This window comes from Saccoglossus kowalevskii, chromosome 15 (assembly GCF_978046115.1).
Source record: "Saccoglossus kowalevskii chromosome 15, keSacKowa6.1, whole genome shotgun sequence".
NCBI lineage: Eukaryota > Metazoa > Hemichordata > Enteropneusta > Harrimaniidae > Saccoglossus > Saccoglossus kowalevskii.
Genome location: NC_140655.1, coordinates 2,737,990 through 2,810,078, shown reverse-complemented (window position 1 = coordinate 2,810,078; position 72,089 = coordinate 2,737,990). Strand labels below are relative to the sequence as shown.

Sequence of the window (72,089 nt, the reverse complement as noted above, 5' to 3'; positions counted from 1 at the left end):
CATTGCGTCTGTAGCCCACTTACCTCAGAATACAGTGGCTATGACCTCTCCATTGCGTGTGTGCCCACTTACTCCAGGGTACAGTGACTATGACCTCCCCATTGCGTCTGTAGCCCACTTACCCCAGGATACAGTGAATATGACCTCTCCATTGTGTCTGTAGCCCACTTACCCAAGTACACATTGGCTATGACCTCCCCATTGCGTCTGTAGCCCCACTTACCTCAGGATATAGTGGCTATGACCTCCCCATTACTTCTGTAGCCCACTTACCTCAAGATACATTGGCTATGACCTCCCCATTGCGTCTGCAGCCCACTTACTCTAGGGTACAGTGGCTATGACCTCCCCATTGTGTCTGTAGCCCACTTACCCAAGTATACAGTGGCTATGACCTCCCAATTGCGTCTGTAGCCCACATACTCCAGAGTACAGTGGCTATATGACCTCCCCATTGTGTATGTAGGCCACTTACCCAAGGATCCAGTGGCTATGACCTCCCCATTGCGTCTGTAGCCCCACTTACCTCAGGATATAGTGGCTATGACCTCCCCATTGCGTCTGTAGCCCGCTTAATGCAATGTACAGTGGCTATGACCTCCCCATTGCGTCTGTAGCCCAGTTACTCCAGGGTGTAGTTGCTATGACCTCTCCATTGCGTCTGTAGCCCACTTACTCCAGGGTACAGTGACTATGACCTCCCTATTGCGTCTGTAGCCCACTTACCCCAGGATACAGTGGATAAGACCTCTCCATTGTGTCTGTAGCCCACTTACCCAAGTACACAGTGGCTATGACCTCCCCATTGCGTCTGTAGCCCCACTTACCTCAGGATATAGTGGCTATGACCTCCCCATTACTTCTGTAGCCCACTTACCTCAAGATACATTGGCTATGACCTCCCCATTGCGTCTGCAGCCCACTTACTCCAGGGTACAGTGGCTATGACCTTTCCATTGTGTCTGTAGCCCACTTACCCAAGTATACAGTGGCTATGACCTCCCAATTGCGTCTGTAGTCCACTTACTCCAGGATACAGTGGCTATATGACCTCCCCATTGTGTATGTAGGCTACTTACCCAAGGATCCAGTGGCTATGACCTCCCCATTGCGTCTGTAACCCACTTACTCCAGGGTACAGTGGCTATATGGCCTTCCCATTGCGTCTGTAGCCCACTTGCTCCAGGGTACAGTGGCTATGATCTCCCCATTATGTATGTAGCCCACTTAACCCCGGATCCAATGGCTATGACCTCCCCATTGTGCCTGGAGCCCACTTACCCCAGGGTACAGTGGCAATGACCTCCCCATTGTGTTTGTAGCCATCTTACCCCAGGATCCAGTGGCTATGCTCTCCCTATTGCCTCTGTAGCCCACTTAATCCATGGTACAGTGGCTATGACCTCCCCATTGTGTCTGTAGCCCACTTACCCCAGGGTACAGAGGCTATAACCTACCCCATTGCGTCTGTAGTACAGTTACCCCAGGGTACAGTTCCTATGACCTCGCCATTGTGTCTGTAGCCCACTGACCCCAGGGTACAGTGGCTATGACCTTTCTATTACGTCTGTAGCCCACTTACTCCAGGGTACAGTGGCTATGACCTCCCCATTGTGTCTGTAGGCAACTTACTCCAGGTTACACTGGCTATGACATCCCCATTGCATATGTAGCCCACTTTACGGTACAGTTGCTATGACCTCTCCATTGTGCATGTAGCCCACTTACTCCAGGGTACAGTGGCTATGACCTCCCCTTTGCGTCTGTAGCCCCACTTACCTCAGGATATAGTGGCTATGACCTCCCCATTACGTCTGTGGCCCACTTACCTCAAGATACATTGGCTATGACCTCTCCATTGTGTCTGTAGCCCACTTACTCCAGGGTACAGTGGCTATGACCTCCCCATTGTGTCTGTAGCCCACTTACCCCAGGGTACAGTGGCTATGCCCTCCCCATTGCCTCTGTGGCCTACTTACTCCAGAGTACAGTGGCTATGACTTCAACATTGTGTCTGTACCCCCACTTACCCCAGGATGCAGTGGCTATGACCTCCCCATTGCGTCCGTTGCCCACTTACTCCAGGGTACAGTAGCTATGACCTCCCCATTGCGTCTGTAGCCCACTTACCCCAGGATACAGTGGCTATAACCTCCCCATTGTGTCTGTAGCCCACTTACTCCAGGGTACAGTGGTTATGACCTCCCCATTGTGTCTGTAGACCACGTACTCCAGGGTACAGTGGATATGACCTCCCCATTGTGTCTGTAGCCAACTTACTCCAGGGTACAGTAGCTATGACCTCCCCATTGCGTCTGTAGCCCACTTACCCCAGGATACAGTGGCTATAACCTCCCCATTGTGTCTGTTGCCCACTTACTCTACGGTACAGTTGCTATGACCTCTCCATTGTGCATGTAGGCCACTTACTCCAGGGTACAGTGGCTATGACCTCCCCATTGCGTCTGTAGCCCCACTTACCTCAGGATATAGTGGCTATGACCTCCCCATTGCGTCTGTAGCCCCACTTACCTCAGGATATAGTGGCTATGACCTCCCCATTGCGTCTGTAGCCCGCTTAATAATGCAATGTACAGTGGCTATGACTTCCCCATTGCGTCTGTAGTGCAGTTACTCCAGGGTACAGTTGCTATGACCTCTCCATTGTGTCTGTAGCACACTTACCCCAGGATGCAGTGGCTATTACCTCCCCATTGCGTCCGTAGCCCACTTACTCCAGGGTACAGTGGATATGACCTCCCCATTACGTCTGTAGCCCACTTACTCCAGGGTACAGTGGCTATATGGCCTTCCCATTGCGTCTGTAGCCCACTTTCTCCAGGGTACAGTGGCTATGACCTCCCCATTGTGTCTGTAGCCCACTTACCCCAGGATCCAGTGGCTATGCTTTCCATATTGCCTCTGTAGCCCACTTAATCCAGGGTACAGTGGCTATGACCTCCCTATTGTGTCTGTAGCCCACTTACCCCAGGGTACAGTGGTTATAACCTCCCCCATTGCGTCTGTAGTGCTGTTACCTCAGGGTACAGTTCCTATGACCTCGCCATTGTGTCTGTAGCCCACTTACCCCAGGAAACAGTGGATATGACCTCCCCATTGCGTCTGTAGCCCACTGACCCCAGGGTACAGTGGCTATGACCTTTCCATTACGTCTGTTGCCCACTTACTTCAGGGTACAGTTGCTATGACCTCTTCATTTTGTATGTTGCCAACTTACCCCAGGATACAGTGGATATGATCTCTCCATTGTGTCTGTAGCCCACTTACTCCAGGGTACAGTTGCTATGACCTCTCCATTGTGTCTGTAGCCCACTTACTCCAGGGTACAGTGGATATGACCTCCCCATTGTGTCTGTAGCCCACTTACCCAAGTATACAGTGGCTATGACCTCCCAATTGCGTCTGTAGTCCACTTACTCCAGGATACAGTGGCTATATGACCTCCCCATTGTGTATGTAGGCTACTTACCCAAGGATCCAGTGGCTATGACCTCCCCATTGCGTCTGTAACCCACTTACTCCAGGGTACAGTGGCTATATGGCCTTCCCATTGCGTCTGTAGCCCACTTGCTCCAGGGTACAGTGGCTATGATCTCCCCATTATGTATGTAGCCCACTTAACCCCGGATCCAATGGCTATGACCTCCCCATTGTGCCTGGAGCCCACTTACCCCAGGGTACAGTGGCAATGACCTCCCCATTGTGTTTGTAGCCATCTTACCCCAGGATCCAGTGGCTATGCTCTCCCTATTGCCTCTGTAGCCCACTTAATCCATGGTACAGTGGCTATGACCTCCCCATTGTCTCTGTAGCCCACTTACCCCAGGGTACAGAGGCTATAACCTACCCCATTGCGTCTGTAGTACAGTTACCCCAGGGTACAGTTACTATGACCTCGCCATTGTGTCTGTAGCCCACTGACCCCAGGGTACAGTGGCTATGACCTTTCTATTACGTCTGTAGCCCACTTACTCCAGGGTACAGTGGCTATGACCTCCCCATTGTGTCTGTAGCCAACTTACTCCAGGTTACACTGGCTATGACATCCCCATTGCATATGTAGCCCACTTTACGGTACAGTTGCTATGACCTCTCCATTGTGCATGTAGCCCACTTACTCCAGGGTACAGTGGCTATGACCTCCCCTTTGCGTCTGTAGCCCCACTTACCTCAGGATATAGTGGCTATGACCTCCCCATTACGTCTGTGGCCCACTTACCTCAAGATACATTGGCTATGACCTCTCCATTGTGTCTGTAGCCCACTTACTCCAGGGTACAGTGGCTATGACATCCCCATTGTGTCTGTAGCCCACTTACCCCAGGGTACAGTGGCTATGCCCTCCCCATTGCCTCTGTAGCCTACTTACTCCAGAGTACAGTGGCTATGACTTCAACATTGTGTCTGTACCCCCACTTACCCCAGGATGCAGTGGCTATGACCTCCCCATTGCGTCCGTAGCCCACTTACTCCAGGGTACAGTAGCTATGACCTCCCCATTGCGTCTGTAGCCCACTTACCCCAGGATACAGTGGCTATAACCTCCCCATTGTGTCTGTAGACCACTTACTCCAGGGTACAGTGGTTATGACCTCCCCATTGTGTCTGTAGACCACGTACTCCAGGGTACAGTGGATATGACCTCCCCATTGTGTCTGTAGCCAACTTACTCCAGGGTACAGTAGCTATGACCTCCCCATTGCGTCTGTAGCCCACTTACCCCAGGATACAGTGGCTATAACCTCCCCATTGTGTCTGTTGCCCACTTACTCTACGGTACAGTTGCTATGACCTCTCCATTGTGCATGTAGGCCACTTACTCCAGGGTACAGTGGCTATGACCTCCCATTGCGTCTGTAGCCCCACTTACCTCAGGATATAGTGGCTATGACCTCCTCATTGCGTCTGTAGCCCACTTACCCTAGGATACAGTGGCTATGACCTCTCCATTGTGTCTGTAGCCGACTTACCCAAGCACACAGTGGCTATGAACTCCCCATTGCGTTTGTAGCCCCACTTACCTCAGGACATAGTTGCTATCACCTCCCCATTGTGTCTGTAGCCCACTTACCACAGGATACATTGGCTATGACCTCCCCATTGCGTCTGTAGCCCACTTACTCCAGGGTACAGTGGCTATGACCTCTCCATTGTGTCTGTAGCCCACTTACCCAAGTATACAGTGGCTATGACCTCCCAATTGCGTCTGTAGTCCACTTATTCCAGGATACAGTGGCTATATGACCTCCCCATTGTGTATGTAGGCCACTTACCCAAGGATCCAGTGGCTATGACCTCCCCATTGCGTCTGTAGCCCCACTTACCTCAGGATATAGTGGCTATGACCTCCCCATTGCGTCTGTAGCCCACTTAATGCAATGTACAGCGGCTATAACTTCCCCTTTGCGTCTGTAGTGCAGTTACAACAGGGTACAGTTGCTATGACCTCTCCATTGTGTTTGTAGCACACTTACCCCAGGGTACAGTGGCTATGACCTCCCCATTGCGTCTGTAGCCCACTTACCTCAGAATACAGTGGATATGACCTCCCGATTACGTCTGTGGCCCACTTACTCCAGGGTACAGTGGCTATGACATCCCCATTGCGTCTGTAACCCACTTACTCCAGGGTACAGTGGCTATATGGCCTTCCCATTGCGTCTGTAGCCCACTTGCTCCAGGGTACAGTGGCTATGATCTCCCCATTATGTATGTAGCCCACTTAACCCCGGATCCAATGGCTATGACCTCCCCATTGTGTCTGGAGCCCACTTACCCCAGGGTACAGTGGCAATGACCTCCCCATTGTGTTTGTAGCCATCTTACCCCAGGATCCAGTGGCTATGCTCTCCCTATTGCCTCTGTAGCCCACTTAATCCATGGTACAGTGGCTATGACCTCCCCATTGTGTCTGTAGCCCACTTACCCCAGGGTACAATGGCTATGACCTCCCCCATTGCGTCTGTAGTGCAGTTACCCCAGGGTACAGTTCCTATGACCTCGCCATTGTGTCTGTAGCCCACTGACCCCAGGGTACAGTGGCTATGACCTTTTTATGACGTCTGTAGCCCACTTACTCCAGGGTACAGTTGCTATGACCTCTTCATTGTGTATGTAGCCAATTTACCCCAGGATACAGTGGATATGACCTCTCCATTGTGTCTGTAGCCCACTTACTCCAGGGTACAGTGGATATGACCTCCCCATTGTGTCTGTAGCCAACTTACCCCAGGTTACACTGGCTATGACAATCCCATTGCATATGTAACCCACTTTATGGTACATTTGCTATAACCTCTCCATTGTGCATGTAGCCCACTTACTCCAGGATACAGTGGCTATGACCTCCCCATTGCGTCTGTAGCCCACTCACTCCAGGATACAGTGGCTATGACCTCTCCATTGTGTCTGTAGCCCACTTACCCAAGCACACAATGGCTATGTCCTCCCCATTGCGTTTGTAGCACGACTTACCTCAGGACGTAGTGGCTATCACCTCCCCATTGTGTCTGTAGCCCACTTACCACAGGATACAGTGGCTATGACCTCCCCATTGCGTCTGTAGCCCACTTACCTCAGGATACTGTGGCTATGACCTCTCCATTGCGTATGTAGCCCACTTACTCCAGGGTACAGTGACTATGACCTCCCCATTGCGTCTGTAGCCCACTTACCCCAGGATACAGTGGCTATGACCTCTCCATTGTGTCTGTATCCCACTTACCCAAGTACACAGTGGCTATGACCTCCCCATTGCGTCTGTAGCCCACTTAATGCAATGTACAGTGGCTATGATTTCCCCTTTGCGTCTGTAGTGCAGTTTCAACAGGGTACAGTTGCTATGACCTCTCCATTGTGTTTGTAGCACACTTACCCCAGGGTACAGTGGCTATGACCTCCCCATTGCGTCTGTAGCCCACTTACCTCAGAATACAGTGGATATGACCTCCCCATTACGTCTGTAGCCCACTTACTCCAGGGTACAGTGGCTATGACCTCCCCATTGCGTCTGTAGCCCACTTGCTCCAGGGTACAGTGGCTATGATCTCCCCATTATGTATGTAGCCAACTTAACCCCGGATCCAATTGCTATGACCTCCCCATTGTGTCTGGAGCCCACTTACCCCAGGGTACAGTGGCAATGACCTCCCCATTGTGTTTGTAGCCATCTTACCCCAGGATCCAGTGGCTATGCTCTCCCTCTTGCCTCTGTAGCCCACTTAATCCATGGTACAGTGGCTATGACCTCCCCATTGTGTCTCTGTAGCCCACTTACCCCAGGGTACAGTAGCTATGACCTCCCCCATTGCGTCTGTAGTGCAGTTACCCCAGGGTACAGTTCCTATGACCTCGCCATTGTGTCTGTAGCCCACTGACCCCAGGGTACAGTGGCTATGACCTTTCTATTACGTCTGTAGCCTACTTACTCCAGGGTACAGTTGCTATGACCTCTTCATTGTGTATGTAGCCAATTTACCCCAGGATACAGTGGATATGACCTCTCCGTTGTGTCTGTAGCCCACTTACTCCAGGGTACAGTTGCTATGACCTCTCCATTGTGTCTGTAGCCCACTTACTCCAGGGTACGCTGGCTATGACATCCCCATTGCGTCTGCAGCCCACTTACTCTACGGTACAGTTGCTATGACCTCTCCATTGTGCATGTAGCCCACTTACTCCAGGGTACAGTGGCTATGACCTCCCCATTGCGTCTGTAGCCCCACTTACCTCAGGATATAGTGGCTATGACCTCCCCATTGCGTCTGTAGCCCACTCACTCCAGGATACAGTGGCGATGACCTCTCCATTGTGTCTGTAGCCCACTTACCCAAGCACACAATCGCTATGACCTCCCCATTGCGTTTGTAGCCCCACTTACCTCAGGACATAGTGGCTATCACCTCCCCATTGTGTCTGAAGCCCACTTACCACAGGATACAGTGGCTATGACCTCCCCATTACGTCTGTAGCACACTTACCTGAAGATACATTGACTATGACCTTTTCATTGCGTCTGTAGCCCACTTACTCCAGGAAACAGCGTCTATGACCTCCCCATTGCGTCTGCAGCCCCACTTACCTCCGGATATAGTGGCTATGACTTCCCCATTGCGTCTGTAGCCCACTTACTCAAGGGTACAGTGGCTATGACCTCCCCATTGCGTCTGTAGCCCACTTACCTCAGGATACTGTGGCTATGACCTCTCCATTGCGTATGTAGCCCACATACTCCAGGGTACAGTGACTATGACCTCCCCATTGCGTCTGTAGCCCACTTACCCCAGGATACAGTGGCTATGACCTCTCCATTGTGTCTGTATCCCACTTACCCAAGTACACAGTGGCTATGACCTCCCCATTGCGTCTGTGGCCCACTTAATGCAATGTACAGTGGCTATGACTTCCCCTTTGCGTCTGTAGTGCAGTTTCAACAGGGTACAGTTGCTATGACCTCTCCATTGTGTTTGTAGCACACTTACCCCAGGGTACAGTGGCTATGACCTCCCCATTGCGTCTGTAGCCCACTTACCTCAGAATACAGTGGATATGACCTCCCCATTACGTCTGTAGCCCACTTACTCCAGGGTACAGTGGGTATGACCTCCCCATTGCGTCTGTAGCCCACTTGCTCCAGGGTACAGTGGCTATGATCTCCCCATTATGTATGTAGCCAACTTAACCCCGGATCCAATTGCTATGACCTCCCCATTGTGTCTGGAGCCCACTTACCCCAGGGTACAGTGGCAATGACCTCCCCATTGTGTTTGTAGCCATCTTACCCCAGGATCCAGTGGCTATGCTCTCCCTATTGCCTCTGTAGCCCACTTAATCCATGGTACAGTGGCTATGACCTCCCCACTGTGTCTGTAGCACACTTACCCCAGGGTACAGTGGCTATGACCTCCCCCATTGCGTCTGTAGTGCAGTTACCCCAGGGTACAGTTCCTATGACCTCGCCATTGTGTCTGTAGCCCACTGACCCCAGGGTATAGTGGCTATGACCTTTCTATTACGTCTGTAGCCTACTTACGCCAGGGTACAGTTGCTATGACCTCTTCATTGTGTATGTAGCCAATTTACCCCAGGATACAGTGGATATGACCTCTCCGTTGTGTCTGTAGCCCACTCACTCCAGGGTACAGTTGCCATGACCTCTCCATTGTGTCTGTAGCCCACTTACTCCAGGGTACGCTGGCTATGACATCCCCATTGCGTCTGTAGCCCACTTACTCTACGGTACAGTTGCTATGACCTCTCCATTGTGCATGTAGCCCACTTACTCCAGGGTACAGTGGCTATGACCTCCCCATTGCGTCTGTAACCCCACTTACCTCAGGATATAGTGGCTATGACCTCCCCATTGCGTCTGTAGCCCACTCACTCCAGGATACAGTGGCGATGACCTCTCCATTGTGTCTGTAGCCCACTTACCCAAGCACACAATCGCTATGACCTCCCCATTGCGTTTGTAGCCCCACTTACCTCAGGACATAGTGGCTATATATCACCTCCCCATTGTGTCTGTAGCCCACTTACCACAGGATACAGTGGCTATGACCTCCCCATTACGTCTGTAGCACACTTACCTGAAGATACATTGACTATGACCTCCCCATTGCGTCTGTAGCCCACTTACCCCAGGATACAGTGGCTATAACCTCCCCATTGTGTCTGTAGCCCACTTACTCCAGGGTACAGTGGTTATGACCTCCCCATTGTGTCTGTAGCCCACGTACTCCAGGGTACAGTGGATATGACCTCCCCATTGTGTCTGTAGCCAACTTACTCCAGGGTACGCTGGCTATGACATCCCCATTGCGTCTGTAGCCCACTTACTCTACGGTACAGTTGCTATGACCTCTCCATTGTGCATGTAGCCCACTTACTCCAGGGTACAGTGGCTATGACCTCCCCATTGCGTCTGTAACCCCACTTACCTCAGGATATAGTGGCTATGACCTCCCCATTACGTCTGTAGCCCACTCACTCCAGGATACAGTGGCTATGACCTCTCCATTGTGTCTGTAGCCCACTTACCCAAGCACACAATCGCTATGACCTCCCCATTGCGTTTGTAGCCCCACTTACCTCAGGACATAGTGGCTATATATCACCTCCCCATTGTGTCTGTAGCCCACTTACCACAGGATACAGTGGCTATGACCTCCCCATTACGTCTGTAGCACACTTACCTGAAGATACATTGATTATGACCTTGTCATTGCGTCTGTAGCCCACTTACCCCAGGATACAGTGGCTATAACCTCCCCATTGTGTCTGTAGCCCACTTACTCCAGGGTACAGTGGTTATGACCTCCCCATTGTGTCTGTAGCCCACGTACTCCAGGGTACAGTGGATATGACCTCCCCATTGTGTCTGTAGCCAACTTACTCCAGGGTACGCTGGCTATGACATCCCCATTGCGTCTGTAGCCCACTTACTCTACGGTACAGTTGCTATGACCTCTCCATTGTGCATGTAGCCCACTTACTCCAGGGTACAGTGGCTATGACCTCCCCATTGCGTCTGTAGCCCCACTTACCTCAGGATATAGTGGCTATGACCTCCCCATTGCGTCGGTAGCCCACTCACTCCAAGATACAGTGGCTATTACCTCCCCATTGCGTTTGTAGCCCCACTTACCTCAGGACATAGTGGCTATCACCTCCCCATTGTGTCTGTAGCCCACTTACCACAGGATACAGTGGCTATGACCTCCCCATTACGTCTGTAGCACACTTACCTGAAGATACATTGATTATGACCTTGTCATTGCGTCTGTAGCCCACTTACTCCAGGGTAGAGCGACTATGACCTCCCCATTGCGTCTGCCGCCCCACTTACCTCCGGATATAGTGGCTATGACCTCCCCATTGCGTCTGTAGCCCACTTACTCAAGGGTACAGTGGCTATGACCTCCCCATTGCGTCTGTAGCCCACTTACCTCAGGATACTGTGGCTATGACCTCTCCATTGCGTATGTAGCCCACTTACTCCAGGGTACAGTGACTATGACCTCCCCATTGCGTCTGTAGCCCACTTACCCCAGGATACAGTGGCTATGACCTCTCCATTGTGTCTGTAGCCCACTTACCCAAGTACACAGTGGCTATGACCTCCCCATTGCGTCTGTAGCCCCACTTACCTCAGGATATAGTGGCTATGACCTCCCCATTGCGTCTGTAGCCCACTTAATGCAATGTACAGTGGCTATGACTTCCCCTTTGCGTCTGTAGTGCAGTTTCAACAGGGTACAGTTGCTATGACCTCTCCATTGTGTTTGTAGCACACTTACCCCAGGGTACAGTGGCTATGACCTCCCCATTGCGTCTGTAGCCCACTTACCTCAGAATACAGTGGATATGACCTCCCCATTACGTCTGTAGCCCACTTACTCCAGGGTACAGTGGCTATGACCTCCCCATTGCGTCTGTAACCCACTTACTCCAGGGTATAGTGGCTATATGGCCTTCCCATTGCGTCTGTAGCCCACTTGCTCCAGGGTACAGTGGCTATGATCTCCCCATTATGTATGTAGCCAACTTAACCCCGGATCCAATGGCTATGACCTCCCCATTGTGTCTGGAGCCCACTTACCCCAGGGTACAGTGGCAATGACCTCCCCATTGTGTTTGTAGCCATCTTACCCCAGGATCCAGTGGCTATGCTCTCCCTATTGCCTCTGTAGCCCACTTAATCCATGGTACAGTGGCTATGACCTCCCCATTGTGTCTGTAGCCCACTTACCCCAGGGTACAGTGGCTATGACCTCCCCCATTGCGTCTGTAGTGCAGTTACCCCAGGGTACAGTTCCTATGACCTCGCCATTGTGTCTGTAGCCCACTGACCCCAGGGTACAGTGGCTATGACCTTTCTATTACGTCTGTAGCCTACTTTCTCCAGGGTACAGTTGCTATGACCTCTTCATTGTGTATGTAGCCAATTTACCCCAGGATACAGTGGATATGACCTCTCCGTTGTGTCTGTAGCCCACTTACTCCAGGGTACAGTTGCTATGACCTCTCCATTGTGACTGAAGCCCACTCACTCCAGGGTACGCTGGCTATGACATCCCCATTGCGTCTGTAGCCCACTTACTCTACGGTACAGTTGCTATGACCTCTCCATTGTGCATGTAGCCCACTTACTCCAGGGTACTGTGGCTATGACCTCCCCATTGCGTCTGTAGCCCCACTTACCTCAGGATATAGTGGCTATGACCTCCCCATTGCGTCTGTAGCCCACTCACTCCAGGATACAGTGGCTATGACCTCTCCATTGTGTCTGTAGCCCACTTACCCAAGCACACAATGGCTATGACCTCCCCATTGCGTTTGTAGCCCCACTTACCTCAGGACATAGTGGCTATCACCTCCCCATTGTGTCTGTAGCCCACTTACCACAGGATACAGTGGCTATGACCTCCCCATTACGTCTGTAGCACAATTACCTGAAGATACATTGACTATGACCTTTTCATTGCGTCTGTAGCCCACTTACTCCAGGGTACAGCGACTATGACCTCCCCATTGCGTCTGCAGCCCCACTTACCTCCGGATATCGTGGCTATGACCTCCCCATTGCGTCTGTAGCCCACTTACTCAAGGGTACAGTGGCTATGACCTCCCCATTGCGTCTGTAGCCCACTTACCTCAGGATACTGTGGCTATGACCTCTCCATTGCGTATGTAGCCCACCTACTCCAGGGTACAGTGACTATGACCTCCCCATTGCGTCTGTAGCCCACTTACCCCAGGATACAGTGGCTATGACCTCTCCATTGTGTCTGTAGCCCACTTACCCAAGTACACAGTGGCTATGACCTCCCCATTGCGTCTGTAGCCCCACTTACCTCTGGATATAGTGGCTATGACCTCCCCATTGCGTCTGTAGCCCACTTAATGCAATGTACAGTGGCTATGACTTCCCCTTTGCGTCTGTAGTGCAGTTTCAACAGGGTACAGTTGCTATGACCTCTCCATTGTGTTTGTAGCACACTTACCCCAGGGTACAGTGGCTATGACCTCCCCATTGCGTCTGTAGCCCACTTACTCCAGGGTACAGTGGCTATGACTTCCCCATTGCGTCTGTAACCCACTTACGCCAGGGTACAGTGGCTATATGGCCTTCCCATTGCGTCTGTAGCCCACTTGCTCCAGGGTACAGTGGCTATGATCTCCCCATTATGTATGTAGCCAACTTAACCCCGGATCCAATGGCTATGACCTCCCCATTGTGTCTGGAGCCCACTTACCGCAGGGTACAGTGGCAATGACCTCCCCATTGTGTTTGTAGCCATCTTACCCCAGGATCCAGTGGCTATGCTCTCCCTATTGCCTCTGTAGCCCACTTAATCCATGGTACAGTGGCTATGACCTCCCCATTGTGTCTGTAGCCCACTTACCCCAGGGTACAGTGGCTATGACCTCCCCCATTGCGTCTGTAGTGCAGTTACCCCAGGGTACAGTTCCTATGACCTCGCCATTGTGTCTGTAGCCCACTGACCCCAGGGTACAGTGGCTATGACCTTTCTATTACGTCTGTAGCCTACTTACTCCAGGGTACAGTTGCTATGACCTCTTCATTGTGTATGTAGCCAATTTACCCCAGGATACAGTGGATATGACCTCTCCGTTGTGTCTGTAGCCCACTTACTCCAGGGTACAGTTGCTATGACTCTCAATTGTGTCTGTAGCCCACTTACTCCAGGGTACGCTGGCTATGACATCCCCATTGCGTCTGTAGCCCACTTACTCTACGGTACAGATGCTATGACCTCTTCATTGTGCATGTAGCCCACTTACTCCAGGGTACAGTGGCTATGACCTCCCCATTGCGTCTGTAGCCCCACTTACCTCAGGATATAGTGGCTATGACCTCCCCATTGCGTCTGTAGCCCACTCACTCCAGGATACAGTGGCTATGACCACTCCATTGTGTCTGTAGCCCACTTACCCAAGCACACAATGGCTATGACCTCCCCATTGCGTTTGTAGCCCCACTTACCTCAGGACATAGTGGCTATCACCTCCCCATTGTGTCTGTAGCCCACTTATCACAGGATACAGTGGCTATGACCTCCCCATTACGTCTGTAGCACACTTACCTGAAGATATATTGACTATGACCTTTTCATTGCGTCTGTAGCCCACTTACTCCAGGGTACAGCGACTATGACCTCCCCATTGCGTCTGCAGCCCACTTACCTCAGGATACTGTGGCTATGACCTCTCCATTGCGTATGTAGCCCACTTACTCGAGGGTACAGTGAATATGACCTCCCCATTGCGTCTGTAGCCCACTTACCCCTGGATACAGTGGCTATGACCTCTCCATTGTGTCTGTAGCCCACTTACCCAAGTACACAGTGGCTATGACCTCCCCATTGCGTCTGTAGCCCCACTTACCTCAGGATATAGTGGCTATGACCTCCCCATTGCGTCTGTAGCCCACTTAATGCAATGTACAGTGGCTATGACTTCCCCTTTGCGTCTGTAGTGCAGTTTCAACAGGGTACAGTTGCTATGACCTCTCCATTGTGTTTGTAGCACACTTACCCCAGGGTACAGTGGCTATGACCTCCCCATTGCGTCTGTAGCCCACTTACCTCAGAATACAGTGGATATGACCTCCCCATTACGTCTGTAGCCCACTTACTCCAGGGTACAGTGGCTATGACCTCCCCATTGCGTCTGTAACCCACTTACTCCAGGGTACAGTGGCTATATGGCCTTCCCATTGCGTCTGTAGCCCACTTGCTCCAGGGTACAGTGGCTATGATCTCCCCATTATGTATGTAGCCAACTTAACCCCGGATCCAATGGCTATGACCTCCCCATTGTGTCTGGAGCCCACTTACCGCAGGGTACAGTGGCAATGACCTCCCCATTGTGTTTGTAGCCATCTTACCCCAGGATCCAGTGGCTATGCTCTCCCTATTGCCTCTGTAGCCCACTTAATCCATGGTACAGTGGCTATGACCTCCCCATTGTGTCTGTAGCCCACTTACCCCAGGGTACAGTGGCTATGACCTCCCCCATTGCGTCTGTAGTGCAGTTACCCCAGGGTACAGTTCCTATGACCTCGCCATTGTGTCTGTAGCCCACTGACCCCAGGGTACAGTGGCTATGACCTTTCTATTACGTCTGTAGCCTACTTACTCCAGGGTACAGTTGCTATGACCTCTTCATTGTGTATGTAGCCAATTTACCCCAGGATACAGTGGATATGACCTCTCCGTTGTGTCTGTAGCCCACTTACTCCAGGGTACAGTTGCTATGACCTCTCCATTGTGTCTGTAGCCCACTTACTCCAGGGTACGCTGGCTATGACATCCCCATTGCGTCTGTAGCCCACTTACTCTACGGTACAGATGCTATGACCTCTCCATTGTGCATGTAGCCCACTTACTCCAGGGTACAGTGGCTATGACCTCCCCATTGCGTCTGTAGCCCCACTTACCTCAGGATATAGTGGCTATGACCTCCCCATTGCGTCTGTAGCCCACTCACTCCAGGATACAGTCGCTATGACCACTCCATTGTGTCTGTAGCCCACTTACCCAAGCACACAATGGCTATGACCTCCCCATTGCGTTTGTAGCCCCACTTACCTCAGGACATAGTGGCTATCACCTCCCCATTGTGTCTGTAGCCCACTTACCACAGGATACAGTGGCTATGACCTCCCCATTACGTCTGTAGCACACCTACCTGAAGATATATTGACTATGACCTTTTCATTGCGTCTGTAGCCCACTTACTCCAGGGTACAGCGACTATGACCTCCCCATTGCGTCTGCAGCCCACTTACCTCAGGATACTGTGGCGATGACCTCTCCATTGCGTATGTAGCCCACTTACTCGAGGGTACAGTGACTATGACCTCCCCATTGCGTCTGTAGCCCACTTACCCCTGGATACAGTGGCTATGACCTCTCCATTGTGTCTGTAGCCCACTTACCCAAGTACACAGTGGCTATGACCTCCCCATTGCGTCTGTAGCCCCACTTACCTCAGGATATAGTGGCTATGACCTCCCCATTGCGTCTGTAGCCCACTTAATGCAATGTACAGTGGCTATGACTTCCCCTTTGCGTCTGTAGTGCAGTTTCAACAGGGTACAGTTGCAATGACCTCTCCATTGTGTTTGTAGCACACTTACCCCAGGGTACAGTGGCTATGACCTCCCCATTGCGTCTGTAGCCCACTTACCTCAGAATACAGTGGATATGACCTCCCCATTACGTCTGTAGCCCACTTACTCCAGGGTACAGTGGCTATGACCTCCCCATTGCGTCTGTAACCCACTTACTCCAGGGTGCAGTGGCTATATGGCCTTCCCATTGCGTCTGTAGCCCACTTGCTCCAGGGTACAGTGGGTATGATCTCCCCATTATGTATGTAGCCAACTTAACCCCGGATCCAATGGCTATGACCTCCCCATTGTGTCAGGAGCCCACTTACCCCAGGGTACAGTGGCAATGACCTCCCCATTGTGTTTGTAGCCATCTTACCCCAGGATCCAGTGGCTATGCTCTCCCTATTGCCTCTGTAGCCCACTTAATCCATGGTACAGTGGCTATGACCTCCCCATTGTGTCTGTAGCCAACTTACCCCAGGGTACAGTGGCTATGACCTCCCCCATTGCGTCTGTAGTGCAGTTACCCCAGGGTACAGTTCCTATGACCTCGCCATTGTGTCTGTAGCCCACTGACCCCAGGGTACAGTGGCTATGACCTTTCTATTACGTCTGTAGCCTACTTACTCCAGGGTACAGTTGCTATGACCTCTTCATTGTGTATGTAGCCAATTTACTCCAGGATACAGTGGATATGACCTCTCCGTTGGGTCTGTAGCCCACTTACTCCAGGGTACAGTTGCTATGACCTCTCCATTGTGTTTGTAGCCCACTTACTCCAGGGTACAGTTGCTATGACCTCTCCATTGTGTCTGTAGCCCACTTACTCTAGGGTACAGTGACTATGACCTCCCCATTGCGTCTGTAGCCCACTTACCGCAGGATACAGTGGCTATGATTTTTCCATTGCGTCTGTAGCCCACTTACCCCAGGATACAGTGGCTATGACCTTTTCATTGTGTCTGTAACCCTCTTACCCAAGTACACAGTGGATATGACTTCCTCATTGTGTCTGTAGCCCCACTTACCTCAGGATATAGTAGCTATGACCTCCCCATTGCGTCTGTAGCCCACTTACTCAAGGGTACAGTGGCTATGACCTCCCCATTGCGTCTGTAGCCCACTTACTCCAGGGTACAGTGACTATGACCTCCCCATTGCGTCTGTAGCCCACTTACCCCAGGATACAGTGGCTATGACCTTTCCATTGTGTCTGTAACCCTCTTACCCAAGTACACAGTGGCTATGACCTCCCCTTTGCGTCTGTAGCCCCACTTACCTCAGGATATAGTGGCTATGACCTCCCCATTACGTCTGTGGCCCACTTTCCTCAATATACATTGGCTATGACCTCTCCATTGTGTCTGTAGCCCACTTACTCCAGGGTACAGCGGCTATGACCTCCCCATTGTGTCTGTAGCCCACTTATCCCAGGGTACAGTGGCTATGCCCTCCCCATTGCCTCTGTAGCCTCCTTACTCCAGGGTAGAGTGGCTATGACTTCAACATTGTGTCTGTACCCCACTTACCCCAGGATGCAGTGGCTATGACATCCCCATTGCGTCTGTAGCCCACTTACTCCAGGGTACAGTGGCTATGACCTCCCCATTGCGTCTGTAGCCCACTTACCCCCAGGATACAGTGGCTATAACCTCCCCATTGTGTCTGTAGCCCACTTACTCCAGGGTACAGTGGTTATGACCTCCCCATTGTGTCTGTAGCCAGCTTACTCCAGGGTACGCTGGCTATGACATCCCCATTGCGTCTGTAGCCCACTTACTCTACGGTACAGTTGCTATGACCTCTCCATTGTGTCTGTAGCCCACTTACCCAAGCACACAATGGCTATGACCTCCCCATTGCGTTTGTAGCCCCACTTACCTCAGGACATAGTGGCTATCACCTCCCCATTGTGTCTGTAGCCCACTTACCACAGGATACAGTGGCTATGACCTCCCCATTACGTCTGTAGCACAATTACCTGAAGATACATTGACTATGACCTTTTCATTGCGTCTGTAGCCCACTTACTCCAGGGTACAGCGACTATGACCTCCCCATTGCGTCTGCAGCCCCACTTACCTCCGGATATAGTGGCTATGACCTCCCTATTGCGTCTGTAGCCCACTTACTCAAGGGTACAGTGGCTATGACCTCCCCATTGCGTCTGTAGCCCACTTACCTCAGGATACTGTGGCTATGACCTCTCCATTGCGTATGTAGCCCACCTACTCCAGGGTACAGTGACTATGACCTCCCCATTGCGTCTGTAGCCCACTTACCCCAGGATACAGTGGCTATGACCTCTCCATTGTGTCTGTAGCCCACTTACCCAAGTACACAGTGGCTATGACCTCCCCATTGCGTCTGTAGCCCCACTTACCTCAGGATATAGTGGCTATGACCTCTCCATTGCGTCTGTAGCCCACTTAATGCAATGTACAGTGGCTATGACTTCCCCTTTGCGTCTGTAGTGCAGTTTCAACAGGGTACAGTTGCTATGACCTCTCCATTGTGTTTGTAGCACACTTACCCCAGGGTACAGTGGCTATGACCTCCCCATTGCGTCTGTAGCCCACTTACTCCAGGGTACAGTGGCTATGACCTCCCCATTGCGTCTGTAACCCACTTACTCCAGGGTACAGTGGCTATATGGCCTTCCCATTGCGTCTGTAGCCCACTTGCTCCAGGGTACAGTGGCTATGATCTCCCCATTATGTATGTAGCCAACTTAACCCTGGATCCAATGGCTATGACCTCCCCATTGTGTCTGGAGCCCACTTACCCCAGGGTACAGTGGCAATGACCTCCCCATTGTGTTTGTAGCCATCTTACCCCAGGATCCAGTGGCTATGCTCTCCCTATTGCCTCTGTAGCCTACTTAATCCATGGTACAGTGGCTATGACCTCCCCATTGTGTCTGTAGCCCACTTACCCCAGGGTACAGTGGCTATGACCTCCCCCATTGCGTCTGTAGTGCAGTTACCCCAGGGTACAGTTCCTATGACCTCGCCATTGTGTCTGTAGACCACTGACCCCAGGGTACAGTGGCTATGACCTTTCTATTACGTCTGTAGCCCACTTACTCCAGGGTACAGTTGCTATGACCTCTCCATTGCGTCTGTAGCCCACTTACCCCCAGGATACAGTGGCTATAACCTCCCCATTGTGTCTGTAGCCCACTTACTCCAGGGTACAGTGGTTATGACCTCCCCATTGTGTCTGTAGCCAGCTTACTCCAGGGTACGCTGGCTATGACATCCCCATTGCGTCTGTAGCCCACTTACTCTACGGTACAGTTGCTATGACCTCTCCATTGTGTCTGTAGCCCACTTACCCAAGCACACAATGGCTATGACCTCCCCATTGCGTTTGTAGCCCCACTTACCTCAGGACATAGTGGCTATCACCTCCCCATTGTGTCTGTAGCCCACTTACCACAGGATACAGTGGCTATGACCTCCCCATTACGTCTGTAGCACAATTACCTGAAGATACATTGACTATGACCTTTTCATTGCGTCTGTAGCCCACTTACTCCAGGGTACAGCGACTATGACCTCCCCATTGCGTCTGCAGCCCCACTTACCTCCGGATATAGTGGCTATGACCTCCCTATTGCGTCTGTAGCCCACTTACTCAAGGGTACAGTGGCTATGACCTCCCCATTGCGTCTGTAGCCCACTTACCTCAGGATACTGTGGCTATGACCTCTCCATTGCGTATGTAGCCCACCTACTCCAGGGTACAGTGACTATGACCTCCCCATTGCGTCTGTAGCCCACTTACCCCAGGATACAGTGGCTATGACCTCTCCATTGTGTCTGTAGCCCACTTACCCAAGTACACAGTGGCTATGACCTCCCCATTGCGTCTGTAGCCCCACTTACCTCAGGATATAGTGGCTATGACCTCTCCATTGCGTCTGTAGCCCACTTAATGCAATGTACAGTGGCTATGACTTCCCCTTTGCGTCTGTAGTGCAGTTTCAACAGGGTACAGTTGCTATGACCTCTCCATTGTGTTTGTAGCACACTTACCCCAGGGTACAGTGGCTATGACCTCCCCATTGCGTCTGTAGCCCACTTACTCCAGGGTACAGTGGCTATGACCTCCCCATTGCGTCTGTAACCCACTTACTCCAGGGTACAGTGGCTATATGGCCTTCCCATTGCGTCTGTAGCCCACTTGCTCCAGGGTACAGTGGCTATGATCTCCCCATTATGTATGTAGCCAACTTAACCCTGGATCCAATGGCTATGACCTCCCCATTGTGTCTGGAGCCCACTTACCCCAGGGTACAGTGGCAATGACCTCCCCATTGTGTTTGTAGCCATCTTACCCCAGGATCCAGTGGCTATGCTCTCCCTATTGCCTCTGTAGCCTACTTAATCCATGGTACAGTGGCTATGACCTCCCCATTGTGTCTGTAGCCCACTTACCCCAGGGTACAGTGGCTATGACCTCCCCCATTGCGTCTGTAGTGCAGTTACCCCAGGGTACAGTTCCTATGACCTCGCCATTGTGTCTGTAGACCACTGACCCCAGGGTACAGTGGCTATGACCTTTCTATTACGTCTGTAGCCCACTTACTCCAGGGTACAGTTGCTATGACCTCTCCATTGTGTCTGTAGCCCACTTACTCCAGGGTACGCTGGCTATGACATCCCCATTGCGTCTGTAGCCCACTTACTCTACGGTACAGTTGCTATGACCTCTCCATTGTGCATGTAGCCCACTTACTCCAGGGTACAGTGGCTATGACCTCCCCATTGCGTCTGTAGCCCCACTTACCTCAGGATATAGTGGCTATGACCTCCCCATTGCGTCTGTAGCCCACTCACTCCAGGATACAGTGGCTATGACCTCTCCATTGTGTCTGTAGCCCACTTACCCAAGCACACAATGGCTATGACCTCCCCATTGCGTTTGTAGCCCCACTTACCTCAGGACATAGTGGCTATCACCTCCCCATTGTGTCTGTAGCCCACTTACCACAGGATACAGTGGCTATGACCTCCCCATTACGTCTGTAGCACACTTACCTGAAGATATATTGACTATGACCTTTTCATTGCGTCTGTAGCCCACTTACTCCAGGGTACAGCGACTATGACCTCCCCATTGCGTCTGCAGCCCCACTTACCTCCGGATATAGTGGCTATGACCTCCCCATTGCGTCTGTAGCCCACTTACTCAAGGGTACAGTGGCTATGACCTCCCCATTGCGTCTGTAGCCCACTTACCTCAGGATACTGTGGCTATGACCTCTCCATTGCGTATGTAGCCCACTTACTCGAGGGTACAGTGACTATGACCTCCCCATTGCGTCTGTAGCCCACTTACCCCAGGATACAGTGGCTATGACCTCTCCATTGTGTCTGTAGCCCACTTACCCAAGTACACAGTGGCTATGACCTCCCCATTGCTTCTGTAGCCCCACTTACATCAGGATATAGTGGCTATGACCTCCCCATTGCGTCTGTAGCCCACTTAATGCAATGTACAGTGGCTATGACTTCCCCTTTGCGTCTGTAGTGCAGTTTCAACAGGGTACAGTTGCTATGACCTCTCCATTGTGTTTGTAGCACACTTACCCCAGGGTACAGTGGCTATGACCTCCCCATTGCGTCTGTAGCCCACTTACCTCAGAATACAGTGGATATGACCTCTCCATTACGTCTGTAGCCCACTTACTCCAGGGTACAGTGGCTATGATCTCCCCATTGCGTCTGTAACCCACTTACTCCTGGGTACAGTGGCTATATGGCCTTCCCATTGCGTCTGTAGCCCACTTGCTCCAGGATACAGTGGCTATGATCTCCCCATTATGTATGTAGCCAACTTAACCCCGGATCCAATGGCTATGACCTCCCCATTGTGTCTGGAGCCCACTTAATCCATGGTACAGTGGCTATGACCTCCCCATTGTGTCTGTAGCCAACTTACCCCAGGGTACAGTGGCTATGACCTCCCCCATTGCGTCTGTAGCCCACTGACCCCAGGGTACAGTGGCTATGACCTTTCTATTACGTCTGTAGCCTACTTACTCCAGGGTACAGTTGCTATGACCTCTTCATTGTGTATGTAGCCAATTTACCCCAGGATACAGTGGATATGACCTCTCCGTTGTGTCTGTAGCCCACTTACTCCAGGGTACAGTTGCTATGACCTCTCCATTGTGTCTGTAGCCCACTTACTCCAGGGTACAGTTGCTATGACCTCTCCATTGTGTCTGTAGCCCACTTACTCCAGGGTACAGTGACTATGACCTCCCCATTGCGTCTGTAGCCCACTTACCCCAGGATACAGTGGCTATGACCTTTCCATTGCGTCTGTAGCCCACTTACCCCAGGATACAGTGGCTATGACCTTTTCATTGTGTCTGTAACCCTCTTACCCAAGTACACAGTGGATATGACTTCCCCATTGTGTCTGTAGCCCCACTTACCTCAGGATATAGTAGCTATGACCTCCCCATTGCGTCTGTAGCCCACTTACTCAAGGGTACAGTGGCTATGACCTCCCTATTGCGTCTGTAGCCCACTTACTCCAGGGTACAGTGACTATGACCTCCCCATTGCGTCTGTAGCCCACTTAATGCAATGTACAGTGGCTATGACTTCCCCTTTGCGTCTGTAGTGCAGTTTCAACAGGGTACAGTTGCTATGACCTCTCCATTGTGTTTGTAGCACACTTACCCCAGGGTACAGTGGCTATGACCTCCCCATTGCGTCTGTAGCCCACTTACCTCAGAATACAGTGGATATGACCTCTCCATTACGTCTGTAGCCCACTTACTCCAGGGTACAGTGGCTATGATCTCCCCATTGCGTCTGTAACCCACTTACTCCTGGGTACAGTGGCTATATGGCCTTCCCATTGCGTCTGTAGCCCACTTGCTCCAGGATACAGTGGCTATGATCTCCCCATTATGTATGTAGCCAACTTAACCCCGGATCCAATGGCTATGACCTCCCCATTGTGTCTGGAGCCCACTTAATCCATGGTACAGTGGCTATGACCTCCCCATTGTGTCTGTAGCCAACTTACCCCAGGGTACAGTGGCTATGACCTCCCCCATTGCGTCTGTAGCCCACTGACCCCAGGGTACAGTGGCTATGACCTTTCTATTACGTCTGTAGCCTACTTACTCCAGGGTACAGTTGCTATGACCTCTTCATTGTGTATGTAGCCAATTTACCCCAGGATACAGTGGATATGACCTCTCCGTTGTGTCTGTAGCCCACTTACTCCAGGGTACAGTTGCTATGACCTCTCCATTGTGTCTGTAGCCCACTTACTCCAGGGTACAGTTGCTATGACCTCTCCATTGTGTCTGTAGCCCACTTACTCCAGGGTACAGTGACTATGACCTCCCCATTGCGTCTGTAGCCCACTTACCCCAGGATACAGTGGCTATGACCTTTCCATTGCGTCTGTAGCCCACTTACCCCAGGATACAGTGGCTATGACCTTTTCATTGTGTCTGTAACCCTCTTACCCAAGTACACAGTGGATATGACTTCCCCATTGTGTCTGTAGCCCCACTTACCTCAGGATATAGTAGCTATGACCTCCCCATTGCGTCTGTAGCCCACTTACTCAAGGGTACAGTGGCTATGACCTCCCTATTGCGTCTGTAGCCCACTTACTCCAGGGTACAGTGACTATGACCTCCCCATTGCGTCTGTAGCCCACTTACCCCAGGATACAGTGGCTATGACCTTTCCATTGTGTCTGTAACCCTCTTACCCAAGTACACAGTGGCTATGACCTCCCCTTTGCGTCTGTAGCCCCACTTACCTCAGGATATAGTGGCTATGACCTCCCCATTACGTCTGTGGCCCACTTTCCTCAATATACATTGGCTATGACCTCTCCATTGTGTCTGTAGCCCACTTACTCCAGGGTACAGCGGCTATGACCTCCCCATTGTGTCTGTAGCCCACTTATCCCAGGGTACAGTGGCTATGCCCTCCCCATTGCCTCTGTAGCCTCCTTACTCCAGGGTACAGTGGCTATGACTTCAACATTGGGTCTGTACCCCACTTACCCCAGGATGCAGTGGCTATGACCTCCCCATTGCGTCTGTAGCCCACTTACTCCAGGGTACAGTGGCTATGACCTCCCCATTGCGTCTGTAGCCCACTTACCCCCAGGATACAGTGGCTATAACCTCCCCATTGTGTCTGTAGCCCACTTACTCCAGGGTACAGTGGTTATGACCTCCCCATTGTGTCTGTAGCCCACGTACTCCAGGGTACAGTGGATATGACCTCCCCATTGTGTCTGTAGCCAACTTACTCCAGGGTACGCTGGCTATGACATCCCCATTGCGTCTGTAGCCCACTTACTCTACGGTACAGTTGCTATGACCTCTCCATTGTGCATGTAGCCCACTTACTCCAGGGTACAGTGGCTATGACCTCCCCATTGCGTCTGTAGCCCCACTTACCTCAGGATATAGTGGCTATGACCTCCCCATTGCGTCTGTAGCCCACTCACTCCAGGATACAGTGGCTATGACCTCTCCATTGCGTCTGTAGCCCACTTACTCCAGAGTACAGTGGCTATGACCTCTCCATTGCGTATGTAGCCCACTTACTCCAGGGTACAGTGACTATGACCTCCCCATTGCGTCTGTAGCCCACTTACCCCAGGATACAGTGGCTATGACCTCTCCATTGTGTCTGTAGCCCACTTACCCAAGTACACAGTGGCTATGACCTCCCCATTGCGTCTGTAGCCCCACTTACCTCAGGATATAGTGGCTATGACCTCCCCATTACGTCTGTAGCCCACTTACCTCAAGATACATTGCCTATGACCTCCCCATTGCGTCTGTAGCCCACTTACTCCAGGGTACAGTGGCTATGACCTCCCCATTGTGTCTGTAGCCCACTTACCCAAGTATACAGTGGCTATGACCTCCCAATTGCGTCTGCAGTCCACGTACTCCAGGATACAGTGGCTATATGACCTCCCCATTGTGTATGTAGGCCACTTTCCCAAGGATCCAGTGGCTATGACCTCCCCATTGCGTCTGTAGCCTCACTTACCTCAGGATATAGTGGCTATGACCTCCCCATTGCGTCTGTAGACCACTTAATGCAATGTACAGTGGCTATGACTTCCCCTTTGCGTCTGTAGTGCAGTTACAACAGGGTACAGTTGCTATGACCTCTCCATTGTGTCTGTAGCACACTTACCCCAGGGTACAGTGGCTATGACCTCCCCATTGCGTCTGTAGCCCACTTACCTCAGAATACAGAGGATATGACCTCCCCATTACGTCTGTAGCCCACTTACTCCAGGGTACAGTGGCTATGACCTCCCCATTGCGTCTGTAACCCACTTACTGCAGGGTATAGTGGCTATATGGCCTTCCCATTGCGTCTGTAGCCCACTTGCTCCAGGGTACAGTGGCTATGATCTCCCCAATTTGTATGTAGCCCACTTAACCCCGGATCCAATGGCTATGACCTCCCCATTGTGCCTGGAGCCCACTTACCCCAGGGTACAGTGGCAATGAGCTCCCCATTGTGTTTGTAGCCATCTTACCCCAGGATCCAGTGGCTATGCTCTCCCTATTGCCTCTGTAGCCCACTTAATCCATGGTACAGTGGCTATGACCTTCCCATTGTATCAGTAGCCCACTTACCCCAGGGTACAGTGGCTATGACCTCCCCCCATTGCGTCTGTAGTGCAGTTACCCCAGGGTACAGTTCCTATGACCTCGCCATTGTGTATGTAGCCAATTTACCCCGGGATACAGTGAATATGACCTCTCCGTTGTGTCTGTTGCCCACTTACTCCAGGGTACAGTTGCTATGACCTCTCCATTGTGTCTGTAGCCCACTTACTCCAGGGTACAGTTGCTATGACCTTTCCATTGTGTCTGTAGCCCACTTACTCCAGGGTACAGTGTATATGACCTCCCCAATGTGTCTGTAGCCAACTTACTCCAGGTGACACTGGCTATGACATCCCCCATTGCATATGTAGCCCACTTTACGGTACAGTTGCTATGACCTCTCCATTGTGTATGTAGCCAATTTACCCCAGGATACAGTGTATATGACCTCTCCGTTGTGTCTGTAGCCCACTTACTCCAGGGTACAGTTGCTATGACCTCTCCATTGTGTCTGTAGCCCACTTACTCCAGGGTACAGTGGATATGACCTTCCCATTGTGTCTGTAGCCAACTTACTCAAGGGTACAGTGGCTATGACCTCCCCATTGCGTCTGTAGCCCACTTACTCCAGGGTACAGTGGCTATGACCTCCCCATTGCGTCTGTAGCCCACTTACTCCAGGGTACAGTGACTATGACCTCTCCATTGCGTCTGTAGCCCACTTACCCCAGGATACAGTGGCTATGACCTTTCCATTGCGTCTGTAGCCCACTTACCACAGGATACAGTGGCTATGACCTTTCTATTGTGTCTGTAACCCTCTTACCCAAGTACACAGTGGATATGACTTCCCCATTGTGTCTGTAGCCCCACTTACCTCAGGATATAGTGGCTATGACCTCCCCATTGCGTCTGTAGCCCACTTACTCAAGGGTACAGTGGCTATGACCTCCCCATTGCGTCTGTAGCCCACTTACTCCAGGGTACAGTGACTATGACCTCCCCATTGCGTCTGTAGTCCACTTACGCCAGGATACAGTGGCTATGACCATTCCATTGCATCTGTAACCCTCTTACTCCAGGGTACAGTGGCTATATGGCCTTCCCATTGCGTCTGTAGCCCACTTGCTCCAGGGTACAGTGGCTATGATCTCCCCATTATGTATGTAGCCCACTGAACCCCGGATCCAATGGCTATGACCTCCCCATTGTGCCTGGAGCCCACTTACCCCAGGGTACAGTGGCAATGACCTCCCCATTGTGTTTGTAGCAATCTTACCCCAGGATACTGTGGCTATGACCTCTCCATTGCGTATGTAGCCCACTTACCTCAAGATACATTGACTATGACCTTTTCATTGCGTCTGTAGCCCACTTACTCCAGGGTACAGCGACTATGACCTCCCCATTGCGTCTGCAGCCCCACTTACCTCAGGATATAGTGGCTATGACCTCCCCATTGCGTCTGTAGCCCACTTACTCAATGGTACAGTGGCTATGACCTCCCCATTGCGTCTGTAGCCCACTTACCTCAGGATATAGTGGCTATGACCTCCCCATTACGTCTGTAGCCCACTTACCTCAAGATACATTGGCTATGACCTCCCCATTGCGTCTGTAGCCCACTTACTCCAGGGTGCAGTGGCTATGACCTCCCCATCGTGTCTGTAGCCCACTTACCCATGTATACAGTGGCTAAGACCTCCCAATTGCGTCTGCAGTCCACGTACTCCAGGATACAGTGGCTATATGACCTCCCCATTGTGTATGTAGGCCACTTACCCAAGGATCCAGTGGCTATGACCTCCCCATTGCGTCTGTAGCCCCACTTACCTCAGGATATAGTGGCTATGACCTCCCCATTGCGTCTGTAGCCCACTTAATGCAATGTACAGTGGCTATGACTTCCCCTTTGCGTCTGTAGTGCAGTTACAACAGGGGACAGTTGCTATGACCTCTCCATTGTGTCTGTAGCATACTTACCCCAGGGTACAGTGGCTATGACCTCCTCATTGCGTCTGTAGCCCACTTACCTCAGAATACAGTGGATATGACCTCCCCATTACGTCTGTAGCCCACTTACTCCAGGGTACAGTGGCTATGACCTCCCCATTGCGTCTGTAACCCACTTACTCCAGGGTATAGTGGCTATATGGCCTTCCCATTGCGTCTGTAGCCCACTTGCTCCAGGGTACAGTGGCTATGATCTCCCCATTATGTATGTAGACCACTTAACCCCGGATCCAATGGCTATGTCCTCCCCATTGTGCCTGGAGCCCACTTACCCCAGGGTACAGTGGCAATGACCTCCCCATTGTGTTTGTAGCCATCTTACCCCAGGATCCAGTGGCTATGCTCTCCCTATTGCCTCTGTAGCCCACTTAATCCATGGTACAGTGGCTATGACCTTCCCATTGTGTCAGTAGCCCACTTACCCCAGGGTACAGTGGCTATGACCTCCCCCCATTGTGTCTGTAGTGCAGTTACCCCAGGGTACAGTTCCTATGACCTCGCCATTGTGTATGTAGCCAATTTACCCCGGGATACAGTGAATATGACCTCTCCATTGTGTCTGTAGCCCACTTACTCCAGGGTACAGTTGCTATGACCTCTCCATTGTGTCTGTAGCCCACTTACTCCAGGGTACAGTGTATATGACCTCCCCATTGTGTCTGTAGCCAACTTACTCCAGGTGACACTGGCTATGACATCCCCCATTGCATATGTAGCCCACTTTACGGTACAGTTGCTATGACCTCTCCATTGTGTATGTAGCCAATTTACCCCAGGATACAGTGGATATGACCTCTCCGTTGTGTCTGTAGCCCACTTACTCCAGGGTACAGTTGCTATGACCTCTCCATTGTGTCTGTAGCCCACTTACTCCAGGGTACAGTTGCTATGACCTCTCCATTGTGTCTGTAGCCCACTTACTCCAGGGTACAGTGGATATGACCTTCCCATTGTGTCTGTAGCCAACTTACTCAAGGGTACAGTGGCTATGACCTCCCCATTGCGTCTGTAGCCCACTTACTCCAGGGTACAGTGACTATGACCTCCCCATTGCGTCTGTAGCCCACTTACCCCAGGATACAGTGGCTATGACCTTTCCATTGCGTCTGTAGCCCACTTACCACAGGATACAGTGGCCATGACCTTTCCATTGTGTCTGTAACCCTCTTACCCAAGTACACAGTGGATATGACTTCCCCATTGTGTCTGTAGCCCCACTTACCTCAGGATATAGTGGCTATGACCTCCCCATTGCGTCTGTAGCCCACTTACTCAAGGGTACAGTGGCTATGACCTCCCCATTGCGTCTGTAGCCCACTTACTCCAGGGTACAGTGACTATGACCTCCCCATTGCGTCTGTAGCCCACTTACGCCAGGATACAGTGGCTATGACCTTTCCATTGTGTCTGTAACCCTCTTACTCCAGGGTACAGTGGCTATATGGCCTTCCCATTGCGTCTGTAGCCCACTTGCTCCAGGGTACAGTGGCTATGATCTCCCCATTATGTATGTAGCCCACTGAACCCCGGATCCAATGGCTATGACCTCCCCATTGTGCCTGGAGCCCACTTACCCCAGGGTACAGTGGCAATGACCTCCCCATTGTGTTTGTAGCCATCTTACCCCAGGATACTGTGGCTATGACCTCTCCATTGCGTATGTAGCCCACTTACCTCAAGATACATTGACTATGACCTTTTCATTGCGTCTGTAGCCCACTTACTCCAGGGTACAGCGACTATGACCTCCCCATTGCGTCTGCAGCCCCACTTACCTCAGGATATAGTGGCTATGACCTCCCCATTGCGTCTGTAGCCCACTTACTCAATGGTACAGTGGCTATGACCTCCCCATTGCGTCTGTAGCCCACTTACCTCAGGATACTGTGGCTATGACCTCTCCATTGCGTATGTAGCCCACTTACTCCAGGGTACAGTGACTATGACCTCCCCATTGCGTCTGTAGCCCACTTACCCCAGGATACAGAGGCTATGACCTCTCCATTGTGTCTGTAGCCCACTTACCCAAGTACACAGTGGCTATGACCTCCCCATTGCGTCTGTAGCCCCACTTACCTCAGGATATAGTGGCTATGACCTCCCCATTACGTCTGTAGCCCACTTACCTCAAGATACATTGGCTATGACCTCCCCATTGCGTCTGTAGCCCACTTACTCCAGGGTACAGTGGCTATGACCTCCCCATTGTGTCTGTAGCCCACTTACCCAAGTATACAGTGGCTATGACCTCCCAATTGCGTCTGCAGTCCACTTACTCCAGGATACAGTGGCTATATGACCTCCCCATTGTGTATGTAGGCCACTTACCCAAGGATCCAGTGGCTATGACCTCCCCATTGCGTCTGTAGCCCCACTTACCTCAGGATATAGTGGCTATGACCTCCCCATTGCGTCTGTAGCCCACTTAATGCAATGTACAGTGGCCATGACTTCCCCTTTGCGTCTGTAGTGCAGTTACATCAGGGTACAGTTGATATGACCTCTCCATTGTGTCTGTAGCACACTTACCCCAGGGTACAGTGGCTATGACCTCCCCATTGCGTCTGTAGCCCACTTACCTCAGAATACAGTGGATATGACCTCCCCATTACGTCTGTAGCCCACTTACTCCAGGGTACAGCGGCTATGACCTCCCCATTGCATCTGTAACCCAACGACTCCAGGGTACAGTGGCTATATGGCCTTCCCATTGCGTCTGTAGCCCACTTGCTCCAGGGTACAGTGGCTATGATCTCCCCATTATGTATGTAGCCCACATAACCCCGGATCCAATGGCTATGACCTCCCCATTGTGCCTGGAGCCCACTTACCCCAGGGTACAGTGGCAATGACCTCCCCATTGTGTTTGTAGCCATCTTACCCCAGGATCCAGTGGCTATGCTCTCCCTATTTCCTCTGTAGCCCACTTAATCCATGGTACAGTGGCTATGACCTTCCCATTGTGTCTGTAGCCCACTTACCCCAGGGTACAGTGGCTATGACCTCCCCCATTACGTCTGTAGTGCAGTTACCCCAGGGTACAGTTCCTATGACCTCGCCATTGTGTATGTAGCCAATTTACCCCGGGATACAGTGAATATGACCTCTCCGTTGTGTCTGTAGCCCACTTACTCCAGGGTACAGTTGCTATGACCTCTCCATTGTGTCTGTAGCCCACTTACTCCAAGGTACAGTTGCTATGACCTCTCCATTGTGTCTGTAGCCCACTTACTCCAGGGTACAGTGTATATGACCTCCCCATTGTGTCTGTAGCCAACTTACTCCAGGTGACACTGGCTATGACATCCCCCATTGCATATGTAGCCCACTTTACGGTACAGTTGCTATGACCTCTCCATTGTGCATGTAGCCCACTTACTCCAGGGTACAGTGGCTATTACCTCCCCATTTCGTCTGTAGCCCAACTTACCTCAGGATATAGTGGCTATGACCTCCCCATTGCGTCTGTAGCCCACTTACTCAAGGGTACAGTGGCTATGACCTCCCCATTGCGTCTGTAGCCCACTTACTCCAGGCTACAGTGACTATGACCTCCCCATTGCGTCTGTAGCCCACTTACGCCAGTATACAGTGGCTATGACCTTTCCATTGTGTCTGTAACCCTCTTACCCAAGTACACAGTGGCTATGACCTCCCCTTTGCGTCTGTAGCCCCACTTACCTCAGGATATAGTGGCTATGACCTCCCCATTACGTCTGTGGCCCACTTACCTGAAGATATATTGGCTATGACCTCTCCATTGTGTCTGTAGCCCACTTACTCCAGGGTACAGTGGCTATGACCTCCCCATTGTGTCTGTAGCCCACTTACCCCAGGGTACAGTGGCTATGCCCTCCCCATTGCCTCTGTAGCCTACTTACTCCAGGCTACAGTGGCTATGACTTCAACATTGTGTCTGTACCCCACTTACCCCAGGATGCAGTGGCTATGACCTCTCCATTGCGTCCGTAGCCCACTTACTCCAGGGTACAGTGGCTATGACCTCCCCATTGCGTCTGTAGCCCACTTACCCCAGGATACAGTGGCTATAACCTCCCAATTGTGTCTGTAGCCCACTTACTCCAGGGTACAGTGGTTATGACCTCCCCATTGTGTCTGTAGCCCGCGTACTCCAGGGTACAGTGGATATGACCTCCCCATTGTGTCTGTAGCCAACTTACTCCAGGGTACACTGGCTATGACATCCCCATTGCGTCTGTAGCCCACCTACTCTATGGTACAGTTGCTATGACCTCTCCATTGTGTCTGTAGCCCACTTACCCCAGGATACAGTGGCTATGACCTCCCCATTGTGTCTGTAGCCCACTTACCCAAGCAAACAGTGGCTATGACCTCCCCATTGCGTCCGTAGCCCACTTACTCCAGGGTACAATGGTTATGACCTCCCCATTGCGTCTGTATCCCACTTACCTCAGGATACAGTGGCTATAACCCCCCATTGTGTCTGTAGCCCACTTATTCCAGGGTACAGTGGCTATGACCTCCCCATTGTGTCGGGTAGCCCACTTACTCTAGGATACAGTTGTTATGGCCTACGCATTGCGTCTGTAGCCCACTTTCTCCAGGGTACAGTGGCTATGACCTTTCTATTACGTCTGGAACCCACTTACCCCAAGGTAAAATGGCTATGACCTTTCTATTACGTCTGGAGCCCACTTACCCCAAGGTAAAGGGGCTATGACCTCCCTATTGCGTCTGTAGCCCACTTACCCCAGGGTACAGTTGCTATGACCTTCCCCATTGTGTCTGTAGCCCACCTACCCCAGGATCCAGTGGCTATGACTACCCCATTTTGTCTGTAGCCCTCTTACCCCATGATCCAGTGGCTATGTCTTCCCCATTGCCTCTGTAGCCTACTTCCTCCAGGGTACAGTGGCTATGACTTCAACATTGTGTCTGTAGCCCACTTACCCCAGGATGCAGTGGCTATGACCTCCTCATTGCGTCCGTAGCCCACTTACTCCAGGGTACAGTGGTTATGACCTCCCCATTGCGTCTGTAACCCACTTACCCCAGGATACAGTGGCTATAACCTCCCCATTGTGTCTATAGCCCACTTACTCCAGGGTACAGTGTATATGACCTCGCCATTGTGTCTGTAGCCAACTTACTCCAGGTGACACTGGCTATGACATCCCCCATTGCATATGTAGCCCACATTACGGTACAGTTGCTATGACCTCTCCATTGTGCATGTAGCCCACTTACTCCAGGGTACAGTGGCTATTACCTCCCCATTTCGTCTGTAGCCCCACTTACCTCAGGATATAGTGGCTATGACCTCCCCATTGCGTCTGTAGCCCACTTACTCAAGGGTACAGTGGCTATGACCTCCCCATTGCGTCTGTAGCCCACTTACTCCAGGGTACAGTGGTTATGACCTCCCCATTGCGTCTGTAGCCCACTTACCCCAGGATACAGTGGCTATAACCTCCCCATTGTGTCTGTAGCCCACTTACTCCAGGGTACAGTGGCTATGACCTCCCCATTGTGTCTGTAGCCCACTACTCCAGGGTACAGTGGCTATATGACCTCCCCATTGTGTCGGGTAGCCCACTTACTCCAGGATACAGTTGCTATGGCCTACCCATTGCGTCTGTAGCCCACTTTCTCCAGGGTACAGTGGCTATGACCTTTCTATTACGTCTGGAACCCACTTACCCCAAGGTAAAATGACTATGACCTTTCTTTTACGTCTGGAGCCCACTTACCTCAAGGTAAAGGGGCTATGACCTCCCCATTGCGTCTGTAGCCCACTTACCCTAGGATGCAGTGGCTATAACCTCCCCATTGTGTCTGTAGCCCATTTACTTAAGGGTACAGTGGCTATGACCTACTCATTGCGTCTGTAGTCCACTAACCCCATTATCCATGTTCTCTCCAGTGAATATGTGCTTACTTACCCATGTTACGCTATGATACTGTCTGTATGACATGGCCACCTTGCACGGGGCACAGTGACGTAATAGTCATTACATTTTATTTAATGACACGTTATTCTACGTTTGACTATGCCATTTATTTGCTTTATAATGAGTTATGTAATACATACTTTATATTTTATGTGTCACACTAAGTTAGTTGTGATAACAAAATACATTTTCTACGATGTAAAATTATGCTTAATTATTCTTAGTTGCAAGTAAACCAACATTCTTTTACCATATCCCAAATGACAATTAGTTGGCACATTTAGTATACATGCATTGTGCAATCCCATCATGCACTACTACATTGTAGTGCCATTTCCTATCTAAGTGACAATACACATATTAATATTGCTTCAAAACATTGTCGGCATTTTACTATGTGTTCACTTTTTGTACAGGTTATTCAAAACAACGCGAAGGTGATGTTTGTAGCAAGTGTGTAAGCGTTGCATAGATAACTAGTACAGTAACTTTTCAATTACATAATAAATGTACAGTACATGGATATAAGCAGCATCAGTAAGTAATAGTTTCCAGTCATTTGTTCACCATAGTTGCCATTGCATAAATCCCTCTCACAACAATACGAACATACTTCTTTGTCTGTTAAAGAAACAATATATTATGAAAAGTTTAACATTCCAGTAACCTTGACATCATGGAAGAATTTTAAATGTGGAAAGTTGTCAATAAATAAGATTGAAAACAAATTAATAACTAATCTATAGTCGTGTTTATTATTTCAATAATTAACAATTAAATCAATATTTTGTTATATAATATTTCGTTTTAATGCTTTGAGGAATGCGTATCTTTCTCATCACTTTGTCTATTTATATATTAAAAAAATGTAAATACACGTGATATGCTTATCTGATTAATTGTATGCAAAACCTATGACGTCAACATCTACGTAAATCTATTGCATCGCATAAAATCAACCTTTGAATTGCATTCGGGATGTTACAACTCTGTCTGCATATATTTCGTATCGTATTCGTGTTGGTACATTTAGTTTTCTCCCACCAGTGATGCGTGAAAGGAAACTTAAATAGTCCTACACCCCAAGTAAAACCCAAAGTGTAAATTTTCAAACATTAACAAACATCTTGGTTGTTCGATCCATGCAAAAATTTGACTAAAACAGAAAATTACATAGGGAAGTAAAAACAAATGTGTAACTCCGCGAATATATATCACAACCAAGGATACTGTCATGAATTTGTTTACGCGTATCTGTTGACCGACTTAATTAGCTGATTATTAGCGAATTGCTGTGTTATGTCTGTCATCGTTTAGACCTATTTGAAGTTTTGGACGGAACTTGGCTCAGTGATTTGGAACTAATTACGAGATAACCGTAGCTATTCTGACTATTAATTCTGACAGTTGGTATCCATAGTTATTAATGTAGTGAACGATTAATCAAAAGATATGACGTATTCAGTACTTAGTGTGATTGGCTTTATGATTGAAGGTTACGCCCTAGAGTCTTTTTACTGCTTTGTAATTGGTTAGAGTTTTGAAAATGAATAAAGAGAGTTTGAGTTGGTCTTGGGGAGTACACCAGAACAGACGCAGTCCTGGAGAGCCTTGGGCGAATGTTGACGCAGTCTAAGAGAGTCTTGGTTCAGCCTTGCGATAGTCTTGGAGACTTTTCCCCAGGGCGCTGTGTCTTATAGAGTGCTCCAAAAGATCGACTAAGACGAGAGTTGAACCGTATTTCGTTGTGTGTGTCTTATTTGACGGTAAAGCTTAAGTGACTTTCCCGATCCCATACCTCAAGGGGACGAGATATAGAGACGACACGAGATTCCCCCCTGACAAGTGTGGAGACCCAGAGGAGAAGAATTTTCCCCTTGATAATACTATAGATAACATTTTACGTATCAGTGTTTGGTTTGATCGTTTATTCTCAAAACCTGTACTTTTTTAAAATTCAGATACAATAAACAGATATAATTCATAGGCTTTACATCAACTATGTGCATGTGATTATTGTATCAATTGTATCTCAGTATTGATAACGACTCGTATTCAAACTGATGCAATTTAATGAATGAATAAAGATTCGCGTGATTACGTGATAACATTAAAATAACGGAAATGTGTGCAATAATGGACGAGTTTATTTTAATGCATTATTGCTGATTTATACCAGTACTGAATAATTATACTGTGGTTGTAGAAATATCAAGACTCACTGATATGGCAAACATTTCTGTCAGAAGATTTTAAGAATACTGGGCAGCATGAATAACATATAATAGAATAAAACTTTATTGAAACCGTAAAGAATTATCTAAGTCTTCGGTCTCAAGGCTTAGTGAGGGTGTAACATAAATCTTCATTCCTAGGTCAAAGTTCAAATGATTTGTATATATTGCATTTATGAAATTCGTATATTAAAAAAGTGTAGGTAGATAGTAAAGTGTTCTTATGAATATTCATGACTTCATGAATATTCATCGAATTATATCATTAAAGACAATTTGGATTCCATCATTTATACAATTAATCACATAGCAATGAATAAAGTTTGCTTATGTTCGATAGCACATGATTATACTCGTCTTGGTGAAATATGGATAACAAAACGTATATTTACCGTTTCTATAGTGCTTAGAACAACCGACGTAACACAGACTCTGGACAGAACAACCACGTGCATAGATATACGACGAACCTTGACGGAGGTATTCCACCTTGAGCGAATCAGAAAACATACCTTTATGCATCATTTATATTTTCCATATTCTGATATTAAATTACACACAAATAGTGTCTCTGTCACCGCCATTGGCTATTTTGATAAAATCTACATTTTATATGGAAATATGTTTATTGATTGGTACATTTTAACAAGAAGCCAACGTTATTTGTACACAGCTAATATATTTCACTTACCCCACAGATATTCAGAGGACCACACTGCTTCTTAGTCCAATTATTTACACTTCCATTCCGACAACTAGTTGTGTTTCGGTCTTTACATTCGTAACACATTATGGGGCTAACATCTCTCGCCAAAAGCAAAACTTGACGAAATCAAAAAGTAATAATGAGACAAAAAATTCAGTCACTAACTAAATTGGTTTTATTGTGACTGTTGTGTGGGGACTAAGGTTGTTGTGTGGGGACTAAGGTTGTTGTGTGGGGACTAAGGTTGTTGTGTGGGGACTAAGGTTGTTGTGTGGGGACTAAGGTTGTTGTGTGGGGACTAAGGTTGTTGTGTGGGGACTAAGGTTGTTGTGTGGGGACTAAGGTTGTTGTGTGGGGACTAAGGTTGTTGTGTGGGGACTAAGGTTGTTGTGTGGGGACTAAGGTTGTTGTGTGGGGACTAAGGTTGTTGTGTGGGGACTAAGGTTGTTGTGTGGGGACTAAGGTTGTTGTGTGGGAACTAAGGTTGTTGTGTGGGGACTAAGGTTGTTGTGAAATACAATATATTTCCTAGAGACAGGGATGATTTTAAAAGTTACAGCTGAGGTAACAAACTCTTTATAATTTATCTTCGTTATTATCACTACGTATACCTATATAACTGAATTATAAATTATGCGTGTCACAGACAACAATCACAATACCTTCATCGATCGTAAATAGTCATACATGATGGTTAATGAAGCGTGAAGAAACTCCACCAACGGCCAAGCAGTAACGTCATTCGTCTTTTCATATTGCATGATCGGAACCTCATTGTTTCCAATATACTTTAACTATGCTTAACATGGACGGGAAAGACGAAAAAGACGAAGCACAACTTTTTAAATGTTATATACATACCTACACATATAATCAGTAGAACTGTCATGGTGGTCAATGTACTAGTATCCGACTCTACTCATACGCACATCCCGGTGGAAGGATGTCCCACGTACACTTCATTCATTGATGCAGATCCACGCATGCGCTACGATTCATTCTATAGCTTTTTATACAAATTGCCAATAAGTTTCTAGTTACTACTCCTGCGGGAACACATTAAGCTCCCATTTTCTGGATTCAATGCAATTCGCTTTACAGCTATTGGGGATTTTAACCAATGCCATATGTGCACTTAGTTGTTTCATCCGATAAAATATTGCTTTCAGCGTTTATGGTTTTAGTCGTATCAGATAATGCACTCATTTAGTAGGCATTGCTGTTAAATACTAGTAAACATATAAAAAACACGATGCAAGTATACTTTGCTTTTGGTGAAGAATCCATATTCACCAATTTACGTACGTTTCACCGGATACGTATTTAGTAGCTTGGTATATAAATACTACGTTTAGGTGTTTACTTCCACGATTCACCCACAATTCCCCGCGGCTATGAATGCATCCACCAGCTCTTTACATTTCAAACTCTTGCGGAAACAGATTCATTAACCATTGTTATTGCACCACTTCGAGAAATACTATATTTTTAAGAATTTTAAAGAACAGGAAATTGAAAATACTTTTGTATATAATGGTAATTGTGCTATTACGGATATTTGATTTTGTACTTAGGATTTTATTACAAGTTAATTCTCAGAAACACCTGGCATTTCAACTTATTACTAGATTACTCATTGTTAGTTAGGCGCACGTGGTGAAATGGAATCTAATATAATAATTTGCAACCGATTTCCCCCATATTGGTGTGCAACGTTAAATTTATACCCCTTTTCGCATACTACGTAGAAGTAGATTAGATTCAGTTGCAATTCACAAGTACTGGTTCGAAGAGACTGTTAGTTAGTTTTAACTCTTCACAGGTTATTGAAGTGAATTCGGAAGGAGGTCCCCAGATGAAGATGGACATTAGAAAATGTCAGGTAGACAATGGGATATGTCAGGTAGACAATGGGATATGTCAAGTAGACAATGGGATATGTCAGGTAGACAATGGGATATGTCAGGTAGACAATGGGATATGTCAGGTAGACAATGGTGTACGTCAGATAGACAATGGGATATGTCAGGTAGACAATGGAATATGTCAGGTAGACAATGAAATATGTCAGGTAGACAATGGGGTACGTCAGGTAGACAATGGAATATGTCAGGTAGACAATAGAATATGTCAGGTAGACAATGGAATATGTCAGATAGACAATGAAATATGTCAGATAGACAATGGAATATGTCAGGTAGAAAATGGGGTACGTCAGGTAGACAATGGAATATTTCAGGTAGACAATGGGGTACGTCAGGTAGACAATGGGATATGTCAGGTAGACAATGGAATATGTCAGGTAGACAATAGAATATGTCAGGTAGACAATGACATATGTCAGATACACAATGGAATATGTCAGGTAGACAATAAAGTACGTCAGGTGACAATGGGATATGTCAGGTAGACAATGGAATATGTCAGGTAGACAATGGAATATGTCAGGTAGACAATATATGTCAGATAGACAATGAAATATGTCAGGTAGACAATGGGATATGTTATATAGACATTGGAATATGTCAGGTAGACAATGGGTACGTCAGGTAGACAATGGAATATGTCAGGTAGACAATTGGATATGTCAGGTAGACAATGGAATATGTCAGGTAGACAATGGGATATGTCAGGTAGACAATAGAATATGTCAGGTAGACAATGGAATATGTCAGGTAGACAATAGAATATGTCAGGTTGACAATAGGATATGTCAGGTAGACAATAGAATATGTCAGGTAGACAATGGAATATGTCAGATAGACAATGAAATATGTCAGGTATACAATGGGATATGTCAGGTAGACAATGAAATATGTCAGGTAGACAATGGGGTACGTCAGATAGACAATGGGATACGTCAGGTAGACAATGGGATAGAATAGAATAGAATAGAATAGAATAGAATAGAATAGAACAGAATAGAACAGAATAGAATAGAATAGAATAGAATAGAATAGAATAGAATAGAATAGAATAGAATAGAATAGAATAGAATAGAATAGAATAGAATAGAATAGAATAGAATAGAATAGAATAGAATAGAATAGAATAATGCTTTATTACATCATTAATGAAATCTGACATTTTTGGTATTTGCTGTATAAGCTTTTTGAAATCAACTACCATTAAACTACATATACGATACAATAATATATTTCAAATAAACAACAACTAAATCACACTGAAAATATAGCACAGCAATACATTAATTGATTTTCACCTTTTCTTTTTTTGTAGGCTTTCTGTATGTAATTTAATAACCCAAGTAGACATTGTTTGTTACTTGTGTTTAAAATGTGTATAAATTTTGAAATTTGGATTGGACTATAAATAGTTGTCTATTTTCTGTATTCTCACACTCAGGGATGAAATGGATTTCATCCTCAATCACGTTACATTTTTCACATTTCCTGTCCTGAACTGTTGTCTTTGGTTTTGTGTGTCTACCCACCTCATGTACAGTTGATGGCAGCTAATTCTAAATTTGCTCATTGTTTGAACCGCTTGCCTATCAGTTAACTGTTGTAAATAATATTCCTGTTTAAAGTCTTTTTTGAAGAAGCTTAAGTCCTCAGTTAAGATTCTGTTCTTTGTATGTCTATGTTCCATTTGTTAATGCAGTACTTTGCTGCCATTTTGTTGCAATGTTATTAAATGTTTGTACATAGTTATTGCCTTATAGTGTAGTAAGTGTAACAATGGTAATCTACCAGTATCCATTCTTACTGCAGCAATGTTGCTTGATCTGTTATTCACATTTAGAATGTGTCTACAGAATCTGAGGTGGACCCTTTCAGTTTCTGTCTTGTGCCAGTTTTTGTTTGTATAAACGCCTCATATTTCTCTCCCATATATTGGTATTTGTGTGTGGTCTCAAACAATTTTGTTTTAATAGTAATATTGTTTCCCTTGTTATTATAGATAGGTGCTTGTGCCCTTTCTGCTCTCCTTGCTTGTTTTGCTAGTGTTGACATTGTTAAGTCCATAGACCCATTACTATTAAAATTAACACCCAGATAGGTGAAGTTTGTTGTTTTTTCAATTATGTCATTTCCATACATTATATTTAGCTTCTCTGTATTGTATTCTATTAAATATAATTGATTTTGTTTTCTTTATGTTTACTTGTAATCCCCATTTGTTTGCATACCTATGTAGACAATTCATGGAATTTTGCAGTCCATCTTTACTTTGTGACATAAGGATGATATCATCTGCATATAACAGACATGGAATTGGTGTGTTATGTAATTGTGAAGGGAGACTTCTTTATCCAACTCATCAACAACTCAGGACAGTTATGATAGGACAGTTATGATAGGACAGTTATGATAGGACAGTTATGACAGGAAAGCTATGACAGGAAAGCTAAGACAGGACAGCTATGACAGGACAGCTATGATAGGACAGCTATGATAGGACAGTTATGACAGGACAGTTATGGCAGGACAGCTATGATAGGACAGCTATAATAGGAAAGCTATGATAGAACAGCTATGACAGGACAGCTATGACAGGACAGCTATGATAGGACAGTTATGATAGGAAAGCTATGATAGGACAGTTATGATAGAACAGCTATAACAGGACAGCTATGACAGGACAGCTATGACAGGACAGTTATGATAGGACAGTTATAATAGGACAGCTATGATAGGACAGCTATGATAGGACAGCTATGATAGGACAGTTATGATAGGACAGTTATGATAGGACAGTTATGATAGGACAGCCATGATAGGAAAGCTATGATAGGAAAGCTATGATAGGAAAGCTATGACAGGACAGTTATGATAGGACAGCTATGACAGAACAGCTATGACAGGACAGTTATGATAGGACAGTTATGATAGGACAGTTATGATAGGAGAGTTATGATAGGACAGCAATGATAGGAAAGCTATGACAGGACAGCTATGACAGGACAGTTATGATAGGACAGTTATGATAGGACAGTTATGATAGGACAGTTATGATAGGACAGCTATGATAGGAAAGCTATGATAGGAAAGCTATGACAGGACAGCTATGGCAGGACAGCTATGATAGGACACTTATGATAGGACAGTTATGATAGGACAGTTATGATAGGACAGCTATGTTAGGAAAGCTATGACAGGACAGCTATGACAGGACAGATATGACAGGACAGCTATGATAGGACAGTTATGATAGGACAGCTATGATAGGACAGCTATGATAGGACAGTTATGATAGGACAGATATGATAGGACAGCTATGATAGGACAGCTATGATAGGACAGCTATGATAGGACAGCTGTGATAGGACAGCTATGATAGGACAGTTATGATAGGACAGTTATGATAGGACAGCTATGACAGGAAAGCTATGACAGGACAGCTATGATAGGACAGTTATGATAGGACAGTTATGATAGGACAGTTATGACAGGAAAGCCATGATATGAAAGCTATGACAGGACAGCTATGACAGGACAGCTATGATAGGACAGTTATGATAGAACAGCTATGATAGGAAAGCTGTGACAGGAAAGCTATGTTAGGAAAGCTATGACAGGACAGCTATGACAGGACAGTTATGACAGGACAGTTATGACAGGACAGCTATCATAGGACAGTTATGATAGAACAGTTATAATAGGACAGCTATGATAGGACAGCTATGATAGGACAGTTATGATAGGACAGTTTTGATAGGACAGTTATGATAGGACAGTTATGACAGGACAGCTATGATAGGACAGTTGTGATAGGACAGCTATGACAGGACAGCTATGATAGGACAGTTATGATAGGAAAGCTATGATAGGACAGTTATGATAGGACAGCTATAACAGGAGAGCTATGACAGGACAGCTATGATAGGACAGTTATGATAGGACAGTTATGATAGGACAGCTATGATAGGACAGTTATGATAGGACAGATATGATAGGACAGCTATGATAGGACAGCTATGATAGGACAGCTATGATAGGACAGCTGTGATAGGACAGCTATGATAGGACAGTTATGAAAGGACAGTTATGACAGGAAAGCTATGATAGGAAATCTATGACAGGACAGCTATGATAGGACAGCTATGATAGGACAGTTATGATAGGACAGTTATGATAGGACAGCTATGATAGGACAGCTATGATAGAACACCTATGATAGTACAGCTATGATAGGACAGTTATGATAGGAAAGCTATGATAGGACAGTTATGATAGGACAGCTATAACAGGAGAGCTATGACAGGACAGCTATGATAGGACAGTTATGATAGGACAGTTATGATAGGACAGCTATGATAGGACAGTTATGATAGGACAGATATGATAGGACAGCTATGATAGGACAGCTATGATAGGACAGCTATGATAGGACAGCTGTGATAGGACAGCTATGATAGGACAGTTATGATAGGACAGTTATGATAGGACAGCTATGATAGGAAAGCTATGACAGGACAGCTATGATAGGACAGTTATGATAGGACAGTTATGATAGGACAGTTATGATAGGACAGTTATGATAGGACAGCTATGACAGGAAAGCTATGATAGGACAGCTATGACAGGACAGCTATGATAGGACAGTTATGATAGGACAGTTATGATAGGACAGTTATGACAGGACAGCTATGATAGGACAGCTGTGATAGGACAGTTATGATAGGACAGCTATGATAGGAAAGCTGTGACAGGACAGCTATGATAGGACAGCTGTGACAGGACAGCTATGATAGGACAGCTATGATAGGACAGCTATGATAGGACAGATATGATAGGACAGCTATTATAGGACAGTTATGATAGGACAGCTATGATAGGAAAGCTATGACAGGACAGCTATGATAGGACAGTTATGATAGGACAGTTATGATAGGACAGTTATGATAGGACAGCTATGACAGGAAAGCTATGATAGGACAGCTATGACAGGACAGCTATGATAGGACAGTTATGATAGGACAGTTATGATAGGACAGTTATGATAGGACAGTTATGACAGGACAGCTATGATAGGACAGCTATGATAGGAGAGTTATGATAGGACAGCTATGATAGGAAAGCTGTGACAGGACAGCTATGATAGGACAGCTGTGACAGGACAGCTATGATAGGACAGCTATGATAGGACAGCTATGATAGGACAGATATGATAGGACAGCTATTATAGGACAGTTATGATAGGACAGTTATGACAGGAAAGCTATGATAGGAAAGCTATGACATGACAGCTATGATAGGACAGCTATGATAGGACAGCTATGATAGAACAGCTATGATAGTACAGTTATGATAGGACAGTTATGACAGGAAAGCTATGATAGGAAAGCTATGACAGGACAGCTTTGACAGGACAGCTATGATTGGACAGTTATGATAGGACAGTTATGATAGGACAGCTATGATAGGAAAGCTATGACAGGACAGCTATGATAGGACAGTTATGATAGGAAAGCTATAATAGGACCGCTATGACAGGACAGCTATGACAGAACAGCTATGATAGGACAGCTATGACAGGACAGCTATGACAGGACAGTTATGATAGAACAGTTATGATAGGACAGTTATGACAGGACAGCTATGATAGGACAGCTATGATAGGACAGTTATGATAGGACAGCTATGATAGGAAAGCTGTGACAGGACAGCTATAATAGGACAGTTATGACAGGACAGTTATGACAGGACAGCTATGATAGGACAGTTATGATAGGACAGTTATGATAGGACAGCTATGATAGGAAAGCTATGACAGGACAGCTATGATAGGACAGTTATGATAGAACAGTTATGATAGGACAGTTATGATAGGACAGCTATGACAGGGAAGCTATTATAGGACAGCTATGACAGGACAGCTATGATAGGACAGCTATGATAGGACAGTTATGATAGGACAGTTATGACAGGAAAGCTATGATAGGAAAGCTATGACAGGACAGTTATGGTAGGACAGCTAGGATAGGACAGCTATGATAGGACAGTTATGATAGGACAGCTATGATAGAAAAGCTGTGACAGGACAGCTATGATAGGACAGTTATGACAGGACAGTTATGACAGGACAGCTATGATAGGACAGCTATGATAGGACAGTTATGAAAGAACAGTTATGATAGGACAGCTATGATAGGACAGCTATGATAGGACAGTTATGATAGTTTAGATAGGACAGTTATGATAGGACAGTTATGACAGGACAGCTATGATAGGACAGCTATGATAGGACAGCTATGATAGAACAGTTATGATAGGACAGCTATGACAGGACAGCTATGATAGGACAGCTGTGACAGGACAGCTATGATAGGACAGCTATGATAGGACAGCTATGATAGGACAGTTATGATAGGACATTTATGACAGGAAAGCTATGATAGGAAAGCTATGACATGACAGCTATGATAGGACAGCTATGATAGGACAGCTATGATAGAACAGCTATGATAGTACAGTTATGATAGGACAGTTATGACAGGAAAGCTATGATAGGAAAGCTATGAGAGGACAGCTATGACAGGACCGCTATGATAGGACAGCTATGATAGGACAGTTATGACAGGACAGCTAAGACAGGACAGCTATGATAGGACAGCTATGATAGGAAAGCTATGATAGGACAGCTATGACAGGACAGCTATGACAGAACAGCTATGATAGGACAGCTATGACAGGACAGCTATGACAGGACAGTTATGATAGGACAGTTATGATAGGACAGTTATGACAGGACAGCTATGATAGGACAGCTATGATAGGACAGTTATGATAGGACAGCTATGATAGGAAAGCTGTGACAGGACAGCTATGATAGGACAGCTGTGACAGGACAGCTATGATAGGACAGCTATGATAGGACAGCTATGATAGGACAGTTATGATAGGACAGCTATTATAGGACAGTTATGACAGGAAAGCTATGATAGGAAAGCTATGACAGGACAGCTATGACAGGACAGCTATGATAGGACAGCTATGATAGGACAGTTATGACAGGACAGCTATGACAGGACAGCTATGAGAGGAAAGCTATGATAGGAAAGCTATGATAGGACAGCTATGACAGGACAGTTATGACAGAACAGCTATGATAGGACAGCTATGACAGGACAGCTATGACAGGACAGTTATGATAGGACAGTTATGATAGGACAGTTATGACAGGACAGCTATGATAGGACAGCTATGATATGACTGTTATGATAGGACAGCTATGATAGGAAAGCTGTGACAGGACAGCTATGACAGAACAGCTATGATAGGACAGCTATGACAGGAAAGCTATGATAGGAAAGCTATGACAGAACAGCTATGATAGGACAGTTATGATAGGACAGTTATGACAGGAAAGCTATGATAGGACAGTTATGATAGGACAGTTATGACAGGACAGTTATGACAGGACAGCTATGATAGGACAGTTATGATAGGACAGTTATGATAGGACAGCTATGATAGGAAAGCTATGACAGGACAGCTATGATAGGACAGTTATGATAGGACAGTTAAGATAGGACAACTATGATAGGACAGCTATGATAGGACAGTTATGATAGGACATTTATGATAGGACAGCTATGATAGGACAGTTATGATAGGACAGCTATGATAGGACAGCTATGATAGGACAGTTATGATAGGACAGTTATGACAGAAAAGCTATGATAGGAAATCTATGACAGGACAGCTATGATAGGACAGCTATGATAGGACAGCTATGATAGGACAGTTATGATAGGACAGTTATGACAGGAAAGCTATGATAGGACAGCTATGACAGGACAGCTATGATAGGACAGCTATGATAGGACAGCTATGATAAGACAGTTATGATAGGACAGTTATGATAGGACAGTTATGACAGGACAGCTATGATAGGACAGCTATGATAGGACAGTTATGATAGGACAGCTATGATAGGAAAGCTGTGACAGGACAGCTATGATAGGACAGCTGTGACAGGACAGCTATGATAGGACAGCTATGATAGGACAGCTATGATAGGACAGTTATGATAGGACAGCTATTATAGGACAGTTATGACAGGAAAGCTATGATAGGAAAGCTATGACAGGACAGCTATGACAGGACAGCTATGATAGGACAGCTATGATAGGACAGTTATGACAGGACAGCTATGACAGGACAGCTATGAGAGGACAGCTATGATAGGAAAGCTATGATAGGACAGCTATGACAGGACAGTTATGACAGAACAGCTATGATAGGACAGCTATGACAGGACAGCTATGACAGGACAGTTATGATAGGACAGTTATGATAGGACAGTTATGACAGGACAGCTATGATAGGACAGCTATGATATGACTGTTATGATAGGACAGCTATGATAGGAAAGCTGTGACAGGACAGCTATGACAGAACAGCTATGATAGGACAGCTATGACAGGAAAGCTATGATAGGAAAGCTATGGCAGAACAGCTATGATAGGACAGTTATGATAGGACAGTTATGACAGGAAAGCTATGATAGGACAGTTATGATAGGACAGTTATGACAGGACAGTTATGACAGGACAGCTATGATAGGACAGTTATGATAGGACAGTTATGATAGGACAGCTATGATAGGAAAGCTATGACAGGACAGCTATGATAGGACAGTTATGATAGGACAGTTAAGATAGGACAACTATGATAGGACAGCTATGATAGGACAGTTATGATAGGACATTTATGATAGGACAGCTATGATAGGACAGTTATGATAGGACAGCTATGATAGGACAGCTATGATAGGACAGTTATGATAGGACAGTTATGACAGAAAAGCTATGATAGGAAATCTATGACAGGACAGCTATGATAGGACAGCTATGATAGGACAGCTATGATAGGACAGTTATGATAGGACAGTTATGACAGGAAAGCTATGATAGGACAGCTATGACAGGACAGCTATGATAGGACAGCTATGATAGGACAGCTATGATAAGACAGTTATGATAGGACAGTTATGACAGGAATGCTATGATAGAACAGCTATGACAGGACAGCTATGATAGGACAACTATGATAGGAAAGTTATGATATGACAGTTATGATAGGACAGTTATGATAGGACAGCTATGATAGGACAGTTATGATAGGACAGCTATGACAGGAAAGCTATGATAGGACAGCTATGGAAGGACAGCTATGATAGGACAGCTATGATAGGACAGTTATGATAGGACAGTTATGACAGGAAAGCTATGACAGGACAGCTATGATAGGACAGTTATGATAGAACAGTTATGATAGGACAGCTATGATAAGACAGCTATAACAGGACAGTTATGATAGGACAGCTATGGTAGGACAGTTATGATAGGACAGCTATGATAGGAAAACTGTGACAGGACAGCTATGATAGGACAGCTGTGACACGACAGCTATGATAGGACAGCTATGATAAGACAGCTATGATAGAACAGTTATGATACGACAGCTATGACAGGACAGCTATGATAGGACATTTATGATAGGAAAGCTATGATAGGACAGTTATGATAGGATAGCTATAACAGGACAGCTATGACAGAACAGCTATGATGGGACAGTTATGATAGGACAGTTATGATAGGACAGCTATGATAGGACAGTTATGATAGGACAGCTATGATAGGACAGCTATGATAGGACAGCTATGATAGGACAGCGATGATAGGACAGCTGTGATAGGACAGCTATGATAGGACAGTTATGATAGGACAGTTATGATAGAACAGTTATGATAAGACAGCTATGATAGGAAAGCTATGACAGGACAGCTATGATAGGACTGTTATGATAGGACAGTTATGATAGGACAGTTATGATAGGACAGCTATGACAGGAAAGCTATGATAGGACAGCTATGGCAGGACAGCTATGATAGGACAGCTATGATAGGACAGTTATGATAGGACAGTTATGACAGGAAAGCTATGACAGAACAGCTATGATACGACATTTATGATAGAACAGTTATGATAGGACAGCTATGATAGGACAGCTATGACAGGACAGTTATGATAGGACAGCTATGGTAGGACAGTTATGATAGGACAGCTATGATAGGAAAGCTGTGACAGGACAGCTATGATAGGACAGCTGTGACAGGACAGCTATGATAGGACAGCTATGATAGGACAGCTATGATAGGACAGTTATGATAGGACAGCTATTATAGGACAGTTATGATAGGACATTTATGACAGGAAAGCTATGATAGGAAAGCTATGACATGACAGCTATGATAGGACAGCTATGATAGGACAGCTATGATAGAACAGCTATGATAGTACAGTTATGATAGGACAGTTATGACAGGAAAGCTATGATAGGAAAGCTATGACAGGACAGCTATGACAGGACAGCTATGATAGGACAGCTATGATAGGACAGTTATGACAGGACAGCTATGACAGGACAGCTATGATAGGACAGCTATGATAGGAAAGCTATGATAGGACAGCTACGACAGGACAGCTATGACAGAACAGCTATGATAGGACAGCTATGACAGGACAGCTATGACAGGACAGTTATGATAGGACAGTTATGATAGGACAGTTATGACAGGACAGCTATGATAGGACAGCTATGATAGGACAGTTATGATAGGACAGCTATGATAGGAAAGCTGTGACAGGACAGCTATGATAGGACAGCTGTGACAGGACAGCTATGATAGGACAGCTATGATAGGACAGCTATGATAGGACAGCTATGATAGGACAGTTATGATAGGACAGCTATTATAGGACAGTTATGATAGGACAATTATGACAGGAAAGCTATGATAGGAAAGCTATGACATGACAGCTATGATAGGACAGCTATGATAGGACAGCTATGACAGAACAGCTATGATAGTACAGTTATGATAGGACAGTTATGACAGGAAAGCTATGATAGGAAAGCTATGACAGGACAGCTATGACAGGACAGCTATGATAGGACAGCTATGATAGGACAGTTGTGACAGGACAGCTATGACAGGACAGCTATGAGAGGACAGCTATGATAGGAAAGCTATGATAGTACAGCTATGACAGGACAGTTATGACAGAACAGCTATGATAGGACAGCTATGACAGGACAGCTATGACAGGACAGTTATGATAGGACAGTTATGATAGGACAGTTATGACAGGACAGCTATGATAGGACAGCTATGATAGGACTGTTATGATAGGACAGCTATGATAGGAAAGCTGTGACAGGACAGCTATGACAGAACAGCTATGATAGGACAGCTATGACAGGAAAGCTATGATAGGAAAGCTATGACAGAACAGCTATGATAGGACAGTTATGATAGGACAGTTATGACAGGAAAGCTATGATAGGACAGTTATGATAGGACAGTTATGACAGGACAGTTATGACAGGACAGCTATGATAGGACAGTTATGATAGGACAGTTATGATAGGACAGCTATGATAGGAAAGCTATGACAGGACAGCTATGATAGGACAGTTATGATAGGACAGTTAAGATAGGACAACTATGATAGGACAGCTATGATAGGACAGTTATGATAGGACATTTATGATAGGACAGCTATGATAGGACAGTTATGATAGGACAGCTATGATAGGACAGCTATGATAGGACAGTTATGATAGGACAGTTATGACAGAAAAGCTATGATAGGAAATCTATGACAGGACAGCTATGATAGGACAGCTATGATAGGACAGCTATGATAGGACAGTTATGATAGGACAGTTATGACAGGAAAGCTATGATAGGACAGCTATGACAGGACAGCTATGATAGGACAGCTATGATAGGACAGCTATGATAAGACAGTTATGATAGGACAGTTATGATAGGACAGTTATGACAGGACAGCTATGATAGGACAGCTATGATAGGACAGTTATGATAGGACAGCTATGATAGGAAAGCTGTGACAGGACAGCTATGATAGGACAGCTGTGACAGGACAGCTATGATAGGACAGCTATGATAGGACAGCTATGATAGGACAGTTATGATAGGACAGCTATTATAGGACAGTTATGACAGGAAAGCTATGATAGGAAAGCTATGACAGGACAGCTATGACAGGACAGCTATGATAGGACAGCTATGATAGGACAGTTATGACAGGACAGCTATGACAGGACAGCTATGAGAGGACAGCTATGATAGGAAAGCTATGATAGGACAGCTATGACAGGACAGTTATGACAGAACAGCTATGATAGGACAGCTATGACAGGACAGCTATGACAGGACAGTTATGATAGGACAGTTATGATAGGACAGTTATGACAGGACAGCTATGATAGGACAGCTATGATATGACTGTTATGATAGGACAGCTATGATAGGAAAGCTGTGACAGGACAGCTATGACAGAACAGCTATGATAGGACAGCTATGACAGGAAAGCTATGATAGGAAAGCTATGACAGAACAGCTATGATAGGACAGTTATGATAGGACAGTTATGACAGGAAAGCTATGATAGGACAGTTATGATAGGACAGTTATGACAGGACAGTTATGACAGGACAGCTATGATAGGACAGTTATGATAGGACAGTTATGATAGGACAGCTATGATAGGAAAGCTATGACAGGACAGCTATGATAGGACAGTTATGATAGGACAGTTAAGATAGGACAACTATGATAGGACAGCTATGATAGGACAGTTATGATAGGACATTTATGATAGGACAGCTATGATAGGACAGTTATGATAGGACAGCTATGATAGGACAGCTATGATAGGACAGTTATGATAGGACAGTTATGACAGAAAAGCTATGATAGGAAATCTATGACAGGACAGCTATGATAGGACAGCTATGATAGGACAGCTATGATAGGACAGTTATGATAGGACAGTTATGACAGGAAAGCTATGATAGGACAGCTATGACAGGACAGCTATGATAGGACAGCTATGATAGGACAGCTATGATAAGACAGTTATGATAGGACAGTTATGACAGGAATGCTATGATAGAACAGCTATGACAGGACAGCTATGATAGGACAACTATGATAGGAAAGTTATGATATGACAGTTATGATAGGACAGTTATGATAGGACAGCTATGATAGGACAGTTATGATAGGACAGCTATGACAGGAAAGCTATGATAGGACAGCTATGGAAGGACAGCTATGATAGGACAGCTATGATAGGACAGTTATGATAGGACAGTTATGACAGGAAAGCTATGACAGGACAGCTATGATAGGACAGTTATGATAGAACAGTTATGATAGGACAGCTATGATAAGACAGCTATAACAGGACAGTTATGATAGGACAGCTATGGTAGGACAGTTATGATAGGACAGCTATGATAGGAAAACTGTGACAGGACAGCTATGAGAGGACAGCTGTGACACGACAGCTATGATAGGACAGCTATGATAAGACAGCTATGATAGAACAGTTATGATACGACAGCTATGACAGGACAGCTATGATAGGACATTTATGATAGGAAAGCTATGATAGGACAGTTATGATAGGATAGCTATAACAGGACAGCTATGACAGAACAGCTATGATGGGACAGTTATGATAGGACAGTTATGATAGGACAGCTATGATAGGACAGTTATGATAGGACAGCTATGATAGGACAGCTATGATAGGACAGCTATGATAGGACAGCGATGATAGGACAGCTGTGATAGGACAGCTATGATAGGACAGTTATGATAGGACAGTTATGATAGAACAGTTATGATAAGACAGCTATGATAGGAAAGCTATGACAGGACAGCTATGATAGGACTGTTATGATAGGACAGTTATGATAGGACAGTTATGATAGGACAGCTATGACAGGAAAGCTATGATAGGACAGCTATGGCAGGACAGCTATGATAGGACAGCTATGATAGGACAGTTATGATAGGACAGTTATGACAGGAAAGCTATGACAGAACAGCTATGATACGACATTTATGATAGAACAGTTATGATAGGACAGCTATGATAGGACAGCTATGACAGGACAGTTATGATAGGACAGCTATGGTAGGACAGTTATGATAGGACAGCTATGATAGGAAAGCTGTGACAGGACAGCTATGATAGGACAGCTGTGACAGGACAGCTATGATAGGACAGCTATGATAGGACAGCTATGATAGGACAGTTATGATAGGACAGCTATTATAGGACAGTTATGATAGGACATTTATGACAGGAAAGCTATGATAGGAAAGCTATGACATGACAGCTATGATAGGACAGCTATGATAGGACAGCTATGATAGAACAGCTATGATAGTACAGTTATGATAGGACAGTTATGACAGGAAAGCTATGATAGGAAAGCTATGACAGGACAGCTATGACAGGACAGCTATGATAGGACAGCTATGATAGGACAGTTATGACAGGACAGCTATGACAGGACAGCTATGATAGGACAGCTATGATAGGAAAGCTATGATAGGACAGCTACGACAGGACAGCTATGACAGAACAGCTATGATAGGACAGCTATGACAGGACAGCTATGACAGGACAGTTATGATAGGACAGTTATGATAGGACAGTTATGACAGGACAGCTATGATAGGACAGCTATGATAGGACAGTTATGATAGGACAGCTATGATAGGAAAGCTGTGACAGGACAGCTATGATAGGACAGCTGTGACAGGACAGCTATGATAGGACAGCTATGATAGGACAGCTATGATAGGACAGCTATGATAGGACAGTTATGATAGGACAGCTATTATAGGACAGTTATGATAGGACAATTATGACAGGAAAGCTATGATAGGAAAGCTATGACATGACAGCTATGATAGGACAGCTATGATAGGACAGCTATGACAGAACAGCTATGATAGTACAGTTATGATAGGACAGTTATGACAGGAAAGCTATGATAGGAAAGCTATGACAGGACAGCTATGACAGGACAGCTATGATAGGACAGCTATGATAGGACAGTTATGACAGGACAGCTATGACAGGACAGCTATGAGAGGACAGCTATGATAGGAAAGCTATGATAGTACAGCTATGACAGGACAGTTATGACAGAACAGCTATGATAGGACAGCTATGACAGGACAGCTATGACAGGACAGTTATGATAGGACAGTTATGATAGGACAGTTATGACAGGACAGCTATGATAGGACAGCTATGATAGGACTGTTATGATAGGACAGCTAAGATAGGAAAGCTGTGACAGGACAGCTATGACAGAACAGCTATGATAGGACAGCTATGACAGGAAAGCTATGATAGGAAAGCTATGACAGAACAGCTATGATAGGACAGTTATGATAGGACAGTTATGACAGGAAAGCTATGATAGGACAGTTATGATAGGACAGTTATGACAGGACAGTTATGACAGGACAGCTATGATAGGACAGTTATGATAGGACAGTTATGATAGGACAGCTATGATAGGAAAGCTATGACAGGACAGCTATGATAGGACAGTTATGATAGGACAGTTATGATAGGACAGTTATGATAGGACAGCTATGACAAGAAAGCTATTATAGGACAGCTATGACAGGACAGCTATGATAGGACAGCTATGATAGGACAGTTATGATAGGACAGTTATGACAGGAAAGCTATGATAGGAAAGCTATGACAGGACAGCAATGACAGGACAGCTATGATAGGACAGTTATGATAGGTCAGTTATGACAGGAAAGCTATGATAGGACAGCTATGATAGGACAGTTATGATAGGACAGTTATGACAGGAAAGCTATGGTAGGAAAGCTATGACAGGACAGCTATAATAGGACAGCTATGATAGAACAGCTATGACAGGAAAGCTATGATAGGACAGTTATGATAGGACAGTTATGATTGGACAGCTATGATAGGAAAGCTATGATAGGAAAGCTATGACAGGACAGCTATGATAGGACAACTATGATAGGACAGCTATGATAGGACAGTTATGATAGGACAGTTATGATAGGACAGCTATGATAGGACAGTTATGATAGGACAGCTATGATAGGACAGCTATGATAGGACAGTTATGATAGGACAGCTATTATAGGACAGCTATGATAGGACAGTTATGATAGGACAGTTATGACAGGAAAGCTATGATAGGACAGCTATGACAGGACAGCTATGATAGGACAGCTATGATAGGACAGCTATGATAAGACAGTTATGATAGGACAGTTATGACAGGAATGCTATGATAGAACAGCTATGATAGGACAACTATGATAGGAAAGTTATGATATGACAGTTATGATAGGAAAGTTATGATAGGACAGCTATGATAGGACAGTTATGATAGGACAGTTATGATAAGACAGCTATGATAGGACAGCTATGATAGGACAGTTATGATAGGATAGTTATGACAGAAAAGCTATGATAGGAAAGCTATGACAGGACAGCTATGATAGGACAGCTATGATAGGACAGCTATGATAGGCCAGTTATGATAGGACAGTTATGACAGGAAAGCTATGATAGAACAGCTATGACAGGACAGCTATGAGAGGACAGCTATGAGAGGACAGCTATGATAGGACAGTTATGATAGGACAGTTATGACAGGATAGCTATGATAGGAAAGCTATGACAGAACAGCTATGATAGGACAGTTATGATAGGACAGTTATGACAGGAAAGCTATGATAGGACAGTTATGTTAGGACAGCTATGATAGGACAGCTATGATAGGACAGCTATTATAGGACAGCTATGATAGGACAGTTATGATAGGACAGTTATGACAGGAAAGCTATGATAGGACAGCTATGACAGGACAGGTATGATAGGACAGGTATGATAGGACAGCTATGATAGGACAGTTATGATAGGACAGTTATGACAGGAAAGCTATGATAGGACAGCTATGACAGGACAGCTATGATAGGACAACTATGATAGGAAAGTTATGATATGACAGTTATGATAGGACAGTTATGATAGGACAGCTATGATAGGACAGTTATGATAGGACACCTATGATAGGACAGCTATGGTAGGACAGTTATGATAGGACAGTTATGGCAGGAAAGCTATGATAGGAAAGCTATGACAGAACAGCTATGATAGGACAGTTATGATAGGACAGTTATGACAGGAAAGCTATGATAGGACAGTTATGATAAGACAGCTATGATAGGACAGTTATGATAGAACAGCTATGATAGTACAGTTATGATAGGACAGTTATGACAGGAAAGCTATGATAGGAAAGCTATGACAGGCCAGCTGTGACAGGACAGCTATGATAGGACAGGACAGCTATGACAGGACAGCTATGATAGGACAGTTATGATAGGAAAGCTCTGATAGGACAGTTACGATAGGACAGCTATAACAGGACAGCTATGACAGGACAGCTATGATAGTACAGTTATGATAGGACAGTTATGATAGTACAGCTATGATAGGACAGTTATGATAGGACAGCTATGATAGGACAGCTATGATAGGATAGCTATGATAGGACAGCTATGATAAGACAGCTATGATAGGACAGCTATGATAGGACAGTTATGATAGGACAGCTATGACAGGACAGCTATGATAGGACAGTTATGATAGGACAGCTATAACATGAGAGCTATGACAGGACAGCTATGATAGGACAGTTATGATAGTACAGTTATGATAGGACAGTTATGATAATACAGCTATGATAGGAAAGCTATGACAGGACAGCTATGATAGGACAGTTATCATAGGACAGTTATGATAGGACAGTTATGATAGGACAGCTATGACAGGAAAGCTATGATAGGACAGCTGTGACAGGACAGCTATGATAGGACAGCTATGATAGGACAGGTATGATTGGACAGTTATGACATGAAAGCTATGGTAGGAAAGCTATGACAGGACAGCTACAACAGGACAGTTATGATAGGACAGTTATGATAGGACAGTTATGACAGGAACGCTATGATAGGACAGCTATGACAGGACAGCTATGATAGGACAGCTATGATAGGACAGCTATGACAGGAATGCTATGATAGGACAGTTATGATAGGACAGTTATGATAGGACAGCTATGATAGGAAAGCTATGATAGGAAAGCTATGACAGGACAGCTAAGATAGGACAACCATGATAGGACAGTTATGATAGGACAGTTATGATAGGACAGCTATAATAAGAAAGCTATGACAGGACAGCTATGATAGGACAGTTATGATAGAACAGTTATAATAGGACAGCTATGATAGGACAGCTATGACAGGACAGTTATGATAGGACAGCTATGATAGGACAGTTATGATAGGACAGCTATGATAAGACATCTATGATAGAACAGCTATGATAGTACAGTTATGATAGGACAGTTATGACAGGAAAGCTATGATAGGAAAGCTATGACAGGACAGCTATGACAGGACAGCTATGATAGGACAGCTATGATAGGAAAGCTATGATTGGACAGCTATGACAGGACAGCTATGACAGAACAGCTATGATAGGACAGCTATGACTGGACTGCTATGACAGGACAGTTATGATAGGACAGTTATTATAGGACAGCTATGATAGGACAGCTATGATAGGACAGTTATGACAGGACAGTTATGATAGGACAGTTATGATAGGACAGTTATGATAGGACAGCAATGACAGGACAGCTATGATAGGACAGTTATGATAGGTCAGTTATGACAGGAAAGCTATGATAGGACAGCTATGATAGGACAGTTATGATAGGACAGTTATGACAGGAAAGCTATGGTAGGAAAGCTATGACAGGACAGCTATAATAGGACAGCTATGATAGAACAGCTATGACAGGAAAGCTATGATAGGACAGTTATGATAGGACAGTTATGATAGGACAGCTATGATAGGAAAGCTATGATAGGAAAGCGATGACAGGACAGCTATGATAGGACAACTATGATAGGACAGCTATGATAGGACAGTTATGATAGGACAGTTATGATAGGACAGCTATGATAGGACAGTTATGATAGGACAGCTATGATAGGACAGCTATGATAGGACAGTTATGATAGGACAGCTATTATAGGACAGCTATGATAGGACAGTTATGATAGGACAGTTATGACAGGAAAGCTATGATAGGACAGCTATGACAGGACAGCTATGATAGGACAGCTATGATAGGACAGCTATGATAAGACAGTTATGATAGGACAGTTATGACAGGAATGCTATGATAGAACAGCTATGATAGGACAACTATGATAGGAAAGTTATGATATGACAGTTATGATAGGAAAGTTATGATAGGACAGCTATGATAGGACAGTTATGATAGGACAGTTATGATAAGACAGCTATGATAGGACAGCTATGATAGGACAGTTATGATAGGATAGTTATGACAGAAAAGCTATGATAGGAAAGCTATGACAGGACAGCTATGATAGGACAGCTATGATAGGACAGCTATGATAGGCCAGTTATGATAGGACAGTTATGACAGGAAAGCTATGATAGAACAGCTATGACAGGACAGCTATGAGAGGACAGCTATGAGAGGACAGCTATGATAGGACAGTTATGATAGGACAGTTATGACAGGATAGCTATGATAGGAAAGCTATGACAGAACAGCTATGATAGGACAGTTATGATAGGACAGTTATGACAGGAAAGCTATGATAGGACAGTTATGATAGGACAGCTATGATAGGACAGCTATGATAGGACAGCTATTATAGGACAGCTATGATAGGACAGTTATGATAGGACAGTTATGACAGGAAAGCTATGATAGGACAGCTATGACAGGACAGCTATGATAGGACAGGTATGATAGGACAGCTATGATAGGACAGTTATGATAGGACAGTTATGACAGGAAAGCTATGATAGGACAGCTATGACAGGACAGCTATGATAGGACAACTATGATAGGAAAGTTATGATATGACAGTTATGATAGGACAGTTATGATAGGACAGCTATGATAGGACAGTTATGATAGGACACCTATGATAGGACAGCTATGGTAGGACAGTTATGATAGGACAGTTATGGCAGGAAAGCTATGATAGGAAAGCTATGACAGAACAGCTATGATAGGACAGTTATGATAGGACAGTTATGACAGGAAAGCTATGATAGGACAGTTATGATAAGACAGCTATGATAGGACAGATATGATAGAACAGCTATGATAGTACAGTTATGATAGGACAGTTATGACAGGAAAGCTATGATAGGAAAGCTATGACAGGCCAGCTGTGACAGGACAGCTATGATAGGACAGGACAGCTATGACAGGACAGCTATGATAGGACAGTTATGATAGGAAAGCTCTGATAGGACAGTTACGATAGGACAGCTATAACAGGACAGCTATGACAGGACAGCTATGATAGTACAGTTATGATAGGACAGTTATGATAGTACAGCTATGATAGGACAGTTATGATAGGACAGCTATGATAGGACAGCTATGATAGGATAGCTATGATAGGACAGCTATGATAAGACAGCTATGATAGGACAGCTATGATAGGACAGTTATGATAGGACAGCTATGACAGGACAGCTATGATAGGACAGTTATGATAGGACAGCTATAACATGAGAGCTATGACAGGACAGCTATGATAGGACAGTTATGATAGGACAGTTATGATAGGACAGTTATGATAATACAGCTATGATAGGAAAGCTATGACAGGACAGCTATGATAGGACAGTTATCATAGGACAGTTATGATAGGACAGTTATGATAGGACAGCTATGACAGGAAAGCTATGATAGGACAGCTGTGACAGGACAGCTATGATAGGACAGCTATGATAGGACAGGTATGATTGGACAGTTATGACATGAAAGCTATGGTAGGAAAGCTATGACAGGACAGCTACAACAGGACAGTTATGATAGGACAGTTATGATAGGACAGTTATGACAGGAACGCTATGATAGGACAGCTATGACAGGACAGCTATGATAGGACAGCTATGATAGGACAGCTATGACAGGAATGCTATGATAGGACAGTTATGATAGGACAGTTATGATAGGACAGCTATGATAGGAAAGCTATGATAGGAAAGCTATGACAGGACAGCTAAGATAGGACAACCATGATAGGACAGTTATGATAGGACAGTTATGATAGGACAGCTATAATAGGAAAGCTATGACAGGACAGCTATGATAGGACAGTTATGATAGAACAGTTATAATAGGACAGCTATGATAGGACAGCTATGACAGGACAGTTATGATAGGACAGCTATGATAGGACAGTTATGATAGGACAGCTATGATAAGACATCTATGATAGAACAGCTATGATAGTACAGTTATGATAGGACAGTTATGACAGGAAAGCTATGATAGGAAAGCTATGACAGGACAGCTATGACAGGACAGCTATGATAGGACAGCTATGATAGGAAAGCTATGATTGGACAGCTATGACAGGACAGCTATGACAGAACAGCTATGATAGGACAGCTATGACTGGACTGCTATGACAGGACAGTTATGATAGGACAGTTATTATAGGACAGCTATGATAGGACAGCTATGATAGGACAGTTATGATAGGACAGTTATGATAGGACAGTTATGACAGGACAGCTATGATAGGACAGCTATGATAGGACAGTTATGACAGGACAGCTATGATAGGACAGCTATGATAGGACAGTTATGATAGGACAGCTATGATAGGAAAGCTGTGACAGGACAGCTATGATAGGACAGTTATGACAGGACAGTTATGACAGGACAGCTATGATAGGAAAGCTATGATAGGAAAGCTATGACAGGACAGCTATGATAGGACAACTATGATAGGACAGCTATGATAGGACAGTTATGATAGGACAGTTATGATAGGACAGCTATGATAGGACAGTTATGATAGGACAGCTATGATAGGACAGCTATGATAGGACAGTTATGATAGGACAGCTATTATAGGACAGCTATGATAGGACAGTTATGATAGGACAGTTATGACAGGAAAGCTATGATAGGACAGCTATGACAGGACAGCTATGATAGGACAGCTATGATAGGACAGCTATGATAAGACAGTTATGATAGGACAGTTATGACAGGAATGCTATGATAGAACAGCTATGATAGGACAACTATGATAGGAAAGTTATGATATGACAGTTATGATAGGACAGTTATGATAGGACAGCTATGATAGGACAGTTATGATAGGACAGTTATGATAAGACAGCTATGATAGGACAGCTATGATAGGACAGTTATGATAGGATAGTTATGACAGAAAAGCTATGATAGGAAAGCTATGACAGGACAGCTATGATAGGACAGCTATGATAGGACAGCTATGATAGGCCAGTTATGATAGGACAGTTATGACAGGAAAGCTATGATAGAACAGCTATGACAGGACAGCTATGAGAGGACAGCTATGAGAGGACAGCTATGATAGGACAGTTATGATAGGACAGTTATGACAGGATAGCTATGATAGGAAAGCTATGACAGAACAGCTATGATAGGACAGTTATGATAGGACAGTTATGACAGGAAAGCTATGATAGGACAGTTATGATAGGACAGCTATGATAGGACAGCTATGATAGGACAGCTATTATAGGACAGCTATGATAGGACAGTCATGATAGGACAGTTATGACAGGAAAGCTATGATAGGACAGCTATGACAGGACAGCTATGATAGGACAGGTATGATAGGACAGCTATGATAGGACAGTTATGATAGGACAGTTATGACAGGAAAGCTATGATAGGACAGCTATGACAGGACAGCTATGATAGGACAACTATGATAGGAAAGTTATGATATGACAGTTATGATAGGACAGTTATGATAGGACAGCTATGATAGGACAGTTATGATAGGACACCTATGATAGGACAGCTATGGTAGGACAGTTATGATAGGACAGTTATGGCAGGAAAGCTATGATAGGAAAGCTATGACAGAACAGCTATGATAGGACAGTTATGATAGGACAGTTATGACAGGAAAGCTATGATAGGACAGTTATGATAAGACAGCTATGATAGGACAGTTATGATAGAACAGCTATGATAGTACAGTTATGATAGGACAGTTATGACAGGAAAGCTATGATAGGAAAGCTATGACAGGCCAGCTGTGACAGGACAGCTATGATAGGACAGGACAGCTATGACAGGACAGCTATGATAGGACAGTTATGATAGGAAAGCTCTGATAGGACAGTTACGATAGGACAGCTATAACAGGACAGCTATGACAGGACAGCTATGATAGTACAGTTATGATAGGACAGTTATGATAGTACAGCTATGATAGGACAGTTATGATAGGACAGCTATGATAGGACAGCTATGATAGGATAGCTATGATAGGACAGCTATGATAAGACAGCTATGATAGGACAGTTATGATAGGACAGCTATGACAGGACAGCTATGATAGGACAGTTATGATAGGACAGCTATAACATGAGAGCTATGACAGGACAGCTATGATAGGACAGTTATGATAGGACAGTTATGATAGGACAGTTATGATAATACAGCTATGATAGGAAAGCTATGACAGGACAGCTATGATAGGACAGTTATCATAGGACAGTTATGATAGGACAGTTATGATAGGACAGCTATGACAGGAAAGCTATGATAGGACAGCTGTGACAGGACAGCTATGATAGGACAGCTATGATAGGACAGGTATGATTGGACAGTTATGACATGAAAGCTATGGTAGGAAAGCTATGACAGGACAGCTACAACAGGACAGTTATGATAGGACAGTTATGATAGGACAGTTATGACAGGAACGCTATGATAGGACAGCTATGACAGGACAGCTATGATAGGACAGCTATGATAGGACAGCTATGACAGGAATGCTATGATAGGACAGTTATGATAGGACAGTTATGATAGGACAGCTATGATAGGAAAGCTATGATAGGAAAGCTATGACAGGACAGCTAAGATAGGACAACCATGATAGGACAGTTATGATAGGACAGTTATGATAGGACAGCTATAATAGGAAAGCTATGACAGGACAGCTATGATAGGACAACCATGATAGGACAGTTATAATAGGACAGTTATGATAGGACACCTATGATAGGACAGCTATGGTAGGACAGTTATGATAGGACAGTTATGGCAGGAAAGCTATGATAGGAAAGCTATGACAGAACAGCTATGATAGGACAGTTATGATAGGACAGTTATGACAGGAAAGCTATGATAGGACAGTTATGATAAGACAGCTATGATAGGACAGATATGATAGAACAGCTATGATAGTACAGTTATGATAGGACAGTTATGACAGGAAAGCTATGATAGGAAAGCTATGACAGGCCAGCTGTGACAGGACAGCTATGATAGGACAGGACAGCTATGACAGGACAGCTATGATAGGACAGTTATGATAGGAAAGCTCTGATAGGACAGTTACGATAGGACAGCTATAACAGGACAGCTATGACAGGACAGCTATGATAGTACAGTTATGATAGGACAGTTATGATAGGACAGTTATGATAGTACAGCTATGATAGGACAGCTATGATAGGACAGCTATGATAGGATAGCTATGATAGGACAGCTATGATAAGACAGCTATGATAGGACAGCTATGATAGGACAGTTATGATAGGACAGCTATGACAGGACAGCTATGATAGGACAGTTATGATAGGACAGCTATAACATGAGAGCTATGACAGGACAGCTATGATAGGACAGTTATGATAGGACAGTTATGATAGGACAGTTATGATAATACAGCTATGATAGGAAAGCTATGACAGGACAGCTATGATAGGACAGTTATCATAGGACAGTTATGATAGGACAGTTATGATAGGACAGCTATGACAGGAAAGCTATGATAGGACAGCTGTGACAGGACAGCTATGATAGGACAGCTATGATAGGACAGGTATGATTGGACAGTTATGACATGAAAGCTATGGTAGGAAAGCTATGACAGGACAGCTACAACAGGACAGTTATGATAGGACAGTTATGATAGGACAGTTATGACAGGAACGCTATGATAGGACAGCTATGATAGGACAGCTATGATAGGACAGCTATGATAGGACAGCTATGACAGGAATGCTATGATAGGACAGTTATGATAGGACAGTTATGATAGGACAGCTATGATAGGAAAGCTATGATAGGAAAGCTATGACAGGACAGCTAAGATAGGACAACCATGATAGGACAGTTATGATAGGACAGTTATGATAGGACAGCTATAATAGGAAAGCTATGACAGGACAGCTATGATAGGACAGTTATGATAGAACAGTTATAATAGGACAGCTATGATAGGACAGCTATGACAGGATAGTTATGATAGGACAGCTATGATAGGACAGTTATGATAGGACAGCTATGATAAGACATCTATGATAGAACAGCTATGATAGTACAGTTATGATAGGACAGTTATGACAGGAAAGCTATGATAGGAAAGCTATGACAGGACAGCTATGACAGGACAGCTATGATAGGACAGCTATGATAGGAAAGCTATGATTGGACAGCTATGACAGGACAGCTATGACAGAACAGCTATGATAGGACAGCTATGACTGGACTGCTATGACAGGACAGTTATGATAGGACAGTTATTATAGGACAGCTATGATAGGACAGCTATGATAGGACAGTTATGATAGGACAGTTATGATAGGACAGTTATGACAGGACAGCTATGATAGGACAGCTATGATAAAACAGTTATGACAGGACAGCTATGATAGGACAGCTATGATAGGACAGTTATGATAGGACAGCTATGATAGGAAAGCTGTGACAGGACAGCTATGATAGGACAGTTATGACAGGACAGTTATGACAGGACAGCTATGATAGGACAGCTATGATAGGACAGTTATGATAGGACAGCTATAACAGGACAGCTATGACAGGACAGCTATGATAGGACAGTTATGATAGGACAGTTATGATAGGACAGCTATGATAGGATAGTTATGATAGGACAGCTATGATAGGACAGTTATGACAGGACAGCTATGACAGGACAGCTATGATAAGACAGCTATGATAGGACAGTTATGATAGGACAGATATGACAGGAAAGCTATGATAGGACAGCTATGACAGGACAGCTATGATAGGACAGCTATGATAGGACAGTTATGACAGGAAAGCTATGGTAGGAAAGCTATGACAGGACAGCTATGATAGGACAGCTATGATAGAACAGCTATGAGAGGAAAACTATGATAGGACAGTTATGATAGGACAGTTATGATAGGACAGCTATGATAGGAAAGCTATTATAGGAAAGCTATGACAGGACAGCTATGATAGGACAACTATGACAGGACAGTTATGATAGGACAGTTATGATAGGACAGTTATGATAGGACAGCTATGATAGGACAGTTATGATAGGACAGCTATGATAGGACAGCTTTGATAGGACAGTTATGATAGGACAGTTATGACAGTAAAGCTATGATAGGAAAGCTATGACAGGACAGCTAAGATAGGACAGCTATGATAGGACAGCTATGATAGGCCAGTTATGATAGGACAGTTATGACAGGAAAGCTATGATAGAACAGCTATGACAGGACAGCTATGAGAGGACAGCTATGAGAGGACAGCTATGATAGGACAGTTATGATAGGACAGTTATGACAGGATAGCTATGATAGGAAAGCTATGACAGAACAGCTATGATAGGACAGTTATGATAGGACAGTTATGACAGGAAAGCTATGATAGGACAGTTATGATAGGACAGCTATGATAGGACAGCTATGATAGGACAGCTATTATAGGACAGCTATGATAGGACAGTCATGATAGGACAGTTATGACAGGAAAGCTATGATAGGACAGCTATGACAGGACAGCTATGATAGGACAGGTATGATAGGACAGCTATGATAGGACAGTTATGATAGGACAGTTATGACAGGAAAGCTATGATAGGACAGCTATGACAGGACAGCTATGATAGGACAACTATGATAGGAAAGTTATGATATGACAGTTATGATAGGACAGTTATGATAGGACAGCTATGATAGGACAGTTATGATAGGACACCTATGATAGGACAGCTATGGTAGGACAGTTATGATAGGACAGTTATGGCAGGAAAGCTATGATAGGAAAGCTATGACAGAACAGCTATGATAGGACAGTTATGATAGGACAGTTATGACAGGAAAGCTATGATAGGACAGTTATGATAAGACAGCTATGATAGGACAGTTATGATAGAACAGCTATGATAGTACAGTTATGATAGGACAGTTATGACAGGAAAGCTATGATAGGAAAGCTATGACAGGCCAGCTGTGACAGGACAGCTATGATAGGACAGGACAGCTATGACAGGACAGCTATGATAGGACAGTTATGATAGGAAAGCTCTGATAGGACAGTTACGATAGGACAGCTATAACAGGACAGCTATGACAGGACAGCTATGATAGTACAGTTATGATAGGACAGTTATGATAGTACAGCTATGATAGGACAGTTATGATAGGACAGCTATGATAGGACAGCTATGATAGGATAGCTATGATAGGACAGCTATGATAAGACAGCTATGATAGGACAGTTATGATAGGACAGCTATGACAGGACAGCTATGATAGGACAGTTATGATAGGACAGCTATAACATGAGAGCTATGACAGGACAGCTATGATAGGACAGTTATGATAGGACAGTTATGATAGGACAGTTATGATAATACAGCTATGATAGGAAAGCTATGACAGGACAGCTATGATAGGACAGTTATCATAGGACAGTTATGATAGGACAGTTATGATAGGACAGCTATGACAGGAAAGCTATGATAGGACAGCTGTGACAGGACAGCTATGATAGGACAGCTATGATAGGACAGGTATGATTGGACAGTTATGACATGAAAGCTATGGTAGGAAAGCTATGACAGGACAGCTACAACAGGACAGTTATGATAGGACAGTTATGATAGGACAGTTATGACAGGAACGCTATGATAGGACAGCTATGACAGGACAGCTATGATAGGACAGCTATGATAGGACAGCTATGACAGGAATGCTATGATAGGACAGTTATGATAGGACAGTTATGATAGGACAGCTATGATAGGAAAGCTATGATAGGAAAGCTATGACAGGACAGCTAAGATAGGACAACCATGATAGGACAGTTATGATAGGACAGTTATGATAGGACAGCTATAATAGGAAAGCTATGACAGGACAGCTATGATAGGACAGTTATGATAGAACAGTTATAATAGGACAGCTATGATAGGACAGCTATGACAGGATAGTTATGATAGGACAGCTATGATAGGACAGTTATGATAGGACAGCTATGATAAGACATCTATGATAGAACAGCTATGATAGTACAGTTATGATAGGACAGTTATGACAGGAAAGCTATGATAGGAAAGCTATGACAGGACAGCTATGACAGGACAGCTATGATAGGACAGCTATGATAGGAAAGCTATGATTGGACAGCTATGACAGGACAGCTATGACAGAACAGCTATGATAGGACAGCTATGACTGGACTGCTATGACAGGACAGTTATGATAGGACAGTTATTATAGGACAGCTATGATAGGACAGCTATGATAGGACAGTTATGATAGGACAGTTATGATAGGACAGTTATGACAGGACAGCTATGATAGGACAGCTATGATAAAACAGTTATGACAGGACAGCTATGATAGGACAGCTATGATAGGACAGTTATGATAGGACAGCTATGATAGGAAAGCTGTGACAGGACAGCTATGATAGGACAGTTATGACAGGACAGTTATGACAGGACAGCTATGATAGGACAGCTATGATAGGACAGTTATGATAGGACAGCTATAACAGGACAGCTATGACAGGACAGCTATGATAGGACAGTTATGATAGGACAGTTATGATAGGACAGCTATGATAGGATAGTTATGATAGGACAGCTATGATAGGACAGTTATGACAGGACAGCTATGACAGGACAGCTATGATAAGACAGCTATGATAGGACAGTTATGATAGGACAGATATGACAGGAAAGCTATGATAGGACAGCTATGACAGGACAGCTATGATAGGACAGCTATGATAGGACAGTTATGACAGGAAAGCTATGGTAGGAAAGCTATGACAGGACAGCTATGATAGGACAGCTATGATAGAACAGCTATGAGAGGAAAACTATGATAGGACAGTTATGATAGGACAGTTATGATAGGACAGCTATGATAGGAAAGCTATTATAGGAAAGCTATGACAGGACAGCTATGATAGGACAACTATGACAGGACAGTTATGATAGGACAGTTATGATAGGACAGTTATGATAGGACAGCTATGATAGGACAGTTATGATAGGACAGCTATGATAGGACAGCTTTGATAGGACAGTTATGATAGGACAGTTATGACAGTAAAGATATGATAGGAAAGCTATGACAGGACAGCTAAGATAGGACAGCTATGATAGGACAGCTATGATAGGACAGTTATGATAGGACAGTTATGACAGGAAAGCTATGATAGGACAGCTATGACAGGACAGCTATGACAGGACAGCTATGACAGGACAGCTATGATAGGACAGTTATGATAGGACAGTTATGACAGGAAAGCTATGATAGGAAAGCTATGACAGAACAGCTATGATAGGACAGTTATGATAGGACAGTTATGACTGGAAAGCTATGATAGGATAGTTATGATAGGACAGTTATGATAGGACAGCTATGATAGGACAGCTAAGATAGGACAGATATGACAGGACAGCTACGACAGGACAGCTATGATAGGACAGCTATGACAGGACAGCTATGATAGGACAGCAATGATAGGACAGCTATGATAGAACAGCTATGATAGTACAGTTATGATAGGACAGTTATGACAGGAAAGCTATGATAGGAAAGCTATGACAGGACAGCCATGACAGGACAGCTATGATAGGACAGCTATGACAGGACAGTTATGACAGGACAGCTATGACAGGACAGCTATGATAGAACAGCTATAATAGGAAAGCTATGATAGGACAGCTATCACAGGACAGCTATGACAGAACAGCTATGATTGGACAGCTATGACAGGACAGCTATGACAGGACAGTTATGATAGGACAGTTATGGTAGGACAGCTATGATAGAACAGCTATGATAGGACTGTTATGATAGGACAGTTATGACAGGACAGCTATGATAGGACAACTATGATAGAACAGATATGATAGTACAGTTATGATAGGACAGTTATGACAGGAAAGCTATGATAGGAAAGCTATGACAGGACAGCTATGACAGGACAGCGATGATAGGACAGCTATGATAGGACAGTTATGACAGGACAGCTATGACAGGACAGCTATGATAGGACAGCTATAATAGAAAAGCTATGATAGGACAGCTATGACAGGACAGCTATGACAGAACAGCTATGATTGGACAGCTATGACAGGACAGCTATGACAGGACAGTTATGATAGGACAGTTATGGTAGGACAGCTATGATAGAACAGCTATGATAGGACTGTTATGATAGGACAGTTATGATAGGACAGTTATGACAGGACAGCTATGATAGGACAACTATGATAGGACAGATATGACAGGTCAGCTATGATAGGACAGCTATGATAGGACAGTTATGAAAGGACAGCTATGATAGGAAAGCTGTGACAGGACAGCTATGATAGGACAGTTATGATAGGACAGCTATGATAGGAAAGCTGTGACAGGACAGCTATGATAGGACAGCTGTGACAGGACAGCTATGACCGGACAGCTATGATAGGACAGCTATGATAAGACATCTATGATAGAACAGCTATGAGAGTACAGTTATGCTAAGACAGTTATGACAGGAAAGCTATGATAGGAAAGCTATGACAGGACAGCTATGACAGGACAGCTATGATAGGACAGCTATGATAGGAAAGCTATGATTGGACAGCTATGACAGGCCAGCTATGGCAGAACAGCTATGATAGGACAGCTATGACAGGACAGCTATGACAGGACAGTTATGATAGGACAGTTATGATAGGACAGCAATGATAGGACAGCTATGATAGGACAGTTATGATAGGACAGTTATGATAGGACAGTTATGACAGGATAGCTATGATAGGACAGCTATGATAGGACAGTTATGACAGGACAGCTATGATAGGACAGCTATGATAGGACAGTTATGATAGGACAGCTATGATAGGAAAGCTGTGACAGGACAGCTATGATAGGACAGTTATGATAGGACAGTTATGATAGGACAGCTATGATAGGATAGTTATGATAGGACAGCTATGATAGGACATTTATGACAGGACAGTTATGATAGGACAGCTATGATAGGACAGTTATGATAGGACAGCTATGATAGGACAGTTATGATAGGACAGTTATGACAGAAAAGCTATGATAGGAAATCTATGATAGGACAGCTATGAGAGGACAGTTATGATAGGACAGTTATGACAGGAAAGCTATGATAGGACAGCTATGACAGGACAGCTATGATAGGACAACTATGATAGGAAAGTTATGATATGACAGTTATGATAGGACAGTTATGATAGGACAGTTATGAAAGGACAGCTATGATAGGAAAGCTATGACAGGACAGCTATGATAGCACAGCTATGATAGGACAGTTATGATAGGACAGATATGACAGGAAAGCTATGATAGGACAGCTATGACAGGACAGCTATGATAGGACAGCTATGATAGGACAGTTATGATAGGACAGTTATGACAGGAAAGCTATTGTAGGAAAGCTATGACAGGACAGCTATGATAGGACAGCTATGATAGAACAGCTATGAGAGTAAAGCTATGATAGGACAGTTATGATCGGACAGTTATGATAGGACAGCTATGAAAGGAAAGCTATGATAGGAAAGCTATGACAGGACAGCTATGATAGGACAGCTATGACAGGACAGCTATGACAGGACAGATATGATAGGACAGCTCTGACAGGACAGCTATGATAGGGCAGTTATGATAGGAAAGCTATGATAGCACAGTTATGATAGGACAGCTATAACAGGACGGCTATGACAGGACAGCTATGATAGGACAGTTATGATAGGACAGTTATGATAGGACAGATATGATAGGACAGTTATGATATGACAGCTATGATAGGACAGTTATGACAGGACAGCTATGACAGGACAGCTATGATAGGACAGCTATGATAAGACATCTATGATAGAACAGCTATGAGAGTACAGTTATGATAAGACAGTTATGACAGGAAATCTATGATAGGAAAGCTATGACAGGACAGCTATGACAGGACAGCTATGATAGGACAGCTATGATAGGAAAGCTATGATTGGACAGCTATGACAGGCCAGCTATGGCAGAACAGCTATGATAGGACAGCTATGACAGGACAGCTATGACAGGACAGTTATGATAGGACAGTTATGATAGGACAGCAATGATAGGACAGCTATGATAGGACAGTTATGATAGGACAGTTATGACAGGACAGCTATGATAGGACAGCTATGATAGGACAGTTATGACAGGACAGCTATGATAGGACAGTTATGATAGGACAGCTATGATAGGAAAGCTGTGACAGGACAGCTATGATAGGACAGTTATGATAGGACAGTTATGATAGGACAGCTATGATAGGATAGATATGATAGGACAGCTATGATAGGACATTTATGACAGGACAGTTATGATAGGACAGCTATGATAGGACAGTTATGATAGGACAGCTATGATAGGACAGCTATGATAGGACAGTTATGATAGGACAGTTATGACAGAAAAGCTATGATAGGAAATCTATGATAGGACAGCTATGAGAGGACAGTTATGATAGGACAGTTATGACAGGAAAGCTATGATAGGACAGCTATGACAGGACAGCTATGGTAGGACAACTATGATAGGAAAGTTATGATATGACAGTTATGGTAGGACAGTTATGATAGGACAGTTATGAAAGGACAGCTATGATAGGAAAGCTATGACAGGACAGCTATGATAGCACAGCTATGATAGGACAGTTATGATAGGACAGATATGACAGGAAAGCTATGATAGGACAGCTATGACAGGACAGCTATGATAGGACAGCTATGATAGGACAGTTATGATAGGACAGTTATGACAGGAAAGCTATTGTAGGAAAGCTATGTCAGGACAGCTATGATAGGACAGCTATGATAGAACAGCTATGAGAGTAAAGCTATGATAGGACAGTTATGATCGGACAGTTATGATAGGACAGCTATGAAAGGAAAGCTATGATAGGAAAGCTATGACAGGACAGCTATGATAGGACAGCTATGACAGGACAGCTATGACAGGACAGATATGATAGGACAGCTCTGACAGGACAGCTATGATAGGGCAGTTATGATAGGAAAGCTATGATAGCACAGTTATGATAGGACAGCTATAACAGGACGGCTA

At 45.1% G+C, this 72,089-nt stretch overlaps 1 protein-coding gene across 1 annotated transcript; it reads right to left on the bottom strand.

The window, feature by feature from the left end:
- Positions 1-33,866: 33,866 nt before the first annotated feature.
- LOC144353880 (uncharacterized) lies at positions 33,867-37,654 on the bottom strand. Its single transcript, XM_078010157.2, has 4 exons — positions 37,547-37,654; positions 36,671-36,801; positions 36,372-36,468; positions 33,867-34,366 (listed from the first exon to the last, which is right to left on the bottom strand). Exons 1-4 carry the CDS (start codon positions 37,572-37,574, stop codon positions 34,242-34,244), a joined length of 381 nt encoding a protein of 126 aa, XP_077866283.2. The 5' UTR covers positions 37,575-37,654; the 3' UTR covers positions 33,867-34,241.
- Between the last annotated feature and the right edge of the window lie 34,435 nt (positions 37,655-72,089).

Coding starts and splice junctions, on each gene's coding strand:
- LOC144353880 (XM_078010157.2), bottom strand. CDS start 37,574: ATGACAGTTCTACTGATTATATGTGTAG. Junction 36,802..37,546: donor TCTACTGATTATATGTGTAG/GTATGTATATAA, acceptor GATTTCGTCAAG/TTTTGCTTTTGGCGAGAGAT. Junction 36,469..36,670: donor GTCCTCTGAATATCTGTGGG/GTAAGTGAAATA, acceptor GATTCGCTCAAG/GTGGAATACCTCCGTCAAGG.